Source organism: Halichoerus grypus, chromosome 5 (assembly GCF_964656455.1).
Source record: "Halichoerus grypus chromosome 5, mHalGry1.hap1.1, whole genome shotgun sequence".
Classification (NCBI taxonomy): Eukaryota; Metazoa; Chordata; class Mammalia; order Carnivora; family Phocidae; genus Halichoerus; species Halichoerus grypus.
In genome coordinates this window covers 104,999,313-105,071,401 of record NC_135716.1, presented here as the reverse complement: position 1 = coordinate 105,071,401, position 72,089 = coordinate 104,999,313, and the positions used below count along the sequence as shown (strand labels likewise).

Below are 72,089 nucleotides of genomic sequence, written 5' to 3'. Positions count from 1 at the left end.
AGTGCAAAAAGTGGTCTTATTAAAGCATGGGGACAGGACCCGTGGGCAGAAAGAGTTGCACTGGGGTCCTGAGTGGCCCATTATATACTTTCCAGTTGGGAGAGGGTTAGGGATGATGAAAGCCTCCTAGGTATTTTGGAAACAAGGCTTCCAGGATCCTGAGGGGGCTAGCTATTGTTGGGAAAGGTCATTTATTATTGTTTAGTAAACCCTTAGTCATGAGACCCTTCAGATGTATATGCTTAGAGGATGATTACCAATATGTGTCTTTTTTTTTTAAGATTTTATTTATTTATTTATTTGACAAAGAGAGGCAGAGAGAGAGAGAAAGCACAAGCAGGGGGAGTGGGAGAGGGAGAAGCAGGCTTCCCGCTGAGCAGGGAGCCCGATGTGGGCTCGATCCCAGGACACTGGGATCACGACCTGAGTCACCCAGGCGCCCCCAACATGTATCTTGGGGGGTAGAGATAAAGGAAGTTTCCAAAGGAATTTTTATATGTTAAAGACAACTTACAAGATCCTGGGTCCGGATAATGTTAAGCTAAGATTGCCTTTTGCCCTTAGCAAAGTATCAACATCCAGGCAGCTGAGTCCCTAGAGGAATGTCACTCTGCCTGTCTCAAGGACTTGTCAGCGGGCTGAAGGTAGTACGGAAATTTAGTAATTTTTCTTCTGCCTTTGTTTCCTACATCATAGATAGAAACAAAAGATTAAAAATGGCTACAGTTAACTTATTACTGATAGTTTTCAGAAGGAAAAGATCTGATGAGCTCATTATAAGAATAATCAAACTTGGGGCGCCTGGGTGGCTCAGTCGTTGAGCGTCTGCCTTCGGCTCGGGTCATGATCCCAGGGTCCTGGGATCGAGCCCCATGTCGGGCTCCCTGCTCAGGGGGAAGCCTGCTTCTCCCTCTCCCTCTGCCCCTGCTTGTGTTTCTCTCTCGATATCTCTCTCTCTGTCAAATAAATAAATAAAATATTAAAAAAAAAAAAAAAGAATAATCAAACTGGCAAAGAAGGTTGTTTCTGTGACACGCAAAACAACATAAAGTCAACCCAGAAAAGGTTTCGGGGCACCGGGGGAGGGGCTCAATCAGTTTAGCATCTGCCTTCGGCTCAGGTCATGGTTCCAGGGTCCTAGGATCGAGCCCCGCATCGGGCTCCTTGCTTAGTGGGGAGCCTGTTTCTCCATCTCCTTCTCCTACTCCCCCTGTTTGTACTCTATCACTCTCTCTGTTAAATAAATAAATAAAATCTAAAAAAATAAAAATAAAAAAACAAAAAACGTTTAGACAAAATATCTATAAACATGATGATTAATTTCATTTTCAAGAAGCGTGTGGGGCACCTAGCTGGCTCAGTTGGAAGAGCATAGGATTCTTGATCTCAGGGTCATGAGTTCAAGCCCCATATTGGATATAGAGATTACCTAAAAAATAAATAAATAACCTTAAAAAAAAAAGAGCGAATATTACATTTACTTTAGGAAAATGAATGAAAATAATCTTTATGGAGAAAAAAAAATTCTTCAGATTTAACATATAATAATCCTGAGACAAAATATAACCAAGTATATAGTTAGACTATACATACCAAGTATATAGTTAGTATATAACAAGAATATATCAAATTTGTCAAGTAAAGAAGTTTAGTAAGAATGCAGTAAGTCCTAAAAAAATAAAGAATGCAGTAAGTCCTAAACATTTATATAATCATAAAACTCCATAGGTAAGTGATACGAATCCCCAGATTAAAACTTCTGGACCAGGGGCACCTGGGTGGCTCAGTCATTAAGCGTCTGCCTTTGGCTCAGGTCATGATCCCACGGTCCTGGGATCGAGTCCCACATCGGGCTCCCTGCTCAGCGGGGATCTGCTTTCTCCCTATGCCTGCCACTCCCCCTGCTGTGCTCTCTCTCTCTCTCTGACAAATAAATAAACAAAAATCTTAAAAAAAAAAAAAAAGGATTGGGACGCCTGGGTGGCTCAGTTGGTTAAGCGACTGCCTTCGGCTCAGGTCATGATCCTGGAGTCCCGGGATCGAGTCCCGCATCAGGCTCCCTGCTCGGCAGGGAGTCTGCTTCTCCCTCTGACCCTCCTCCCTCTCATGCTCTCTGTCTCTCATTCTCTCTCTCTCAAATAAATAAATAAAATCTTTAAAAAAAAAAAAAAAAAAAGGATTTGATGTTGGGAAGGCAAAAATATCAAAAGTTGTCAGGAGCTTTTAACACTTGTTTAAATAGGATCATACATTACTGGGAAATGCTTGGCTACCTATCTAACCAAAATGGCAATAAAAGATTTTTAAAAATATACACAGGAGATAATTATGATTGTAACAAACCTTAGCACTTTCAAAAGTGAGAGGACTTTGTTCTCTCAAATAATTTTCTTTTAAGATTTTATTTATTTATTCATGAGAGACAGAGAGAGAGAGAGAGAAGCAGGCTCCCTGTTGAGCAGGGAGCCCGATGCGGGACTCGATTCCAGGACCCTGGGATCATGACCTGAGCCGAAGGCAGACGCTTAACCATCTGAGCCACCCAGGCGCCCTGTTCTCTTAAATAATTAAGAACATGATAAAATCAACATACAGCACAGGAAAAAATTCTAATAAGATATAGAATCTTTGTTAGATAGGCAAACTACTCAGAAAGTAAAGAAAAATCTCTTACAATCTCTTACTAAATAAATCAGGCAAATAATACAAGAAGACTGTCATTTCAACACAGAAAACCAACTTCTAGTTTTACATCAGTGTATTTGTTACTAAAACTCTTAATCTTTTTTTTTTTAAAGATTTTATTTATTTGTTTGAGAGAGACGGAGAGAGCACAAGCAGGGGTAGGGGCGGAGGGACAAGCAGACTCCCTGCAACACGGCACTCCACATGGGCTCAACTCAGGGCTCGATTCCAGGACCCTGATATCATGACCTACTGAAGTCAGACACCCAATCGACTGAGCCACCCAGGTGCCCCTGATAATCTTGTAAATAAAGCTGTTAAGCTTTATCCAGGTTTGACCACCACAATTAAAACTTCCTTTCGGGGGGCGCCTGGGTGGCTCAGTCGTTGAGCGTCTGCCTTTGGTTCAGGTCATGATCTCAGGGTTCTGGGATCGAGTCCCGCTTCGGGCTCCCTGCTCCAGGGGAAGCCTGCTTCTCCCTCTCCCACTCCCCCTGCTCGTGTTCCCTCTCTCACTGTGTCTCTCTCTGTCAAATAAATAAATAAATAATCTTTAAAAACAAAAAAACTTCCTTTCGGAGAACCTTCTACAACTTTCTATATTCATTCAGATTTTTTCCTACACTTTCTTCCTTCTCATTATGGTACAGTCATATTACCTTGGCACAAAACTACTCTCTTTTTGCTTAACAAAAACCCATCCTGCAAGCCTTACATACAAAGTTGTTCTTCTCTGTCACTATTGCTGAATACAGACTCATTCACATATATTGATTATAACTTTAAACCACAGTCACTTCTATTTTACAGAGAAAACAAAGAGGTTAGATAATTTTGACTGGAATACATTAGCATTTTTAACAGGCCCAACAGAGCTTATGAATATCCATCTCATAACTTTTTATAGCCATACACATCCCAAAGCTGCAAAAACGAACACATTCATTAACAGATCCAAGTATATGGCCTCTCTGTATCATATAAAAATGGGAGGCAAAAAGTACATAAAAATTACATAAGCTAAAAATTATGCTTTGCAATGAATGTTTCAGTATCCTATCCTACTTAGAAATGATCTAGGCATCTAACGAATATCCATTATCTCAATTTAGCATCAGTCCAAGAGTTTAAGTTACCTAAAGATCTTGGAAATTATTTTCAAGCTGACATACTACAAACCTTAATACTGTTGAAATAAAGTGTCCCAGAATGATGACTCTATTTGGTTAAACACAATTTGCATTTTTTATGATCTTAAACATCTAGCAGATGTAATGCTAGCTTATTTGATCAGTAAACCTGCACAAGTCTAGGAAAAGCATACCCAATTAGAATAAAAGTATATGCTTGTCTTATACTTAATGCTAAGAACTCAAAAGATATAGGTGTTTTTATTAAAGCAACAATACTAAACTAGTCTCATTTGCCAAAAATTTACCTAAGTAATATGAACTCGAATTTTTAAGCCATTTGAGTTAGTATATACTACATTGAAATTATTAAAGGATCAATTTCCTTAATTTCTGGGAATTCTAAAAATTATATAAGGCTTACTTATCTCTAAATCAATCCAAAAAGCACTCTTCTTAGAAATGTTATAATCTAATTTGGTAATACCATGAAGGAAAGAAAATATTACAACTCACAGACACATAAATATACATACAGACCCAAATAAAGAGGTAGTAGCTTCAATTTAAAAATTGCATCCAGGGGGCGCCTGGGTGGCTCAGTCGTTAAGCGTCTGCCTTCGGCTCGGGTCATGATCCCAGGGTCCTGGGATCGAGCCCCGCATCGGGCTCCCTGCTCAGCGGGAAGCCTGCTTCTCCCTCTCCCACTCCGCCTGCTTGTGTTCCCTCTCTTGCTGCATCTCTCTCTGTCAAATAAATAAATAAAATATTAAAAAAAAAAAATTGCATCCAGGGGCACCTAGGTGGCTCAGTTGTTGGGCGTCTGCCTTCGGCTCAGGTCATGGTCCCAGGGTCCTGGGATCAAGCCCTGCGTCAGGCTCCCTGCTCGGTGGGAAGCCTGCTTCCCTCTCCCACTCCCCCTGCTTGTGTTCTCTCTCTCGATGTCTCTCTGTCAAAATAAATAAATAAAAACTCTTAAAAAAATTTAAAAAGTTAAAATTAAAAAAAATTTAAAAATAAAAAAATAAAAATTGCTTCCAGGGGCGCCTGGGTGGCTCAGTTGGTTGGGTGTCCAACTCTTGATTTCGGTTCAAGTCATGATCCCAGGGTCCTGGGGCTGGCCCCTGTCAGGCCCCTCATATTGGGCCCCATGTCCAGCTCCATGCTGGGCACAGAGTGGGCTTGAGATTCCCTCTGCCCCTCACCCTGCTCATGCACATGCTCTCTCTTTCTCTCAAATAAATAAATAAAATATTTTTTAAAAATTGCATCCAATTTTGTATTTCAGCTAAGCAGAAATACAAAACTCACTGGCTCATAAAAAAGAGGGGTTCTGTTCCCATTGGGCACAAATCCTTAACTGATTTGAGTTTAAAATAGACAAAATAGATACGGAAAAGTGTAATAAACCAGATTCTCTGCTATTTTTCATCCACAGAGGTGAGATTTCCATAAATCATTTAAATCACTTATGGAGCTCATCAAAAGATCAGACCATAAAACCAAAAGTAGCCTACGCCAGAAATCAAGCCAGTATTCAAAAAGAATACAGATCAAATCCTTACTGTGCCACCCTGAAGGACAGGGGTCTGCAACATGGGACCAAGAGTTGGACTTGCTGTCGGATCCCTGGACTGCAGGTCAAGAGTGGAGTGATCACAAACGGCTTGAGGAGTCCTCCTTGCCTGGGTGGAGCAAAGAGGGATTGAAGGTGAGGCCCAATCCTATCTGATTCATTGCACTGCCCCATCAAAATCAAACACTGGACAGGTAAGGATATTGATTTTATTCAAGGAAAATAAAATGAGGGAGAATATTAGGAAGAACCTTGAAGATCCAAAGATCAGAGTATATGAGGAGGTGGTTTTGGCTTAAAGTTTCACAGAGAAGTGCTATGGCCTGAATGTTTCTGTCCCGACACCCCCCCCCGCCCCCAAATTCATATGTTGAAATCCTAATGTCCAATGTGATGATATTGAGGTGGGGCCTTTGGAAGGTGCTTAGGTCATGAGAATGGAGTCCACATGCATGGGATGAGGGCTCTTACCAAAAAGACTCTTAAAAAAAGACTTGCCACGTGAGGATAGAGCTAGAAGGTGCAATCTATGAATCAAAAAGCAGGCTCTCAAAAGACACCGAATCTGCCAGCTCTTTGACCTTGTACTTCCCAGCCTCCAGAACTGTGAGTAATAAATTTCTCTTGTTTATAAGCCACCCAGGCTATGGTATTTTGTCATAGCAACCTGAACTGATTAAAACAATAAGGTTAAACAAGTAGCATATGGAGTGCTTTATAGTTGGAGTTGTTTTGCAAGCAGGGGGAAGTCTCACTTGCTTAACTGAACAGGAAATGTTTTTCTCTGTGGACAGCTAGTTTCAGGCAGACAAATACTTCTAATCACAGCTAATCAACCATGAGACAGAGAATGGAAATTAGATGCTCTGAGTCTGCCCACATCATCAGATTCATGTAAAAGGGGCTTGTTACAGATAAACAATGGAGACATCTGTGAGTCTTAAGAGAATCATGAACAAGTTGGACAGCAAATCTTATTTAAGTCAGAAAAAGTGGTTCTCTATGGCAAACTATTCCTCAGAACATAAAAGAGTAAAGGAATTTTGGAAAACAGAAGGTTGGGGGATTTCTTAAGCATCACTATTTTCCAGGTTTAAGTAAAGTTTGATGTTGTTGCTATATAACATAACCTAATCATGGGCATGACACCAGGGGTGGAGATCATGGCGGCCCTCTTAGAATTCTGCTTACCACAGGGGTAGTGCAAGAAGCTGACAAAGGTGCCGAGAAAGTTCTCTAATAACTTCAGTTTTCTCTTTCAGGTGTGTGTGTGAGGGGAAGGGTTGACAGAAGAGGGGGGAGGTAGAGATTTGTGAAGGTTGGAGGTAACTATTGTGAGAAATAAAGAGACAATAAAACTCATTTCTTAAAAAAGGTGTTCTCTTCTGTTTATTTTAACAAATGTATAGATTTGTGTAATTACCATTGCAATTAGGACACAGACCAGCTCCAGCTTCCCTCAAAATTTCTGTATGCTGCTCCCTTGTAGTCAAAATTTCTCTCCACCCAAATGAAAATTGGTACAGCCACTCTGAAAAACAGTATGGAGTTTCCTCAAAAAGTTAAAAATAGAACTACCCTAGGACCAAGCAAATACACTACTAGGTATTTATCCAAAGGATACAAAAATAGTGAATTGAAGGGGCACATGTTTATAGCACCAATGTCCACCATAGTCAAACTATGGAAAGGGCCCAGATATCTATCAATGGATGAATGGATAAAGAAGATGTGGTTCATATATACAATTGAATATTATTCCGCCATCAAAAAGAATGAAATCTTACCATTTTCAAAGACATGGATGGAACTAGAGTACATTGTGTTAAGTGAAATAAATCAGTCAGAGAAAGACAAATACCATGATTTCACTCATAATTGGAATTTAAGAAACAAAACTGATGAACATAGGTGAAGGGAAGGAAAAAATAAAATAAGAGAAAAACAGAGAGGGAGACAAACCATAAGAGACTCTTAACTATAGAAAACAAACTGAGGGTTGCTGGAGGAGACGGGTGGGGGGATGGGGTAACTGGATGATGGGCATTAAGGAGGGCACATAATGTAATGAGCACTGGGTGTTATATGAAACTGATGAATCTCTGAACTACCTCTGAAACTAATAATACACTATATGTTAATTAATTGAATTTAAATAAAATTAAAAATAAAAGGAGGGCATTTGTGATGAACACTGAGTGTTCTATGCAACTGACTAATCACTAAATTCTACTCGGAAATTAATAATACACTATATGTTAACTATTTTGAATTTAAATAAAACCAAAGAAATCTGTCAAAAAAAAATTCTCCCCACCTCTAACCTTTGACAACTACTAGTTCCTACTACTTGGTCCCTATAATTTTGCCTTTTCCTGGATGTCATATAATAGGGTCATACAGTATTCCATCATATGGATGTACCCTTTCAAAAACATTTGGATAGTTTCTAGTTTTGAGCAATTATGAATCATGTTGCTGTAAACATTCATGCACAGGATTTTGTGTGAACATAATCTTTCAATTCTTTTGAGTAAATAAATACCTAGGAGCCAGATTGCTGGGTTGTATAAGTATATGTTTAACTTTATAAGAAACTGCAAAACTGTTTTCCAGAGTAGCTCTATGATATTGTATTCCCACCAACAATGTATGATAGTTTGCTGCTTTGTGTCCTTGTCAGCACTAGTTATTTTCTGTTTGTTCGTTTACCATTCTCATAGGTACATACTGGTATCTTAATTGTGATTTTATTTTTTTAAAGATTTTGTTTTTAAGTAATCTCTACACCCAACGTGAGGCTTAAACTTAACAACCTGGCATCAAGAGTCACGCGCTCTACAGACTAAACCAGCCAGATGCCCTTGTATCCTGGATGTTGTAATTGCTATGTTAAATTGCTATGTTAATTGCTATGACTCAGCCCTGTCAAAATCCACTGGAGAATGTTAGGTTTCTCTTTGTTTTGTTTTAGCAGCTAGTTGTCCCAGTTAAGTTCAGGCAAAAAGTCTTAGCCTGCCTTCTGTGGGCCATGGGTATATATATATATATATCTATATATGTAATTTCAGTTTTCAGACCCTGGCAGTACTGTTTGGATCTGGTCTATGTGTGTTTTCTCAGGAGCTAAAGGGGCCTGGGTGGTGGTCTACACCCTAGAGTAGTGTTCAAAACCTTTGGTCTTCTATGTCAGGTTAGTTTCACACACGAGTGTCTCAGGGTGATCCTAGAACTTCAAACACAAATCTATAAAATTCCCTTCCTGAGCTCTCTCCCATCCAAAATCTCCACAACACTCTCTGGCTCCCAGTGTTCCTTTTCCTGATCCTCCTGCCAAGAATGCCTGGCTTTCGGTCTTCCTATGCTGTCAGATGTCTCCCACAACTGGATGTCCCTTCAAGGCACGTCGGGAAGCTCAGCTGCTGATGCAGCCAACTGCTCACAGAGAGTGCAGCTTTGGAGCTGGAGCCCTGCAAAGCCAGTGGAAGAAAAGAAAAACAAGGTATTTCCCCTATTCTCTGTGTTCCTCGGGGGTACTTCTTCTCCTTCCTCTTATTAGACAGATTTTCTCTTGGCTGTGCCCACTGCAATGTTCCAGAATTTGGGATGCCTTGAGACTAAACCAAGGGATGATAGGAGGAAAAAAATATGAGACTCACCATTTGTTGGTCTTTGAGTATTGATTTCCTCCCATATTTGTCCACTATTATTTATTTTTCAGAGTCCTCAGTTGGTTGCTTTACATATACTCTCCAGAGTTTTTATTGAAAGAAGAAATAGTGTAGGGTATGCTTATGCCATTTAACCAGAGCCGGACCCTATACCTTTTGTAATAGTTCAAGAAACTTTGATATGTTGGTGTAACCTATTGAGATATACTTCCACAAGTTTTGTGTTCCACAGGCTGTATTCCTATAAACATATTTGAATCAGAATTTACCTAATTTGAAAGTAAATATCTTTTGTGTTAACGGGCAGTTTCATTTTTACAAGTCTTATTTAAAAACTGCTTAGCCTTGAGGCGCCTGGGTGGCTTAGTCGGTTAAATGTCTGCCTTCAGCTCCTGGGGTCCTGGGTCCTGGGATCAAGCCCCTCATCGGGCTCCCTGCTCAGCGGGGAGGCTGTTTCTCCCTCTCCCCTCTGCCTGCCTTCCGCACCCACTTATGCTCTCTCTCTCTCTCTCTCTCGCTCTCTCTATCTCTATCTCTATCTCAAACAAATAAATAAAATCTTAAAAAAAAAAAGAGAGAATGGGCGAAGGACATTTCTTCCAAGAAGATATACAAATGTCCAATGAACACATGAAAGGATGCTCAAAATCATTAGTCATTAGGGAAATGCAAATCCAAAGCCTAATGAGATACCACTTCCCACCTAGTAGAATGGCTATAATAAATAACAGAAAAAAAGTGAGATGAGGATGTGCAGAAATTGCAACTCTTCTACATTGCTGGTAAAAATGTAAAATGGTGCAGCTATTTTGGTAACAGTTTGTCAGTTCCTCAGGAAGTTAAACATAGTATTACCATATGATCCAGCAATTTCACTGCTAGGTATCTACTCAAAAGAATTGAGAACAGAGACTCAAACAGATACTTGTACATGAATGTTCACATCAGCGTTATTCACAATAGCCAAAAGGTAGAAATAACCCAAATGTCTTTTAATAGATGAATGGATAAATAAAATAAAAAGGAATGAAGTTCTTATGCATACTACAACATGGATGACCTTTGAAAACATCATGCTAAGTGAAATAAGCCAAATAAAAAAGGGCAAATATTGTATAAAATTTTTTGAAGTATCTAGAATAGGCAAATTTATAGAGAACAGGAAGTATCTTAGGAGTGGGGGCTGGGTGGGGAGGGGTAGGGAGTTATTAGAAAAAAAGGAGTTGGGGGAGGAGGACCAGTGGAAATATAGAGCTGACACTGGTCCATAGCAAGAATGTTGTGAAGTCCTGCCACCATGGGTATAGGGAATATTTCTTGAATTGATGCTAATTCTGCTAAGAGTGGCTGTCTAATTCATTGTTTTCTATGTCCCTTGACATACGGGAGGGTCCTTTCTTTTCTATTATCTTCCTTGGTTGTATCTGAAGTAGTCTTTAGAGAGCATGCACTCTTTGGAGGCTGAGCAGTGTTTTGAACTCATTTCTTGTCTATAGAAGGTTGGAGGCCAAAGAGGTATTTTTTTTTCTTAAAGATTTATTTATTCATTTTAGAGAGCAGGGGGAGGGGCAGAGGGACAGAAAGAGAGAATCTCAAGTAGATCCCCCCCTGAGTGGGGAGCTGAAGCGGGATCCATCTCATGACCCTGAGATCATGACCTGAGCCACTATCAAGAGTCAGACGCTTAACTGACTGAGCCACCCAGGCGCCTCTCCCACCCAAAGAGGTATTTTAAGTCTTGTCCAGGCTCTTGGTTGCTTTGGCAGCACAGTTATTTCATCAACATAACTGGCTTCTTTTCTACTTGATTCCTGTGTGTTTCTTTTGCTAATAGTCATACCCACAGTTCTTTTCTTGACACATCTCCATTTGTTTATCTATTTAATTCTAGATTCTTTGTACCCATCAAGTTTAGTGGGAGAGCAACACCTTTATTCCCTTCTTCCTCAGCCATGTCGCCCATTGAAAGGATGTACTGAGTGACATTCCAATCCATTCAGAAATTTTAAAGATGGGTATGACAGAGATATGCTTACTTTTATCCTTGCCTATAGGCCTAGTTTTGATGGCTTTTTTGGGTTGTTGTTTAAAAGCCTACTCAAGGAACGTAACAATAAAAAATTAAAAAAAAAAAAAAAAGGAAAGAAAAAAAGCCTACTCAGGGAACACCTGGGTGGGTCCGCTGGCTGGGCGTCTGCCTTCGGCTCAGGTCATGATCCTGGGATCAAGTTCCGCCTAGGGCTCCCCAGGGAGCCTGCTTCTCCCTCTACCTGCCACTCCCCCTACTTGTGCTCTCTCCTCTCTCTCTCTCTCTCCCTCTCTCTGACAAATAAATAAATAAAATCTTAAAAAAAAAAAAAAGCCTACTCAATTTTATAGTTCACCCGTTGGAGATGAAAGACATTTACCACTCCCAACATCGCAAGTTCCCAAATGTTTGTGTTCTCTTTATTCCTTTCCATTTCTGCTTATAAATTAATCAATTATTTTTTGAGTACTTCTCTTTCATGAAGTATCTTGTCAAACGCCACCAACATTAACCAACACATGCTATTAACATTTGTTTTCTAGTTTCTTCCAGAGCTATAAGCATGCAAGGTTCATTATTTACCTATCAAGTTATTGTAGGTGACAGTTTTATCAAATATTCCAGTGCATAGCAAAGATTGTCATTCCTCCGGCTTCTAAAATAAGCTTAATAAAGTAATGTTGCAAAAGTCTGGTTTTTGTTAACATATGCCACACTCCATCTCTGGGCAACAATATCTGTATCAATCCACGTATGCTAGGTTTTGTTGAAATCTTAATAATATAATATAATGTAATAATATAATAATATAATAATATAATGTAATATATAATGTAGTATATAATGTAATATAATATATAATATAATATATAATATAATGTAATATATAATGTAATATATAATGTAATATAATATAATATAATATAATATATAATATAATGTAATATATAATGTAATATATAATGTAATATAACGTAATATAATATAATATAATATATAATCTTAATATAATAACAAAGATTTATTTCTTGTGTATGCTCTGGGTCTACTGCAGGTTGCTGGGGCTTTCACTTTTCATCTACTCATTCTAGGATGCAGACATGAACATTGCCAGACTCAAAAGCTGAGAGAAAGAAGGTTTTGGACGGTCACAAATTGGCAGTTCAGTGCTATGGCCCTGAATGACACACATAATATGCTTATAACTGATTGACCAGACTACTCATGTAGTCTCACACAACCACGAGAAAGCCAGGAAGTGCAACTTATCATGTGCCCTGAAGGTAGAGAGCAGGAAATATTTGGCGAACAGCATAATCCAACTGCATATGAATTATATAATCAATGTACTCAAAGACTGCTCAGTAGAGGCCCGACTTAACAAGAGTTGCGACCCCTCACCGATTTCCAGACTTAAGAGGCTCCTGACCAGCTTTAATAGCACAAGTACAAGTACATACCATGCCCCTTTCCTCCACAAAGGAATCCGGTGATTTCGTCAGGTAATTATGCCAGGTAAAGGGGAATCCCCAAAACTTCTATTTACAATTGACCCTGACTCTGAGATAAAACCAATTCTTTGATGGCCAGACCACCATGTTTTCCACCAAACAGGAGCTTAGGAGCGTCAGGTCAGTCCTGTTTGACCCTGGCTATCCTCAAATGAAAATTTGGCTTAATTGAAGCTTTGGCCAGAGTTAATAATGGGGCAGCAATCCAAGGTAATTTCTCCAGTGTTTAAATGTATAGGTAAGGCAGATGGCCCTTCTTCCATGAAACCATCCCCTGACCCACTGACTCAAAGATTAAGTCTAGTATAATAGGAAAAGCAAAGCAGAAGCCAGTGGAGAACTCCTCTTGGCTAAAGGAAGACACGGGAATTAAATTCATTTCAAACCGGTCTAACAGATGTTCTATAAAGCATTAAACTCTAGAGATCCACCTCAAAGCAAAAGGATCACATGTCCATTGAGCTATTAATGATATGGAAGTGACCTCCTTCAGCTTCTCTTTGAGGTAAATGATGGACAAGTAAATAATCTTTGGCTATCCTCTCCAGCTTTCTTTACATATAGGTTCTTTGACCTGAAGAACTAAGAACATGCCAGATTCAACTAATTTGGCAACTTGAATGAACTAGTTTTTCCTGTTCGTGAGCTGTAATTTCAATTCAATAATTTTAAGAGCTATAATAGCATAAGAACAAACTGTAAGTGACACCTGGAAACCTGAGGTTTATCTCTAAGCACGGAAATGTTTTGTATTTTAACTGTTAGGACAGATATCCATTAAAAACATATATCACCATAATCTTTGTTCTTTCTTTCTTATTTGTTGTCTTTCCTTTCCTTTTTTTCCTACTGAGTCTTAGGCCATCAAGGCGCCTTGCTAGCTCAGTGGGAAGAGCACATGACTCTTGATCTTAGGGTCATGAGTTTGAGCCCCACAGTGGGTATAGAAATTACTAAAAAAAGTAAATAGGGGCACCTGGGTGGCTCAGTTGGTTAAGTGTCTGCCTTCGACTCAGGTCATGATCCCCAGCAGGGAGCCTGCTTCTCCCTCTCCTGCTCACCCTGCTTGTGCTCTCTCTCTCTGTCAAATAAATAAATAAAATCTTAAAATAAATACATAAATGAACTTAAAAAGAAAAAAAGTCCCTACACTACCAGCTCTGCCTAAAGATACTGATCTGGGGAATGTCACTTTGTGTTCATAAAGCTTGCAGTGTCAACAGCACCAAATATAATTTGATTTGGTCTTAATTTTTGTGGGGCATCACTGGGAACCACTCATGCTTTCAATCAGATTCTTAGATTTAGCAAATGAAAATATAGGATACCCAGTTAAATTTGAACTTCTGATAGACCAATGATTTTTTTTAGTATAAGTATATCCCAAATATTGCATATATTCAATAATTATTCATTGTTTATTTGAAATTCAAATTTAACTAGGTGTCCTGTATTTTATTTGGCAACTCTAATCAAGTCCTGTTGAGATACTTAGTCCTGTTTGACCCTGGCTATCCTCAGGCCCATATGTTGTTCAACTTTATCTGTCTTTAAGTAGCCAAAATTTTGCCTCTCAGAGCTGTTATTATAGGGAGGCCAAAGCTAGTCCTCCGCCCCAGTGTTCCCAGATTGCTGTTTTTCTCCCTTCCTCATGGCCATCTCTGTTCTTTACTGACACTTTTTTTTTTCCAATATTTTTATTTATTTGTCAGAGAGAGGGAGAGAGAGAGGCTGAGGGAAAAGCAGGCTCCCTACTGAGCAAGGAGCCCAATGTGGGACTCCATCCCAGAATGCTGGGATCATGACCTGAGCTGAAGGCAAACACTTAACCGACTGAGCCACCCTGGTGTCCCGTCACTGACACTTCTTAACTCTATTGCCACTTTTGCTGTCTGCCACCTTTTTTCTATTCTGGCTCATTCTTTTCCTATGCGATTTCTTTCTTTCTTTCTTTCTTTCTTTCTTTCTTTCTTTCTTTCTTTCTTTCTTTCTTTCTTTCTTTCTTTCTTTCTTTCTTTTTTCTTTCTTTCTTCTTTCCTTCACTTCCTTCCTTCCTTCCTTTCTTTCTTTCGTTCTTTCTTTCTTTCGTTTATTTAATTGCCAGGGAGAGACACAGCGAGAGAGGGAACACAAGCAGGGGGAGTGGGAGAGGGAGAAGCAGGCTTCCCACCGAGCAGGGAGCCCGATGTGGGGCTCGATCCTAGGACCCTGGGATCATAACTTGAACCGAAGGCAGACGCTTAATGACTGAGCCAACCAGGCGCCACAGCCATTTTTTCTTTCTATAACAGCTAAATGTAGTGTTTTAGAGCATGGACTTTAAAAGCAGACAAATTGGGATTTGAATCCCAGTTTATCTTTCAGTAAGTCTGGGAACTTCAGTAAATTACTGAATGTCACTTAGCCTCAGTTTCTCTTTCTGTAAAACACAGACACTAATGCCTACTTTACAGGGCTGTTCTGAAGGTTAGATGAGATGATATAGGCAAGCTACTCAAGGGACAATCCTTATTAAATTGATGTTATTAGAAGAGTTTCAGATGTTGGGTACTGACTTAACTTTTTTGAATGTGTTGGGTGCCTAGACTTGCAGTTCAGGCTCTGCTCACATTCTTCCCTGGCAAGCTTTTGTACTGTCTGGCTTGTCTTTGACATCATTACCAACAGCTCAGTTCAGGAAATATGTATTGAGTTTCTACCATGTGCTAACCAGGGTGCTAAATGCTGTAGATCCAGAGATAAATGAGATAGCACTGATCTCAAGGAAAGTGTTAGAAAGAATTGATATGAAACAGATCACAATACAATGAAGTAAAATTATCTAGGTAGGCACAGGGTGCCTCACAACACTATGAGACCACAGAGAAGGAGATCAGACCCCTGGGAGGAAGGAGGCTAGAAAAGGCTTCAAGTTTGTGATAACATCTGGGCAGAGAATTAAAAGTGGAATGGGCTAGCTATAAAAAATATGTGGGAGCAGTGGAAACATATTCTACACTTAGTGAACAGCATGAGAAATAGGAAAAGGTCCTATGGATGGTATATACAGGGAAGCTCAAAGCAGTTCAGTAGGTATTATGAGTATAAATTGTAAAGCCAGGAAGGGCTAATGAAAGTATTACTTTCTTTTGGTCATCAGTGCTAGGGCACATAACTTTAGAGCAGTTGTGGGTTTCATATATTTGGCCCTCTATTTTCTTAAAAAATATATATATATATTGGCCCTCTATTTTCATCATCCCTTTTGTTTGTATAGAGTTTTGGTCATTTTTAATTTCATGCCTGTCCCAGATGTCAAAACACGTGTTACTGTTTCATAATTATAACTGCTTCCACTTCTCATTTTTCTCATTTTAAAGCTTTCTGAGCCGAAAGGTCTTTCTTTAATCTAAAAAATGTATTCATGGGGCACCTGGGTGGCTCAGTCGTTAAGGTCTGCCTTCTGCTCAGGTCATGATCCCAGGGTCCTGGGATCGAGCCCCGCATCCGGCTCCCTGCTCAGTGGGAAGCCTGCTTCCCTCTCCCACTCCCCCTGCTTGTGTTCCCTCTCTCGCTGTCTCTCGCTCTCTGTCAAATAAATAAATAAAATCTTTAAAAAATAAATAAAAAGAATAAAAATAAATTAAAAATGTATTCGTGGCTTAAGGTATATTTTTCTGCTGGTGTATTTTTATTTTTTTAAGATTTTATGTATTTGAGAGAGAGAGAATGAGAGACAGAGAGCATGAGAGGGAGGAGGGTCAGAGGGAGAAGCAGACTCAGCAGGGAGCCCAATGAGGGACTCATCCTGGGACTCCAGGATCATGACCTGAGCCAAAGGCAGTCGCTTAACCAACTGACCTCTGCTGGTGTATTTTTAAAACATTTATCTCTTTCCCCTTACAACCACACATATTTACTGAGTACCATTTTTTGAATTAAAAAAATATAGGTAGATAGATATGTTAGAATAGTGCCTAGCTATTACTATTTTGTACCAGCCATATTTTGTTTCCAAAATATTTGGATAAACATTAAGATCTAATATAAAGTTCCACATTCAGGGATTTTCTCAAGGTCATAATACAGAAAATTTTAAAGCCAGTTATTTTTCTAACACAGTTAATTTTATTTTCCTGCTCTGTCTCTACAGAGGTAGTTTTAATCATGTGCAATATAAACAGATGTAGGCTTCATTTACAGTGGCATTGTGTTAAGAGGAAAGAGATAGGGGTGCCTGGGTGGCTCAGTTTGTTAAGCAGCTGCCTTGGGCTTGGGTCATGATCCCCAGGTCCTGGGATCGAGCCCTGCATCCGGCTGCCTGCTCAGTGGAGAGCCAGCTTCTCCCTCTCCCTCTGCCTGCTGCTCTGTCTACTTGTGCCCTCTGTCTATCCCTCTGTCAAATAAATAAATAAAATCTTTAAAAAAAAAAAAAAAAAGAGGAAAGGGATAATCCTGCCCTACAATTTGATGATCAAACTGGACCTAGAATATTAATTTTAGCTTGTCCATCATCAGAATGGGCTGCAGTGGTTGGAGGGTTTCCAACAAAGATATCAGAAGGCCTTCAAAAGGTAGTGTTGTGGGGCCCCTGGGTGGCTCAGTGGTTAAGCGTCCGCTTTCGGCTCAGGTCATGACCCCAGGGTCCTGGGATCGAGCCCCATATCGGCCTCCCTGCTCCGGGGAAGCCTGCTTCTCCCTCTCCCACTCCCCCTGCTTGTGTTCCCTCTCTCTCTGTGTCTCTCCCTGTCAAATAAATAAATAAAATCTTAAAAAAAAAAAAAAAAAAAGGTAGTATTGTGTAAGGGATCCATGAAGCCAGGAAGGGGGTTAGTCTCTTAGGACTCTGGGATCCTCTGGCCCCATTTTTTTTTTTTTTTTCCTGTTGTTGTTTCTTCCCCTCTCCTGGTTAATAGCACTAAGAGAGCTTTGGGCTGTCCTCAAACTCAAGGTCTTGGCCAGGATGGGAGAAGTGGTCATTTCCAACTCAACAAGCCTTCTTCTGGACTCCTGGGTGGCAGCCCGCGCCAGGGCTAATCTCGTTGTTTTCAGGGACAGTAACAGCTATTTCTAGCAGTGGGGTTGTTTGTCTCTTGGATCAGCCTCTTCACCCCCTCTCAGGGTCCTTTGCCCAAAGGACTTTGCCTTTCCTTTCGCAGTCGGACGCGCTGGCACCCTGCAAACCGGGCAGCCCCGCAGAAGCCCGGGGCCGGAGCCACTCCATCCAACTCTTCCACCCCGGACACATCTAGCAGGAGGCAGTGCCCGGGCGGCGACGCGACGGTGAAGCCTACACCCGGGGCTGCCGGCCGAGCCGCCTAGGTGCCTCGCCTTCGGGACAGAGCCGGCAAGCGCCAAGCTGGGGCCGCCACAGCCGAGCCGGGAACGGCGGTTGCCCGGGCCGAGGCGGAAGCCGGAGCATTTGGGGGACGGGACCGCGGGAACCCGGAAACGCCTGGGCCGCACCGGGCTCGCGGCGGCGAAGGCAGCTGGAGCCAGCGGCTCAGCGCGTCAGGGGTCGTGGGGGACCCAGCGGGCTGGACAGCCTGGGGCGCCGGGCGGAGCTGAGTCGCCGCCCGGGGTGCAGGCAGCCTGTCGAGCTGCGCGGGAGGTGAGCGTGGGGCGCCCCTGGGGGGAGGCGGGCGTAGGGCAGCAGGCTGCTGCAGCGGCCGGCCGGGGCGCTAGAGGCTGCGGGGGGCGGGGGGGTGGTCCGGGGCAGCTCCGGGAGGCGGAGGCGGAGGAAAAGGTGTGCGGGGCCTGAGGGAAAGTCCGTCAGAGTGAAGGGGACGGTGTCCAGCTAAGCACGGGTGGGAGCGGATCGAGTGACACGTTGTACCTCCGAGGGACGACGTGCGGAATGTGCTGGGTGGAGGAGGAACAGGGCCCGAGGAAAGGGGTGTGTCAGGCCAATGAAAACGGCACTATGTGCCTCGGAGCCCGGGGCGTGCGGAGCCCGCTGGCCGGTGGGCGGGCCTGGCCGTCGTTCCTTCGGGGACCGTCCCTTGAGCTCCGGCTCCGAGTGTAGCCCTGTGGTAGGCGCCGATCCACCAGACGAGGACCCTGCGCTCAGGAAGCCGCAGGGACTTCCAAGAGATGGAAGGGCTGCCCCTGGTAAGGCTAGTACATAGGCACGGGCTGTCCGAAGCTAGGTGAGATTCCTATCAGAACAGGTGTGTGTGCGCGCGTGTATGCTGGGGGGAGGGTTCTGAGTGTTGAGGAAGGGAGGATTTTAATAGCATTTATTTAACCAACTAACCACCTTTCAGGAACGCTGGTTCAAATGAACTATAAAGAATGATATTGAATGTTGAAATGGGCCTTGCTTAGCCAACCACTTACATTTCATTACTTTAGTGGAAAGACTGAATCTTTTTTTTTTTTTTTAAGATTTTATTTATTTATTTGACAGAGAGACACAGCGAGAGAGGGAACACAAGCAGGGGGAGTGGGAGAGGGAGAAGCAGGCTTCCCGCTGAGCAGGGAGCCCGATGCGGGGCTCGATCCTAGGACTCTGGGATCATGACCCGAACCGAAGGCAGACGCCCAACGACTGAGCCACCCAGGTGCCCCAAGACTGAATCTTTTATTATGTTTTATTACACGCAGTATTTGAAAATGGAATCAGAGTTTTTGGTTTTCAGTCAACATTCAACTTTGATAGTAAAAGATGAAATTTGGTACAGTTTCTCACTTGGTGCTCTTAGGTTCTTTGGTAAACTCCGGTTTCCTTTAAGGGAGTGACTTTTAAGTTTACGTTAATGGTCCTAACATTTCCTACCTAACACTTCCTCCTAAGTGTAGAGTCTACTTTTTCAGCGTCTCAGTTTACTTCTCCCCTTTTTCTTTCCCTCTACGTCCGTGCTAAATGTGGTGCTTCTCTTCTCTTCTTTGCAATATAGCAATGGCTTCCAAACTGGACTTGCTTCCCTCAATTTGTCCCCCTTCCAGTCACTCCCCCCCATACTGCTTCTTAAAGTTAGAGAGCTTATGCAGTCCCTGGTTACTCTTCCCTCAGAAATACTCAGTGACCCTCTGTTGGATCCAAAATACATTTAAAATTATTTAGGATGGCATTCAAAACCTTTCAAAATTGCAGCTGTCCATAGCTCCAATCAGATCAATATGTCCCTTTCATTTTTTTAAATTAACTTTATCCCACATAATCCTGGTTTTTGTTTTTTGTTTTTGTTTTTTTTTAGCTAAACTGCAGTAGTTACTTGGAAATGTTATTTCTGAACACGCTTTATGCCTACCCGCCTTGGTCTTTGCTTGCATCCTTTCTTCTACAAGGATCTTCCTTACCATATTTGTAGAGATTCTACTTAGTCTTTTTTTTTTTTTAAGATTTTATTTATTTATTTGACAGAGACAGAGATAGGGGGAGAGAGAGAGAGAGAGATCGGGAGAGGGCACACAAGCAGGGGGAGCAGCAGGCAGAGGGAGAGGGAGAAGCAGGCTCCCAGCTGAGCAAGGAGCCCTACATGGGGTTCTATCCCAGGACCCCCCGGGATCATGGCCTGAGTCAAAGGCAGACGCTTAACCCTCTGAGCCACCCAGGTGCCCCGATTCTACTTATTCTTTAATGCCTTATATGGCACCTTCTTTTTAAAAATACTTCTTAAGATATAATTGACATATGACATCATATGAGTTTCAGGTGTACAACATAATGTTTCGGTATTTGTATATATTGTAGAATGAGCGCCACAATAAGTCTAGTTAAAGTTCATCACCACACATAGTTAAGATATTTTTTTTCTTCTGATAAGAACTTTTAAGATGTACTCTCTTAGTAACTTTCAAATATATAATATGGTATTATTAACAATAGTCACTATGTCATACAGTATCCCTAGGACTTATTTTATTTATAACTAGAAGTTGACACCTTACAAAGCTTTCTGAAGTCTACCATTAGTCCAAGATATTCTTTTTTCTCTTGTGTGCTGAGCCCTATAATTTTATAATATTTGTTAATTTGCATTTTACTATGGTTATTTGAGGAATTTTTTTTTTTTTTTAAGATTTTATTTATTTGCGAGAGACAGAATGAGAGACAGAGAGCATGAGAGGGAGGAGGGTCAGAGGGAGAGGCAGACTCCCTGCTGAGCAGGGAGCCCGATGTGGGACTCGATCCCGGGACTCCAGGATCATGACCTGAGCCGAAGGCAGTCGCTTAACCAACTGAGCCACCCAGGCGCCCTGTTTGAGGAACTTATACTACCTCAAAGATTTCTTACTAGGATCAAACATGGAACAGAAAGGCAAATTCAAATATAAGATTATTAATAAAAATCTGAAACAAGGTTACACCACCACACAAGAATTAATCCTTGTCTCCAGGATCACTTGTATCACAACTTGTATCCAATTGTCCAGCTTCAGCTTACAGGGCTTTAGCAAAAGGGCAGTTTTTGTTCTTAGTGATTCCAAGTCGGAAGGGTGGGAGAAAGTTGGACATGTTAGTTTGGACAGTCTTAGTGAGATATTGGAGAAAACTAGAGGAATTCAGGATCCAGTCCAGTTTATAGGTAGATAACAAAACCTCAAAGACAATAAACAGGTCTAGAATCTGATATCCACAATAGTGTGCTACTGAAACATAATTTTTTTTCTCTACAGTCATCTCCATTTCTACCAAAGATAAACAGAGTATGACTAACTTGTGTGTAAAATCAGTCTAGTTTCATTAAACTTGGTTTGATTACTTATGTAAGAATAGTGATTAACCATATAGGCTCTTTTAAAGTCTGCCTTGCTGGAACTTTTCAGAAGGAATCTCCGAGTGGACTTTTAAAAGCTCCTCAAGGCTAGGAAGCCAGGCCAAGGATTCACCATCAGACTTTGCCTGTAATACTTTTAATTTCTTTTTTTTAAGATTTTATTTATTTATTTGACAGAGCGAGAGAGACCCTGAGAGAGGGAACACAAGCAGGGGGAGTGGGAGAGGGAGAAGCAGGCGCCTCGCCAAGCAGAGAGCCTGATATGATATGGTGCTCGATCCCAGGAGCCTGGGATCATGACCCGAGCTGAAGGCAGCCGCTTAACTGACTGAGCCACCCAGGCGCCCCCTGCGATATCTTTAGATTTGGGTGAATTCCTCTCTTCTCTCTTCTAGAGGTCCCTAAGAGATCCTGAGTTTCTTGGGCCTGCCGGGAATTGACCTTCCTTACCCCCCTGATAAGACTGAGAACCCTGAAAGCCAGATACCAATTGGGTTTTTTTTGAAGGGGCTTTATTGGCTCTATAAAGTCAATCTTAGTTGCTTAAAGTTGTCTGGTCATATCTGATATTATACCCATCCTTCTCAAATGTGACATTCCAGGCAAAACTTAGGCAGTATAGCCAGTGTTTCCAATTGCGTCTTGTTACAAGGAGAACAGATTCATATTGAACTTTTACAAATAACTACATTGCCATGAAACTAAAAATACTAAGGGTTTCTGAATTCTGGAGGAATTAGGTAAGGAGAAAAAGATAAATGTTTCAATTCTGTTTACAAAGGTACCCTTTACCAAATTGTTGTAAGTTAAAGAAAGCTTAAGAGAAAAGGCTTCCTTAAATCTTTAATTAAAAACGAATTTTTAAAAAAAGATTTTGGGTATTTATTTGACACAGAGAGAGCAGGAGCAGGGGCGGGGAAGAGGAAGAAGCAGGCTCCCGGTTGAGCGGGGAGCCTGACTTGGGGCTCTATCCCAGGACCCCGAGATCACGACCTGAGCTGAAGGCAGATGCTTAACCGACTGAGCCACCCAGGCGCCCCTTCCTTAAATCTTCTAATTAGCAATAATCGCGCCTCGGGTAAACCTCATTGGCTACGATACTGCCACTGCGCAAAGCTTCCTTAAATCTTTTAAACAAAATGTTAAAGAACCAGCAGTGTTTCAAACAAAAACTCAGAAATTATAATCATCCTCATCAGTTTATTCAGTCCCATTTAATTCTTGTTTTGCTTGATCTTGGGTTAGTAGTTTTATGAATCCTTCAGTTTTTTCTATGGAATTCTGAAAATTCTTACCCAATTCAATGGTATGATCTTAAAGTTGTCAGAAAGCTGTTTTCTAGAGTACTTGTCAGGATTATTTCCATGAATCTTTTTGAAGACAAGCATTTTTGGATCATAGCAGCTTGGAAAAACTTTCATGAAAGCATCAGCATAAAAAAATAACTGTAAATGACAAAAGACTTAAAATGGCCATGTTTAAAGATCTGATGAGAATTCATTTCTAATGCAGTTGACAAGGATATATGGTTATTTCTCTGACACATACTTTAAGATGATAACTGGAATTATGACTGATGACATAATATGACATTATACCAGGCTATATCAGATTTTAAGAAATTTTATACAATTTCTGGAACACATATTAATAACATCCATCCATACAAATATAACCTAAGAAGGTTAAACATCACTTCTTACTTAGAAGGCTATAATCTGACATATCAAATAAACCTCATTAGTTTGACATCTCTTTTTTTATAAGGAGAGAGAACAAATCTTTTGAGATGTTTCAGAGACCCTCTGGAACAAATCAAAGTTCCAGGTCCAAAAGACTTCATTTAGGATTTGATTTTGGGGAATTTTGCCAAACATATTAAAAGGGTTTAAAACACATAATTAAATAGGATCATAGGTCCTGTGAAACAATCTCTTTAACTAAGGTGACAAAAACATTGAAGGCAAATACTGAAAGTTACATAGTTATATATATATATATATATATATATATATATATATATATATATATATAAAATATATATTATATAATATATAAATACCAGCTTCCAATTAGACTAACTTGACCATGGAGTTCCTATATATATATATATAGTTATATATATATAACATATGATATATAAATACCAGCTTCCAATTAGACTAACTTGACCATAGAGTTCCTATATATATATATATATATATATATATATATATATATATATATATATATAACTTTAGCTCTTTTAATAGAGAAGACTCCGTTTTCTTAAGTAATCAAAGACCTGATAAAGAAAATGGGAAGCACAGGAAGTTATTTTGATGAAACACAGGATCTTTATTTTCTAAGCAGTTTACTTAAAAGGTAAAGGAAAACCTTTCACAGTCTTATCAAGAGTGGACCCATAGTCCAAGAAAACTTTGTTCTTTTTTTTTTTAAGATTTTATTTATTCATTCGAGACACAGAGAGAGAGAGAGCATGAGCAGGGGGAGAGGAAGAGGGAGAGGGAGAAGCAGGCTCCCCGCCGAGCCAGGAACCAGATCTGGGGCTCGATCCTAGGACCCTGGGATCATGACCTGAGCCGAAGGCAGACGCCCAATCATCTGAGCCACCCAGGCGCCCCGAAAACTTTGTTCTTTAAGGAGAAACAAGACTCAATTCTAGGGTGCCTGGGTGACTCAGTCAGTTAAGCGTCTGCCTTCCGGGGAGGTCATGATCCTGGGGTCCTGGGATTGAGTCCTGTGTCAGGCTCCCTGCTCAGCGGGGAGTCTGCTTCTCCCTCTCCCTCTGCTTCTCTCTCTCTCTCTGTGTGTCAAGTAAATAAATAAAATCTTTTTTAAAAAAAGACTCAATTCTGGTTTTACATCAATGTACTTTTGATATTAAGGCTTGATTTTATAACCCTTATAATTAATGCATTCAATTTTAGCCACTTGACCACTCAAAATAAATTTCTTCTCTCTCTCTTCCCAGCTTTCTATGTCTATTTAGTTTTTGTCTTTTATTTTGCTCTTTCTCATTCTGGAACAACCAATTATTCTACTTTAGGACAAAATTACTCTTTTTTTTTTCCCTTGACAAAAACGTATCTCCATATCCCCTAGTTTTTTATACCAAAACACATTTACTTTCCTTGTATACAGAGTTCCCCCCTTATTTCTAGTATTTTAATTACATATATTAATTAGAATTCTTAACTCTTAGAATCCTTATTTCTAGTGAAAACTAGGAAGTAAGTAATTTTAAAATGTTTTCATACACCAACATTCTGGTTAACTCAGAACATGCACTACAACCACCCCCCCCCCTTTTTTTTTTTTTTACATATTCACTGAGTATCCATCATTTAACTTGACTTCGCAAAACTCTAAAGACATAAGTTACCAAAAAGATTTGGGAAACTATTTCAAGCAGACATGTAAAAAATAATTATTGTTGAAAAGTTCATTTATGAATTTTTATATTTTTAAATTTTTTTACATTTAAACTTTTACATTTATTTAATTCACTTGTTTCAAACAAATACGTTTCAATTACTCATGAAAATTTCATGAGACATTAAGCAGCTTACTATTTTTTCTTGCTGACAGATTTTGTAACATAGAGATAATGTGTGCTTATTTGACTCGTAAACCCAGGTAGAAAAGCTGTATGTCTGCATTATATTTAATGCTGACAACTTTGGAGATATATCCACTTTTTTTGTTTGTTTGTTTTTATTATTGTTGTTGTTTCAGCTAAACCAACAATATTCTTTTTTTTTTTTTAAAGATTTTATTTATTTATTTGACAGAGAGAGACACAGCGAGAGAGGGAACACAAGCAGGGGGAGTGGGAGAGGGAGAAGCAGGTTTCCCATGGAGCAGGGAGCCTAGGACCATGACCTGAGCCGAAGGCAGACGCTTAACGACTGAGCCACCCAGGCGCCCCTAAACCAACAATATTCTTATTTGCCAAAGATTACCTGAGTCATGTGAACTTAAAAACATTTGTGTTAGTTTCTGTATTTCTCTCAGAGAATTTTAAATTAATATAGTACTCCTTTTTCCATAATTTAAATTGAGCTCTTAAAGATTTTTTTTTTTTTTTTTTTTTTTATTTATTTGAGAGAGAGAGAATGAGAGAGCAAGCACATGAGAGGGGGGAGGGTCAGAGGGAGAAGCAGACTCCCTGCCGAGCAGGGAGCCCGATGCGGGACTCGATCCAGGGACTCCAGGATCATGACCTGAGCCGAAGGCAGTTGCTTAACCAACTGAGCCACCCAGGCGCCCTAAATTGAGCTCTTTTACAAACTACTTTTGGCAGGACCATCTAGAGGTAGAAAAATATCACACATCTAAAACATACAGACAAACAGAAATGAGATCTTACAGCTTTTCTTTTAAATTCTTAGCCATATGTCAGGTACAATAATAGAAAACTCACTAGTTGTTTTTTTGTTTTTTTTTAAAGATTTTATTTATTTATTTGACAGAGAGAGAGACAGTGAGAGAGGGAACACAAGCAGGGGCAGTGGGAGAGGGAGAAGCAGGCTTCCCGCCAAGCAGGGAGCCCGATGCGGGGCTCGATCCCAGGACCCTGAGATCATGACCTGAGCTGAAGGCAGACGCTTAATGACTGATCCACCCAGGCGCCCCGAAAACTCACTAGTTTATATAAAAGAACAGTTGGATCCAAATTGTGTTTCTGGCAGATGGAATAAGATAAGGTTACCTGTTCAGATGGCTAAAGTTTTTTACTAATATTTGTTGAAAAGACTTTTTTCGCCCTAAGTTTATTTAAGTAATCTCTACACCCAATGTGGGCCTTGAACTCATGACCCTGAGATCAAGAGTCACACACTTCTCTGACTGAGCCAGCCAGGTGCCCTGAGAAGACTTTTTAAGATTGTTCATTTGCCCAGTATCCAAATAGCTCCCTTTCCCTTTTCAGCATCAGGGTAGTTGTCTCTAACTCTCTTAGAGCGCCTGATGGAGGATAGGGGGCTTAAAGTTCAAGTGACTGTAGGCATCTGAGGGCTAAAGTGGGAAGGAAGAAGTCTTGCAGGGGTGGACAGAGGGATGGAGGAGACGGGGCCTGAAGGATTCAAGGGAACTGAATGGAAGATTGAAGTTGGCTAACGGAGGAAAAAGGAACAGAAGCAATGGATAGGGAGAGAGGTCTTAGAGGAGCCAGTTTGGGAAGATCTTAGGTTTCCCAAAGAAGCCAGTGCAGGCCCAGCTTATCCTCAGCAAAATCATGCCAATAAGAAGGAGGTAGACAGAGTTGCAGAGCATATAGCCAGCAGGCGTTCAAGAAGAGGATTTCGGTGGACTGAAAAGTTCTCATGGGAGGAATAGGATGAAATAGAACAGAGAGCCCTTAACAAATAGCTCTCCAAATACGAGCTTCCAATTAGACTAACTTGACCATAGAGTTCCTTTAAAAATTCCTTTCAAACATCTTATTATCAGGTTTCAGCTGGGACAAACAATAAATATTCCTGGCAGTACTGAACTCCTTTTTAAAAATATTTTTTTCAAAAAATGTTTTTTTAAAACCAAAGGTAAATCTATCAAGTGACTCAAAACCAAAACCAATAAGCCTTTTATGACTTAACCGTGATGCAAGAGACATCCCCAGAGAAGGTAAAAAAGATGCAGCCCTCCCAAGGTCTAGAACCACTACTAAAGATAGCCAAAAGAAAGAGACAACATGTCCGCATTTCACCGCCCCCCCCAACTGGCAACAGTCAGTAGGATGCTAGCTTCCAATGGGGTGCAACCCACATTTCTGTCCAGCTCCTGTTCTATATTCTGTATTCTTATATTTTCTTACTCTTATATATTCTTATGACTCCTAACCTGATGGTTGAACCACTTGCACACCCAAGAACCAATAACCTGCATGCACCAGGCAGGCAGAAAGCCAAGCCAAATTTTTAAGGCACAAAATGAGACAAATAGGGAAGTAGTAGCTGCACTTTGGGAGGCAAGGATCGGTAACCAGTGGGTACCCCAAAACCAAATTCCCAAGAATCTTAATTCAGAGAACTAATATTTACAAATGCTTTTCTTCTGCTAATCTGATTTTGGAAAGGAAGGGACCGTATGAAATTTTACCATGTTCACTTGACTGTCTGGGCATTACAGACAGATCAAGGAGAGCTGATTTGGTAAGAATTCTTACCCATCTCTGGCTTCTGCCAGTTCTTCCAGGGTCCCATCTGTGAGCTCTGGGGTCCCATCTGTGAGCTCTACGTAGGTATCTCAGCAATCCCATCCTTTGTCACCAGAAACTGTAGGGGAAGAAAATAATTTTCTTTCTGATCTTCTGAGTTCCTAGCCAAGACCCTTATAGTAAAAGACAGATTAACAAGAGAAAAACAGAGGCTTATTAACATATGTTCTCCATATATACAAGGTATACACTCAGGGAAAATGAGTAACTCAAAGGAGTAGCTTTAGAATTCAGAATTAAATACCATTCTGAGAGGGAAAAGGGAAGGGAGATGTAGGCCTCTTAGGGGAAAGTAAGCAATTTTTAGGAAAGATGAATGGACCCTTAGAAGAATAGGTAAGAGGTAAGATAGTTTGTGGCAAGGTTTGTCTGGGTATAGTGTTAACTTTTAATCTTCTCTTCTGTAGTGAGTCAGTCCTCCTTGGTTGATGAAACTCCTTTGGGGAGGGGATTTATGGCAACTGAGTTCCTTATGGAGGATTTGTTTTTAGGCAGAACAGGGAGGTTTGGGGAAAGCCTCCCTGCATTTGCTGTTTTTTAAGTACCTACAGCTCGAAATAACCAATATGCTAAAGTGGCATATTTTACGGGTAGCATATTCAATTTCCTTTCACCCCCATTTTAAAGGTGAGAATATTAAAGGTCATGCAGGTCAAATAACTGGCCCTAAGTTCTGCAAACACTCTTTACGCTGCTTGTTATATTTGATATGGATATAATTTGTATCCTTAGATGTGTCTTTTTTTTTTTTTTTAAGGTTTTATTTATTTATTTGAGAGAGAGAGAGCACGAATTGGGGAGGGGGGCAGCAAGATGCAGAGGGAGAGGAAGAAGCGGACTCCTCATTGAGCAAGGAGCCTGATGCAGGGTTTGAGCCCAGGACCTGGAGATCATGACCTGAGCTGAATGAAGGCAGACGCTTAACTGACAGCGCAGATGTGTCTTTCACATAGTAGGAACTCAATATGATGAATGAATGACTTGATACACATTAGAATCAACTGAAATAACCTCAGTTAAAGCCCAGTTTTACCATTCAGTAGCTGTGAAGTATAACTTTTGAGCCTTTTTCCTTCTCCTGAAAGTTTTAGAGAGGGAACTTTCTATTTGATATTAATCCGCTGTGGAATTTTTGTGTGTATGAAACTGCAAAAAAATTAAGAGTAAATCGTAGACCTATCGGTAACTGAAATCAAACCAGCAGTTAATAATGTCATTGAACATCATCATTTGAACATCACGAAACCAGCAGTTAATATTGTTATTCATGTGTATGAATTTATTATTAAAGTTCAGATCAATATGAATTGGTAGCTAAACATTAGATGTTGACCCTCTAAAAAGCAAGTCAATCCTAAGTACATTCAACTTAATTGTCTGCTTTAATGAAGGAGTGTAGTGCTGTGGTTATATATTTTTAATGAATTTTTAAATGTCTTCTGCTGTGTAGATTTGAGAGTGTTTGGTATACAAATATGAGAGTTTTTACTTTATAAGCTTGAATGTTACTCAGCTTCTCTATCTAAATTGGCTGCCTGGAATTCTTACTAGTTTATCATTCATATGGGAGATACACTCAAAAACCAAAGAACCAGTTGCTGTCTGGAGATAAGTGTTTTGGTTGAAAAAGTATGCTAGATCAGGAAGTACAGTAGAAATTAGAGTTAAGATGAAGCTGAAACTTTTAGGTCACAACAGGTAAAATGCTAAAAAAGATCATTCCAATAAGAGAGTGTCTAAATACAACATTATACTTGCTCTGCTTACTTTTTCTGTAAAAGTTGGATATGAAGTTTTTTTCTAAATTCATATGTTCTCTAAAGCCACATTTAAACAACATTTCTAGGGGTGCCTGGGTGGCTCAGTCGTTAAGCGTCTGCCTTGGGCTCAGGTCATGATCTCAGGGTCCTGGGATCAAGCCCCGCATCGGGCTCCCTGCTTGGCGGGAAGCCTGCTTCTCCCTCTCCCACTCCCCCTGCTTGTGTTCCCTCTCTCCCTGTGTCTTTCTCTGTCAAATAAATAAATAAAATCTTTAAAAAAAAAACCAAACATTTCTAGTAGCATTTTCTAACATGAGTAAGTCTTATAAAGGTATTCAGTGAATATTCAGATAAAGCACTGTAGTATTATAACCACTTCTTCTGATTGATATCTTTTAATCCACCAGTGTGTGAGGTACATACTATTCCCCCCTCCGCTCCCCCGCCATTATAGATGAGGGAAAGGAGGGACAGAGAGGTTAAATAGAATGCATTATTTATCAAGTGGTGGGGACAGAATGTGAAATTAGGCGGTCTGAGTCCAAAGGCATACTCTAATATACTATGCTGACTGGCCGTCTAAAACGTAGACATTTTTAAACACTTAGCCTTTACTGCAAAGACCATGCAAAAGACTTATTGCAAAAATTCATAAGCCATGAATTGATAGCTTTGACTGAGAGAAATCTTGCTTTATATCTGAGCTCTGACATGTTATGCAAGGTAAATTATATACTTAATATCTCAGAACCTACAGATTTTTTAAATCTGTAAAATGAGTGATTCCTTCTTTTACAGATTAAATTAGATTTAAATGGGATAATGCCTATAAAGCACCTAGCACAATGTCTGATATGCTGTAGGTGTTCAGTAAATGTTCTTTTATTAATTTAATAAATTGTAACTTCTGAAGTTACAATTATTGGGAAACATTTAATGAGAACCAGTTTTGGCATGGGTGCCTGTATCTTTTATGTATTATACAGAGAGACTTAATTTTTGAGGATCACTTTTCCTTTCTGAGAATTTACATATTGTAGAGTTTATTTATTCTTTTATAAATTCAACATAGAGTACCTGCCTATTATGTGACATATCCTCGTAAGGAGATGCAGGAAATACAATGATGAATAAAACACAGATATGCATATATGTCAACAAATTAGATTGATAAAATTTATAAGTGGTATTATAAAATATAAGTATAAAATCATATTGGAATATAGTAGAGGGGAGGCTTTAGTCTGCTTGAAACTTAGGAAAACTTCACTGAGAGTAGATTTGTATTTTGATACAAGATGAGAAATAGATAAAGAAGAAGAAAGAAAATTTATAATTAAAAAAAAATTTTTTTTTCAAGTAGGCTCCACGCCCAGCACAGAGCTTGAACTCATCACTCTGAGATCAAGACCTGAGCTGAGATCAAGAGTTGGATGTTTAACCAACAGCCACAAAGGTGTCCCAAGGAAAGAGTATTTTTAAAAAAGGGATATTTATTCAAAGAATGCATGAAGAAAAAGTGTTTGAGACAGGTCATAGTTTATGGCAGAGAATTTAGGTTGGGGCCAGATTGTGAGGGACTGTTTTGTGTGAGTTTGTACTGTATCTTCTATTGGTAGGGAGTTAGTTAAACTTTTACAAAAAAAGAAGGAATGTGATCAGATCAACATTTTAGTAAGGTATCAGCTATATGGAGGTTGGAGTTGTTAGAGTCTGAAGGCTGTCCCATCAGTTGGGAGGCAGAGTGACATGAGACTTGAACAGTAAATACTCAACAGGCATAATTGAAATGTACTCAATAGTTTTTAAACCCATGGTATATATAAACTCCTAAGACTGTAGGTTTACCTGGGAGTGGTGGCAATTTCCTGTTTAGAAAGGGTGGTGGTTAAAAACAACAACAACCACCAGCACCACCACCACACAGCATTTGAATTCTAATAGTGGAATTTTGTCCTTAGGGGAGGGTGGTATTCTTCCATTAATTACCTAAGCACAGTTAATAGCTAGAGTTCAAAAAATTTTTTGTCCTTGACAACTTGCCAAACCATAAATCCATAAATACCAGCTAATTCCATATGTTCTATTAAGTTTCAGTTAAATTATTTTAAACATTTTTCTAAAATTTTTACCATTTGTGAGTGCTACAAAGAAAAACATCTTGGGACGCCTGGGTGGCTCAGTCAGTTGAGTGTCTGCCTTCTGCTCAGGTCATGATCCTAGGGTCCTGGGATTGAGTCCAGCATCGGGCTCCTTGCTCAGCGGGGAGTCTGCTACTCCCTCTGCCTGCCGCTCCCCCTGCTTGTGCTGGCTCTCTCTCTCTCTGACAAATAAATAAAAACCTTTAAAAAAAAAAAAGAAAGAAAACCATCTTAAAGCTCCTGATCTTTCAGGTTTATCCTCAGGCTGAATTAAATAAATAGCTAAACATTATTCTTAATTATCCTGGTATATTTTAATTCTTAAGCATTTGAAAAAATGCTAGAACCTTGTTATTAATGTTAGTACTTGGGGAACAACACTATCTTATAGAATGATTATATTATGTTTGACTTTCTGCATATAGATAGGTATATTTTAGATGGCATGTTTTGACACACATAGTATACTTCAAACTGGGCAATAAATCATGTTTAAAGGATTTAATTTGGGGCGCCTGGGTTGCTCAGCCGGTTAAATGTCTCCCTTCAGCTCAGGTCATGAACCCAGGGTCCTGCTTATCCCTCTCCTTCTGCCTGCCACTCCTCCTGCTTGTACATGCTCTCTCTCTCTGTCAAGTGAATAAATAAAATCTTATAAAAAAAAATAAAGGAGTCAATTTGAGAATAGTGTGAACAGAAAATTTAAAATTGGAAATTGTTTTCTAGATTATAAACTCTGATTACTGCTATTACTTTTTTAGGTTATAAAAACAAAGACATGAATAAAAATAGTGATGATCTGTACTTTCTTTTTACCTTTTATGTCCTTTAAAATAACAAAGAAATTGATGTTTTCTAAAGTAAGCATTAGTAGAATTACTTTGTAACACTGGTCAAGTCCTTACCTTCCCTCTAGAAATGTTATTATTAACCATTTAGTTTTGTGAACCAAGTGGATGGGCTTCACATTTTCCATGACAGAACATCACTAGAGTAATATCTCAGTTATTTGGTATCCTTGATTTTTTTTTTTACTGAGTCTGGCATTTATTTTAAATAATATTTATTAAGCACAGCACAAACTATGTGAGAGGAACTGTTGTATGCACTCTTCAGTGTAAGCCAGTTTTCCTGGTAACTGATTAATTCTTTTGAGTACTGAAAACTTAATTTTAACTGTCTTCCTCCTAGGAATGATTTCTGCCTAAGTAGACATAGAATGGAGAACAATTAAGTTTTAAAAATACAGATACTTGTATTGATTTCCTGTGGCTGCTGTAACAAATTATCCCAGATGGGTTGCTTAAATTAAGAGAAATATATTCTCCCAGAGTTCTGGAGGCCAGAAATCCAAAATCAGTATCACTAGGCTGATAATCAAGAGTGTCAGCAGGACTACCTAAGGAAAAATCCATCCTTTTCTCTTGCAGCTTCTGGTGGTTGCCAGTCTTCCTTGGTTTGTGGCTGTATCACTAGTCTGCAAGGCCGGCATCTTCACATCTCTCTCTGGATCCATCTTCACACTGTCTTCTCCTCTTGAGTATTTGTGTTCTCCTTTTCTGTCTTTTATAAGGACATTTGTGTTGGTGTTTAGGGCTCATTTAGCTAATCCAGGATAATTTTCCCATCTCAAGATCTTTAATTTCATTTGCAAAATCCTCTTTCCCAAATAAGGTAACGTTTACAGGTTCTAGGGATTAGAACCTGTATATTTGGGGGCCATTATTCAGCCTACCACAATCCTCAGGCATATTTTACTATCTGGACATGTGCTAGGATATAGAGATTGTAAAAATGTGTAGAGCATAGGATCCTGGGACCCTATGAAATTGTAAACTCAATTTGCCTTTTTTTTTTTTTTTTTAAGATTTTATTCATTTATATGAGAGAGAGCATGAGCAGGAGGAGAGGCAGAGGGAGAAGCAGACTCTCCGCTGAACGGGGAGCCCAATGCAGGGCTCAATCCCAGGACCCCGGGATCATGACTTGAGCCAAAGGCAGGCACTTAACCAACTGAGCCACGTAGGCGCCCTTCAGTTTGCTTTTTATTTCAAGCCCATGACAGGATCAGATTTTGGATTTGTTTTTCAGAAATACTGACTTTGTAGCTAAAAGAGATAAGTTGTTTTTAGGCTGTGATAGAAGCTTTCTGATACTTTACCTGGACCATGGGCTGTGAATTTAGGGTCTCAAGTTCATTATTTTCTTTCTCCAAGTTTTCTAGTTACTTTAGAAGCAAGAAATGAACACCATTATATGCTAATTTCCAGTAAAATGTTTGTGGCAGCACTACTTGATCACCCAAAACCTAATGTTGATTATAGGTATTTACAGGTGATAGTTTAGGTAATTTTTGCCTTGGCATGATGAACAACTACAACTGTCTCCTTTACCACTGGTAATAGGGTCCTTAATGGCCTTACATCTAGTCGGATCAGAAAACTGATTTCAAATTACTATCATTGTGGATCTGTTACCCTAGAACCACATTTGGTACCAAACACTGTATCAGGGTTCAGTAGAGAAACAGAACCCTTCACTATTATAGAATAAGGGATTTGTGATAGGAATAAGACCTTTCTCAATTATGGGAAAAGCAGGGGAAGTAAAGGTCTAAAAAGAGAGTGTTGGGGGGAAAAATAGTGTTGGAGGATTACTGAAAAGTCACTAAAAGCAGCCCTCCTGAAACACTAGTGTGGGTACACAAGTCAGCTTTCAAAGGAATCTAGGGAGCGAGGCATGTCCTATAAGCCAGAATAGGATCATGTAATGGAGCTGGTGGAAAGGTGTATAGAAAGCTGTCCTCTCTGTGTAGCTGTCTTTTTCCGTCCGCAGTCAAGAGTCTGGTGGAGAGCATGAGCCCACTTTTGTGCAGTAGGATCAGCAGTTGTGAGGAAGAGCTGACCTAGCACAGGGAAGAGTGAGGATAACTAGAACCTAATTCTCTGTTTCTGTTTTACCACATTTAACCCTGAGTATTTTTTGTGAGTAATGCTCTTGTGTCACCCTGTCTCCCAAGTTTTGTGCAGACTTTGTGTTTAGCCAGTTCTAACCTAGCACCATACAGAGAAAGGGCCTTTGGGAAATAACGTTTGAGTTTAACTAAGTTGACATAAGGTATCATCATTTTTCTATGATATTTTTCTCTTGCACCCTGTCATAGGAGATTACATACTTAATACTATTTCTTGAGTTGTTTGAATAATGTATCTTCCAAGCTAGAGGATAAACTTCATGAAGACAAAGACTATATTTGTCTTGTTCATCATTGTGTACCTAATGCCTGAGCATTGTATGTATTAAATATTGATGGCAAGTTGTGGAGAGTTGTAGGATACCTTTATTTTTCCCTTCTGCCCCCAGTCTCCTTGAACATTTACTAATGGTCTTGAACATTTACTAATGGTTAGTGCCTGTGGACCAACCTGGCTTTTACACTAGTCTGTATTCTTTTTAGAATAGCTTTATTTATTTTTTTAAAGAATATCTTTAACTTCTGCCTTTAGCTGAAAGTGGAGGAAATGGCCATAGCAGAAAGCGGTAGAGCAGAATAGCACAGAGATGGAGAAATGGGAGAGTGAAGCACAACACATTCAAAGGGGATCTTAGAGCTATACTTATTAGATCATTATGTTTTCCAAATTACTGACATTATATAAAGAGTACAATAATACTGAACAATTTTTAATCTAAAAATCAGAATGCAAATAGATTTTATATTTGTATAGTTGAAGAAATATTTGAGTATTATCGATTTAACTGAATGTAAGAATGGAAATTCTACAGTAGTGAAAGAACAAGTTAAAAATTGGCAGTACTGTAATTTACATACAGGTGATATTTGCCTTATGTAAACAGATACCTGACACATTGAGGAGGAAAGGGAAGGAGAAACAATGAGAAGTTGTTTTACTTAGAATGTAATAGGAACCTTAGATAGTAAAGAGTTGATTATTAAGTGTGACTGAGCAGGATTGTGCTTTGCACTTAAAAGTGAACTAAGTTAGTGGAAGTTATTATTTCTATCATAGAAACAATTGATTATACAGATAGTATAAATTATCTTTGACTCATTCTTCTTTCACTTTTATAAAAAATAAAATTTTTTTATTTTCCACAAGATTATTATCAAGTATGACATAGTTTTGCTACTTTTGGGAAATGCTGTGGCTACTTCTGAGGTAGTTCGAAAGGAAGATATATAAATGCCAGTGTCAGAAGTAAAGGCAGTTGTGATGAATTTTATTTGTCATTATTTAGCATACAGTTATAGGTTGCAGTTTTAAAGTTTGGCATCATGGAAGACAGTGGACAAAAAATTGCAACTGAGGTCAGTATTTTTGTATGTATTTATTTACTTTTTCTGTTCATTTACTTGGGAAAATCTTAAAAGATCTGTTTTTACCAGTAACTGTTTCTGAGTAGCATATAATGTGAACTGATATTTGCTTATTAGCACTTTATAATTTGTGTGTTTTCATATGTACTCTATTATGTCATTAACCTTTAGTAGATTATTTTATTGTACTTAGGGAGTATATTTCAGAACTAGTGTTTAGAAAATGTAAATATAGCTTACTCTAAAAACCATAAGTTAAGAAATTTAGACTTTTATTTTTACAATTGAAGGAAAATTGATATGCAGAATTTCTAACTAACTAAACTAAACATTTGGTCTTTTAGGACTTTTAGTAGCTGGAGACATATCAGCGAAGTACAGATAGTCTTGTTTCAGTAGAAATAATGGGCTTCATATATAGTCCTGAAGATTATGCATATACTTTAATAAGCTATTGGAATAAGTCTATAGCCAGACTGATATTCAGATTTACCTACAAAGACCTATCTGTGTCTGAAAAGATGAGTAAAAATTATTAGTATATAATGTTTTGAATATTTCAAAATTTAGTTAATGCATATTTAATGCACTTAGATGTGGTATACACAACTCATTTCTCACTAATCCTGATTAATTTGGGGGTAGAGGTGGTAGCAGTAGTGTACATTAATGATACATATACTTCATGTAATGTATATTTTTTAAACATTTTAAGCCTTTAAAATATTTAAGCCTTTAAACTCAGAATTGACATTGTAAAGCAAGAATCTTTGGAAGCCAATTTTTTTTTTTGAAAGATTTTATTTATTTGAGAGAGAGAGAGAGAGCACGAGCAGAGGGGAGGGGCAGAGGCAGAAGCAGACTCCCCATTAAGTAGGGAGCCCAACGTGAGGCTTGATCCCAGGACCCTGGGATCATGACCTGAGCTGAAGGCAGATGCTTAACCGACTGAGCCACCCAGGCAACCCAGGAAATTTTTAAATTTTTAAATTTAAATTTTTAAAAGGAAAATGATGCTAAATGTTTATCAGTAGGAGATTTCGGTAAATAAAAGGTTCACTCATTTGATGGAACTTTAGAATTGTTAAAAGCAATGAGCTAGGTCTGTATATCAACATAGATGGCAATACAATACTGAATAGAATAAGAGAATGCCAAATAATGGATACAGTTTGATGCCATGTTAATGTAATTATGGCTTATGATTATATTATATATGTATGAAAAAAATTTTAATAATAGACTAGAAATATATACTTTATTTTTTTTTTAAGATTTTATTTTTATTTATTTGACAGAGAGAGACACAGTGAGAGAGGGGAACACAAGCAGGGGGAGTGGGAGAGGGAGAAGCAGGCTTCCCGCTGAGCAGGGAGCCCGATGTGGGGCTCGATCCCAGGACCCCGGGATCACGACCTGAGCCGAAGGCAGACGCTTAACGACTGAGCCACCCAGGCGCCCCTAGAAATATATACTTTAAACTTGTAATAGGTTCCTACTGGGGAGGGGGAAAGGAATAGGACTTAGAGTGGTGGCTTAAAGGGGAGTTTGACTTTAGTTGTAATATTTTATTCCTTTACAAAAGGAAAGGTAAACAAATGTGACAAAATTGAGACATCAGTTCTGGGTGATGGAATCATGGATGTTTGTTATGTTCTTGGTACTTCACTGAATTTTAAAATTCCATTTTTTTTCCCGTCAAGAAAGATCTATCTATTAGGAAAAGGTGGAACTTTGTGATTACAAGACTCTGTTTTCAATGTAACTAAGAAACCCAAAAGGTTGTTGAAAACTTTTAAGTGGAAATATGAAATGGTCTAGGTACTTTATTTCACCTTTGCTACTAAAGTCCTGGGGTTTAGGGATTTCAAAAAAACTGAAATAAGAAAAATTATTGACAAAATCTATACCAAAATATCATTAGATGTTTTTGGATAGTTGAATATGGTTCAAATTTTTACCAATTAAAATAAGTTTTCTGCATTTTTCTAAGAATATACTGCTTTTTAAAATAAAGTAATAAATGCTATTTTTTAAAAACAGAATAAAACAAGAAGAGCCATCAGAATGAAATAGTGTTCTTTACTCTAGTAATCAAGAAGAGTGCATTTTTCAGGTTTTAGCTATTAAGTAAAAGTGGAACATCTAAGCATCCTTACTCCTCTGATCCTGCTATAAATCTGAGAGCCTCACTGAACCCAAAGTGAGTTCAGGGAGCTTAGTAACCAGGGACCTTAAAAAAACATGGGCAGTAATTTGTTGACTGGGTTGTAAGGCTTTTGGTAGTAAATCGAAAAAAGCTACATTTTGGGGGCGCCTGGGTGGCTCAGTCATTAAGGGTCTGCCTTCGGCTCAGATCATGATCCCAGGGTCCTGGGACCGAGCCCCCGCATCGGGCTCCCTGCTTGGTGGGAAGCCTGCTTCTCCTTCTCCCACTCCCCCTGCTGTGTTCCCTCTCTCGCTGTGTCTTTCTCTGTCAAATAAATAAATAAAATCTTTAAAAAAAAAGAAAAAAGTTACATTTTTGAGAGAATTTAGCACAGTTTCTTGTTGATTATTGGTTTGTAAGTTTCTTAGATAGGAAATTTTAATGAAACAAAGAATAATATGGAAACTAAAGGATTAGCACTACCTGAAGGGATAAAAAAAGGGGAATTAGGTGGCAAGAGAAGAAAATGTAGGGAGGACTAAAATTAAATCTTAAACATAAGATTGTTTAGAGTTTGTGTTCAATGGTAATGAGAAAATATTGTACACTTTAAAATGAAGAAACAATATTAATCTTATAAATTATAGAAGTGGAGTATAGTCTTTGTTTTGATAGATTTCATATTTATGGATTTGCTGTGAATTTATGGTCTGTATTAAATGAACATATTTAATTTTACCTGTATTATATTCCAAACCAAGTTATGTATTTGTATAATCTTAGAAATACTCATATTTTTACTTTCCTTAGGCAGAATTGTGAATTAAATTATAATTCTTTACAGTTGATCTAGTACAAATAATCATTTGTTTGTATATATTTTACTTTTCAACTTTATATTAGAAAAACAATCCAGTTCTTTCCTCCTGTGTGTCTCCTTTACTCCTCATACAGAACACTTCACTTCTAACATTTCAGGTCACCAAATGTTGGGGAAGAGGTATGGTTTCCTCACACCAAGCAATTCTCTGTGACACCAGCTGGGTATCCTACAATTTAACTCAATTAGGACACTATATACCTGCAGATAGTGTCAGATCCCGCGGGTTAGGAACTCAGTCCCATAAGAATGCTCCCACCCTATTTAAGATCCAGTTGCAAGTAGTAGGTCACCAAATTACCCACAACTCTGTCCAGTTTGGCTACAAATCAGAGGTTCCCACCATCTCCTCCACAAGTTGGATTAATTCGCTAGAGTGCCTCATAGAACTCAGAAAAACACTTTCTTAAACCAGTTTATTAATGGATATGATGAAGGATACAAATGAACAATTAGATGAAGAGCTATATAAGCACAGGGCCTGGGAGGGTCCTGAGTGCAGGAGCTTCTGTCCCTGTGGAGTTGGGATGTGTTATCCTCACGGTGTGTATAGCTTGTTATCCTGAAAGCTCTCTGAACCTCATACTAGTGGAATTTTTATGGAGTTCTCATCATAGAGGCATGATCAATTGATCACCCAGGAAATTATAAGGGTTTCAGGAGCCCTGTGTCAGGACGTAGGGCAGAGACCAATATATATTTTTTCTATTATCTCACATACTTTAAAAAAATGCGTTGTAAGAGACTGTTAACTGTATTAATAATTAAGAATTGAATTATCACAGTGAATGTGTTGATGTTGTATATGCTTGGAAATGGAAAAGCAAAATAGTAAAAATAGTATATCCTGGTTTAGAATCTGACCTTTAAAATTTCATTTGAAAAGAAAGTAGAGCTTTGCTGTTATAACAGGTACATTATGGTCTTAGCTGTACAGAATAAACAAAAGACTTCCTTGAATAGATTTTCCAGGAGAATCAGGTGCCTATGCCACATGTGGATTGCTGGCAACTTGCTCTCCTTCCATACAGAGACAAAGGCCACTAGGATGTCCTCTGAAATTCTACAGTAGCATGTAGTGAGAGCTAGCGAACCTGATATTTATGTATTTCCAATTAGTAGTTAAATGACCTTGAACAAGTAATCTAACTTCTCTGTTTATTATTTTCTTCATTTTATTTTATTTTTTTTTAAAGATTATTTATTTATTTATTTGACAGAGACAGACACAGAGAGAGCACAAGCAGGGGGAGCAGCAGAGGGAGAGGGAGAAGCAGGCTCCCCGCTGAGCAGGGAGCCCGATGTGAGGCTTGATCCCAGGACCCTGAGATCATGACCTGAGCCGAAGGCAGACGCTTAACGACTGAGGCACCCAGGCGCCCCTATTTTCTTCATTTAAAAATGAAGATATTTATACTAGATGATTTCTAAAGCATCTTCTACCTCTAAAATGCTGTAATTTTATTTCACATTAGGACTCTTGCTAATGCAGATTTACAAAAGTGAGATGGTTGATACATAAATTGATGTGTTCTTTCCTCTAAGCTTGATCCTTTATATGTGACAAAAAAGACATATATTATTCAGATTTTCTCTCTGAAATTCAGATGAAGTACTTAAGGTAATTTTTTTCAATCATTATTTTTTGGCACTAAAAATTTTATCCTCATATTGATGGTGTTACGTTGTTTGATTTTGGAGCATATTCAGTCAGAGAATTGCTAAATTTAATGAGCTAGACTTTGTGCCTTCAAGGATAGGCTGTCACTGTAACCATGGTACTTGGCCTAGTATAGGCACCAAATAATGACTGTTGAATGTTTGAATATATTACATGCTAGTTTAATAATTATGAGGTAAGGGAAGATAGAGGATCATATATCTAGAACTGTAAATGGTGGCTTGGTTGTGAGAGCTATAAAGAGATATACAATAAAGAGGGTCAATATTAACAAAACTTAGGATGGAAGATGGAATCATGGAAAGGATAGAGTTGGGCTGAAGAACAGACTAACAGAACACCATTGGTATTAATCCAAAGAAATTAGAGCTAGAATCAAAGCTATGAGGAAAGCCTGCTGAGGAATGCTACTACTTAGTATGTCCTCTATCTTTAATCAACTTTGTTAAGCTGTAGTTTACACACAATAAGATGTACCCATTTTATATGTTTAGTTCAGTGAGTTACAATAAGTGAATACAATTGTATAACCACCACATAATCAAGATACAGAATATTTCCATCACCACCAGAAATTTCTTGCTATCCCTTTGCAGTCAATCCCCAACCTCAACCCCTGGCCACAGTCAACCATAAATTTGCATTACTGCAAATTACTTTTGCCCTTTTTAGAATTTCATATAAATGGATCATATAGTATATACTGTTTTGTCTGTAAACTTTTTTGCTGTTGCAAAATGTTTGCATTGATGTTTTAACTTGTATCAGTGTTTCATTTCTTTTTATTGCTGAATAGTAGTCCATCATAAGGATGTACCACTGTATGTTTAGTAATTTACCCGTTAATGGGCATTTGGGTTATTTCCAGTTTCTGGCTGTTACAAATAAAACTTCCATGAATAATCATACACAAGTATTATGGATAAATGCTTTCAGATCTTTTGGGTATACACCTAAGAGTAGAATTTCTAGGTTATATGAAAAGATTATTATTATTTTTTAAAATAAACTATCAAACTGTTACTTAAAGTGGTTGTATCACTTAATATTCCTACTAGCAATGTTAAGAGCTCTATTTGCTCAAAATCTTCTCCATCGCTTGGTAGCATCAAGTTTTACAATTTTAGCCATTCTAATAGGTATATAATGGTATCTCATTGTGGTTTTTTTTTTTTTTTTTTTTTTTTAAAGATTTTATTTATTTATTTGAGAGAGAGAATGAGATAGAGAGAGCATGAGAGGGGGGAGGGTCAGAGGGAGAAGCAGACTCCCTGCTGAACAGGGAGCCCGATGCGGGACTCGATCCCGGGACTCCAGGATCATGACCTGAGCCGAAGGCAGTCGCTTAACCAACTGAGCCACCCAGGCGCCCACTCATTGTGGTTTTAATTTGTATCTCTCTAATGACTATGATGTTGAATGTCTTTTCATGTGCCTATTAGCTATTCGTTTGTCTTTTTTGGTGAAATGTCTATTGAGATCTTTTATTCATGGGTTGTCTTGTATTTATTATGTTGTAAGAGTTCTATATGTATTCTGGATACAAAGCCATTGTCAGATATACGTATTGAGAATATTTTCTCCCATGATGTGGTTTGCCTTTTATTATTTTTATAGTATCTTGGGATGAACAGTTTTAAATTTTGATGATATCCAATTTATCCATATTTTTCTGTTATGGTTTGAGCTTTTTGTAAGAAATCTTTGCATGTCCCGTCTGGATGGCTCAGTCAGTTAAGCTTTTGACTCTTGGTTTCAGCTCAGGTCATGATCTCAGGGTACTGAGGTCGAGCCCGGAGTCTGCTTCTCTCCTTTCTATCTCCCTCTGTCCCTCTCCCTGCTTGTGCTCTTTCTCTCTCTCAAATAAATAAGTTTTATTTATTTGAGAGAGAGAGAATGGGGGAAGGGGCAGAAGGAGATGGAGAAAGAATCTCAAAAAGGAGATGGAGAGAGAGAATCTCAAGCAGACTCCTCACTGAGTGCAGAGCCCCACGTTGGTCTCGTCCTCACTACCCTGAGATCATGACCTGAGCTGAAACCAAGAGTCGGAGGCTTAAATGACTGAGCCACCCAGGCACCCCAATAAATGAATCTTTAAAATACAAAAAAGAAATCTTTGCCTATCCCTACGTGGCTATATTTTTCTCCTGTTTTCTTCTTGAATATTTATAGCTTTAGCTTTTATGACAGATCTGTGATCCTTTTCTAGTGTGAGGTAGATAAGGGTAGAGATTCACTTAAAAAGAATGCAGATGTCTTGTTCTAGAATTATTTTTTTGTTACCATTGTCAAAGTCATTTGACCAAATATGAATGGATTTACTTCTGGACTGTCTTCTGTTCCATTGATCTATACTTCTGTCCTGTCCTATGTCAATACCAGTTTTAATTACTAGAGCTTTATCGTAAGTATGGAATTTCAGGAGTTTAACTTCTTTTTTTTTTAAAGGTTTATTATTTGAGAGAGAGGGAGGGCATGCATGCACATGAGCGGGGCTGTAGGGGCAGAGGCAGTAGGAGAAAGAGAATCTCAAGTAGACTCCCACTGAGCTTGGAGCCCAAAGCTGGGCTCAGTCTCACGACCCTGAGATCATGACCTGAGCCGAAATCAAGAGTCAGACACTTAACCGACTGAGCCACCCAGCCACCCCTCGAGAGTTTAACTTATTTATTTATTTTTATTTTTATTTTTTTTAAAGATTGATTTTATTTATTTGACAGAGAGAGACACAGTGAGAGAGGGAACACAAGCAGGGGGAGTGGGAGAGGGAGAAGCAGGCTTCCCACAGAGCAGGGAGCCCGATGCGGGGCTTGATCCCAGGATCCTGGGATCATGACCTGAGCTGAAGGCAGACGCTTAATGACTGAGACACCCAGGCGCCCCGGGAGTTTAACTTATTTAACACTGTTTTTCCTTTTCAAAATTGTTTTGGTTTTCTATGTCCTTTGTATTTCCATATAAATTTTAAAGTCAACTTATCAGTTTCTACCAAAAAAGCATGTAGGGATTTTGCTTGAGATTGAATTGAATCTTTAGATCAGTTGGAAGCAAAGGATGTGACCTTGGGTGGAAAGGCAGTTAATTGACCACACACAGTGCATTAAGTCCTTCCTTGAAAGAGGCTCTTAGTGGAACATCTCCATGTTTTTGACAGTTATAGTGGTTGATAGTGTTGTTCAGATCTTCCTGTATTCATACTGGGGGGTTTGGTGTATATGTGTGTGTATTCTTGTAATTACTGAGAAAAGTGGGTTAAAATCTCACATTATGACTTATGGATTTACTTGCTTTTTCCTTTTAATTCTGTTAGGTTTTGCTTCGTGTATTTTGAAGCTAGTTATTAGGCACAATATTCATCTATGATGGTTATATCTTACTGATGTATTGACTCTTTTATCATTATGCAGTGTCCTTCTTTAATTCTAGAAATAATTCTTATATAATTTATTTTTCCTGATATTAATTTGGCCTCTCCAGCTTTCTCATAGTTATTTCTCTCATGGCATATCTTTTTCCATTCTTTTACTTTTTAACCTATTTGTATCTTCATATTTAAAGTGAGCTTCTTAGAGTCAATTCTGAATTACTTTAGGGAAAATATAGGAACTTTGCAACTCTTATCTTTGGGGAAAGCTGGGTGAAGAGTACACAAGAACTCTTGTACTATTTTTTATTCTATGTGAATCTAAAATTATTTCAAGAGTGTTTATAATTGCTTGTTGTTCATGCATTGTTACAGTAGTTTCTTTTAAATTCTTGTCTGGGGGCACCTGGGTGGCTTAGTCGGTTAAGCGTCTGCCTTCAGCTCAGCTCATGATCCCAGGGTCCTGGGATTGAGCCCCACGTTGGGCTCCCTGCTTAGTGGGGAATCTGCTTCTGCCTCTGACCCTCCCCTCTGCTCATGCTCTCTCTCTCTTAAATAAATAAAATCTCTCTTAAATAAATTAAATCTTTAAAAAAATAAATTCTTGTTTGGAGGTCAGTGGGGTGCCTGGGTGGCTCAGTGGGTTAAGCATCCAACTCTTGATTTCGCTTCACATCAGGATCGCAGGGTTGTGAGATTGAGCCCCGCACTGGACATGGAGACTGTTTAAGATTCTCTCTCTCCCTTTTCCTCTACTCCTCCCCACCTCTCCCTTTAAAAAACAAGAACAACAAAAAACAACAACAACAAATTAAAATTCTGGTAATTCCGACATCTGTGTCAAGTCTGTATTGTTGTCTGTTGATTGTCCTTTCTCATCCTAGTTGCGATTTTTCCTGGTTTTTGTTGTTGTTGTTGTTTGGTATGAGGAATATACTCCTTTTGGATTGTATCAAGGACATTTTGGGTATTATGAGACCTTGGTTCCTACTTAAATCTTCTTTATTAGTAGGGAGGAAGAGTGCTGCCTCTTTGCTGACAGTCACCTTGCTTAGGGCAGGAGTGGTTCATAGGGCTCAGCCTCAACAGTCTTGGTAGCTGTAGCCCCGGGTGGTAGGGAAGAGGGCCACTGTCTCCGCCCTCATTAATGCAGGGTAGAGATGGTCAGCGAGTCTCTGTTCCACACATTACATAGCATCCAGTTAGTAGGGCTCCATCCTGCAGAGCTGCTGTCTTCCTATTCCTTTGGTTGGAGACAATGGGTTTTTCTTAGGACTTCTGTTTGTTGTTGCTCTCCACCTGTTGTGGTTCCAGGTTGTGAATTGTTATGGCAGCCAGGCTGAGATACATAGGTGGCAGAAGTCTCCAGGGAATTCACTATTGGGTTATCACTCAGGATCTGGGGTCTCTAGCCAGTTTGTCTTATTTTCTTCACCTTCCAGAGTCTTATAGTAGTTAGCTTTTTTCTTTGGTCCAGGGTTTATAGTTGTAATTAGCAGGAAGAAAAGGGTGGAATGCACTTAACTCTATTTTATCTGGAATGAGAAGTCTCATACTGATTTTTAATATGTTTCTGTATTTTCTAATTTTGTTTATTTGCCCTGCTTATTTATTTTTCAGGCAAATGAAGATAAAACAATGTCTGCCAACCTAAAATACCTTTCCTTGGGAATTTTAGTCTTTCAGACTACCAGTTTGGTTCTAACGATGCGTTATTCTAGGACTTTAAAAGAGGAGGGACCTCGTTATCTATCTTCTACAGCAGTGGTTGTTGCTGAACTTTTGAAAATAATGGCCTGCATTTTATTAGTCTACAAAGACAGCAGTAAGTTTTTTGGTTTTTTGTTTAAGTCATTGCAATTTATTCGATTGTTTTTGTGTGATTTACATATGATACATACATAAATGTATATTGGTAACTACACATTTTAAACACTATTGCTTTATTATCTAATGTATTAAAAACATTTCAATATTCTTCATTTTCTTTTTTTAAAGATTTTATTTATTTGAGAGAGAGAGTGTGAGTGCATATGCACAAGCGGGGGGTATGGAGGGGCAGAGGGAGAGGAAGCAGACTCCTCGCTGAGCAGGGAGCCCCATGTGGGTTTTGATCCCAGGACCGTGAGATCATGACCTGAGCCAAAGGCAGCTGCTTAACCGGCTGAGCCACCCAGGTGCCCCCAGTAGTTTTCATTTTCTTAGAATGGTTTTAGTCTAGTAACAAACATATTTTATTCTGATCTATATCATGATTCATGTCTTCTGGTTAATGCTAGAATTGTGAAATGTAGTTTCTTGCATTTATAATTGAGATTAAGAGTAAATTCTATACTTCTATAACTTTTAGAAATTTAGAGAAGTCATAATTAAAGTCAATGCTTTTTATTTTATTTGCTGCATTGATTAGTCCAGCAGTGACTAATTTGATACCGTTTTTTTTTAACAGTTTTATTGAGATATATTCATGTACCATACAAGTCAGATTTTGAAGTGTACAATTCTGTGTTTTTTGGGTATTTTACATTATTAATTATTTGAAGTTGTAGTAAAATATACTTTTACACATACATGTATATCATAAATTGTATAAATTTAACCATTTTTAAATATAATTCATTGGCATGAATTATATTCACAGTGTTGTGCAGCCATCAGCACTATTTCTAAAACTTCATCACACCAAACAGAAACTCTATAACCATTAAGCAATAACTCCCATTCTCCTTTACCTTCAGCACTTGGAAACCTCTAATCTACTTTCTGTCTCTATGAATTGGCCTCTTCTAAATATTCCATCTAAGTAGAATCATACAGTGTTTCTCCTTCTATGTCTGGCTTATTTAACTTAATGTTTTCAAGGTTTATCCACGTTGTAACATGTATCAGAACTTTATTCCTTTTTATGACTAAATAATATTTCATTGTATGTAAATGTATGTGTGTGTATATATAACGTTTTAGTCATTAATGTATTCATGGGCACTTTAGTTTTTTCTACCTTTTGGTTATTGTGAATAATGCTGTAATGAACACTGAATAATACTGCAATAGAGGTATAAGTCTCTGCTTAACTCCCTGCTTTGATATGTTTTGAGTATATACTTTGGAGTGGAATTGCTTGGTCACATGATAATTCTGCGTTTAACTTTTTGAAGAGCCACCAGACTTTTCCACAGCAACTGCACCATTTTATATTCCCACCAGCACTGTCCAAGGATTCAGATTTCTCTACATCCTCACCAACACTTGTTATTTTCTGTTTGTTTTTTTAAATTATAGCACATCCTCACCAACACTTGTTATTTTCCATTTAAGAAAAAATCGTATAGCCATTCTAGTAGGTGTGCTATCTTATTGTGGTTTTGATTTGATTTTCCCTAATGAGTAATGATGTTGAGCATCTTTCCATGTGCTTATTGACCGTTGGTGTATCTTTAGAGAAATATCTGTTCAAGTCTGCTGCCCATTTTTTAATTAAGTTGTTTGTAAATTTGATCTACTTTTGAAAGTATCATGGTGGCCAGTGTGGCTGTAGCATATTGATCTGGGAGGAAAATGGAACAAAGAGAAATTGAATTGGCATTCAATAAAAAGACAATGTAAGATAGCTTTGTAGGCTACAAATTTCACCATAAAAATGAAAAGAAATAATTGAAATGTTTAAAATATGTCCCATTTTACACATGGAAAGACCAATGCAGTGACCATATTGACAGCAGAGGAGATGCAAGAATAGGTTCAGAAAGTCATGTTTGGAAGCTGTTGCACTAGTCCAGGCAAGAAGATGATAGTGTCTTTGATTACATTGCTAGAGAAGAAATGATGTTTATGAGATGTTGTGATGTGAATGGGAGGTATATGCAAAACAACTTCCAAAGCTGAAGGAGCTCTGAGACTAAAGAAAAAGGCTGACAAATGCAGCTTGACAAGGGTGTTGTGGGTGGCTGCAAGAGGAGTAGATCTCTGCAATACCTCCTCCCTTAAGACCTGCTTTTATAGTCCCTAGAGGCTGGAGAGTACATGTTGAGGGACCATCCAAGAGGAAAATGTTTTGTTTTGTTTTTTTAAGATTTTATTTATTTGAGAGAGAGAGAGAGTGCACAAGCAGGGGGAGCAGCAGAGGCAGAGGGCGAAGCAGACACCCTGCTGAGCAGGGAGCCCGATGTGATGCAGGGCTCGATCCCAGGACCCCTAGATCATGACCTGAGCCGAAGGCAGACACTTTACCGACAGCCACCCAGGCACCCCCAAGAGGAAAATGTTTAAGAAAAGGTGTGGGTCAGTCATATCTCCAAGACAGATCATGGATGTTATATCCCAAGGGTGTACTTAAGGGTGTGGTTAAACAAAAGGAAAGAATGTGTGTGTGTGTGTGTGTTTGGGGGGCGTGAAATCTATGCTCCAGTCATATCACCAAGACAGATCATGGACGTTATATCCCAAGGGTGTACTTAAGGATGTGGTTAAACAAAAGGAAAGTGTGTGTGTGTGTGTGTGTATGTGTGTGTGTTTGGGTGGGGGATGAAATCTATGCTCCAGAATGCTTCATATCACAGAATGGTCATCATAGCAGAGTTGTCCAAGATGGCGTTGATTTGGTTCACAAATCAACATCTCTTAAAAAGATGTCTTTTTAAGCTACAGCTCACGTGACTTGCTAGTAGATTAGGTGTGTAATGGTCAAGGAAATGGGGAATCCAGTCTGAGAAATAATTCCTAGGTTTTTAGGTTAAATTACTGGGTGAGTGGGTACTGCAGTGAATGATATATGGAAGATAAGTTAAGGGGTAATTAAGGTTTCTCTTGGGCCATGTTAAATTTGAGATGCCCATAAGGCATTCAAATGGAAATGTTAAATAGTATGATATATGAATATGGAGCTCAAGGATTTGTCATCTTATATATTGCTTTAAAGTCAAGGATTGGATGAAGTAATTTAGTATATACTGAGAAGAGAAGGCCAAAGACTAAACTCTGTAGCATTCCTAACATTTAGAGGTCAGATTGAGAAGAAGAACCAACAAAAGACTCAGTCAGGGGCGCCTAGGTGGCTCAGTTGGTTAAACATCCGTCTTTTGATTTCGGCTCGGGTCATAATCTCATGGGTTGTGAGATCAAGCCCAGCATCCGGCTCTGCTCTAAGTTTGGAGTCTGCTTGTCCCTCTCCCTCTGCTCCTTACACCGACCCCCAAAGTAAATAAATAAATCTTAAAAAAAAAAAAATTTCACCTGTAAAATGGTCTAGATCTGGTGGTTTAAAAAAAAAAAGAAGACTGAGTCACCAGTAAGGTAGAATAAAATTCACATAAATGTGGGGCACCTGGATGGCTCAGTGGGTTAAGCATCTGCCTTCAGCTCAGGTCATGATCCTGGGGTCTTGGGATCAGCCCCAGGGAGGGCTTGCCGCTCAGCGGGGAGCCTGCTTCTCCCTCTCTTCCGCCCCTCCCCCTGCTTGTGCTCTCTCTCTTGTTCTCTCTCTCTCAAATAAATAAAATCTTAAAAAAATAAAAGATTTTAAAAAGACAAATAAATATATAAAAATATATAAATATAGATCAACCTCACTAGCAATCAGAGAAATCAAATTAGAGCCTCAGACTCAATTTCACTACCTTCAGATTGACAAAAATAAAAAGCCTAACAATAACAGGAATTGGAAGGAACATGGAACAAGACCTTCCCTAAACTGCTGGTGAGAAAAGTATGTGATAGCATTAATTATTTAAAAGTTTAATTTAATTTAAAAAATTTTTAAAGATTTTATTTATTTGTCAGAGTGAGAGAGCACAAGCAGGGGGAGCGGCAAGCAGAGGGAGAGGGAGAAGCAGGCTCCCGGCCAAGCAGGGAGCCCAATGTGGGACTCGATCTCAGGACCCTGGGATCATGACCTGAGCTGAAGGCTGATGCTTCACCAACTGAGCCACCCAGGTGCCTCTAATTTTAAAAATGTTTAAATGAGCTAATATTTTAGATTTTTTTCTGCTAAATCTAAGAAAAAAATCTTTTGGTAACTTTTAGTTACATCTTATCTTACTATTATTATTTTAGTGTGAGGAAGGGATAAATATCAGATATTAATCTTTAAACAGTATTTTCATTTTTAAAAAGTTTTCATAATGAAACTTTTCAGGTTTTATGTTGGGAGAGAAAATCATCTATGAAGTATCATTGTTGGCAAAGTAGTAGGATTCCTTAGATTTCTCCTGTCTTTGGGAGTTTATGTATCTTTTATTTTTTAGTTTTTTTTTATTTTAAGTAGGCTCCATGCCCAGTGTGGGGCTTGAACTCAGGACCATGAGATGGAGAGTCACATGTTGCACCGACTGAGCCAGCCAAGTGCCGTGGGTTTATGTGTTGGTAACCTTCTTTGGACACTTTTTGTGATTAATGCTGTAGGTTGGCTAGCTCAAAGTCCATTCCCAGCCTCTTTCTCCCTTTGTTGTTTCTAATGTGAAGAATATGAAAGAAAAAACTACATTGCCCAGCTCCCAGCTCCCTTATTGCAACGGGTAGCTGCAACAAAATCCTGGTCTATGAGAGCAATGCCTGCTAGGTCCTCCTGTTCTTTCTTGTTGCCTAAACACAAGAACCAGACAGAAGTGCAGCAATCATTTGGTGGCTTTGTTACAATAATCATGTAGACAATAGATGAAAAGCATGAAGGTAAAAAGCCAATATATATGGAGAGAGACCTTAGGTCCTGGTATCATCACTGAGCTGCTGTAGCAGCTTTGGACCTGTGGGGATGAGACAGATCCCTTTGAAGTTCAGCTGATGATAAAATGGAATGCACAAAATACAAGTTTTTATAATGTTGCTACTATAGAGTAAGAATACTCAGCTGAAAAATTAATACTTGCTCTGAGCTTTTGGTTATCATAAATATATGTGTGTGTGTATGTGTGTGTGTGTGTACATATATAATCAATTTGCTTGTGTTCCCTAATGAAAGAATATAAGGAGAATGCTCTTCTTAATGTGCTATATTATAATATTTAACTTTGAAAAATTAGTATCATTAAAGGTATACTTTAGACCTAAAGGTATCTTAACATGTAGGACTGTTTCTGTTTTTTTATAGGTGAGAAAACAGGCCTTGAGAGAGTGTATGTAACTTATTCAGAGTTACTTAATGATTTTACCCATTTCATGTTTTTACTAGACTGTAGTCTAAGAACACTGAATCGAATACTACATGATGAAATACTTAATAAACCTATGGAAACGCTTAAACTTGCTATTCCATCAGGGATATATACTCTTCAGAATAATTTACTCTATGTGGCCCTGTCAAATCTGGATGCAGCTACTTATCAGGTACTTAAAACATGTTTCTAGTAGTTCTTTTAAGAAACAAACAAACAAACAATAATATTGACTGTTTTCTTTTTCAGGTCACGTATCAGTTGAAGATTCTTACGACAGCATTATTTTCCGTGTCTATGCTTAGTAAAAGATTAGGTGTGTACCAGTGGTTCTCGCTAGTAATTCTGATGACAGGAGTTGCTTTTGTACAGGTAACTATTCAAGATAAGTATACCTTTCATTTTTATCAGAGTTTCAGAACTTTAGTTACTGTGTATGGAGAATATAGTTCTATTAATCGTTGAAGCAAATAAATGCTTATTCTCACAACTGACGTATTTTTTGAAGGCTTCCTTTGAGCAATACTATATTGGGGCTGCAACTGATAAATAAAAATCTGACTGATTTCACTTAGCCTTATACTCTCTACATCCATCTATGTTGTTAGAAATGGCAAGATTTCATTCTTTTTTTATGCTTGAGTAATCTACTATATATATATATATATATACACCATATGATTTTACTCATATGTGGCATTTAAGAAACAAACGAACAAAGAAAAAAAGAGATAAACCAAGAAACAGACTCTTAACTCTACAGAACAAACTGATGGTTACCAGAGAGGAGGTGGGGGGGAGATAGGGGAAATAGGTGAAAGAGATTAAGAGTACACTTACCTTGAGCCCTGAGTAATATACGGAATTGTTAAATTACTATATTGTACACCTGAAACTAATATAGTACTGTATGTTAACTATTGGAATTTAAACAAGGAAATGAGTGAATGAAAGGAAGGAAGAAAATTTTAAAATTAAAATAAATAAAAATCAAATTATCTGACATAAAGAAATAAACAATCTAGTTAGGAAAATAAGATACTGCATATAAAACAAATCTGATTTTTACTGGATGTCTGAGCATTTGAGATTATTAATCACTTCCTTCTTATTGTCTATCAGCTTCCCTGATACCATTCTTTCCTGGTTCTTCTCATCTTTCTAATAATTCCTTGTTGGGTTCCTTCCTGGGACCCTCTTCCTTGATACTTGATATTAGGGTTGTTGGTAGGCTTGTTCTTTTCCTTAAATTATATCTTTATTTTTGGAGACATCATCCATTCTGTAGGTTTTTATTATCACTTAAATGTCCATGGTTTCTTGGTCTATGTCACCACCTGTAATTTCAGATTTGTACATCTAAAAACCTGTTGGACATCTTAGCTTGGTTATTCAGTAGACCTTATAAACTGAGCATATCCAGAACTTTACCTTTTCTTCCACCAAACCTGTTCTTGTTTCTATTTTTTCCTCATTATTTACTCCGCCTGGGAGTTGGCCTAGACTCTTCCTGATGACTGTGCATCTAATCAGTCAGTAAGACTTTGCTGATTCTGCTTTTCTTTTTTTTTTTTAAGATTTTATTTATTTATTTGAGAGAGAAAGGGCGTGCAGGGGGGAGGGGCAGAGGGGAAAGTAGGCTCTCGACTGAGCAGGGAGCCTGACACAGGACTCGATCCCAGGACCCCAGGATCATGACCTGAGATGAAGGCAGATGTTTAACCAACTGAGCCACCCAGGCACCCCCTGATTCTGCTTTCTAATGCTTCTTGATTCTGTCCTTATCTGTCTTTATCATCACTTCCCCAGTTCATGTGTTCTTTGTTTCTCACATGATCATTTACCTCCTGATTTTTTTTTTTTTACTTCAGTCTTACACATCCCTCAAAACTCAAACTCCACGTAGTCACCACTATGGTTTATCTAAGATTTTATTTATTTGTTAGAGAGAGCATGCACAAGAAGGGGGAGTGGCAGGCAGAAGGAGAAGCAGACTCCCCACTAAGCAGGGAGCCCCACACATGGCTTGATCCCAGGACCCTGGGATCATGACCTGAGCTGAAGGCAGACACCTTACTGACTGAGCCACCCAGGCGTCCCCACTATGGTTTATCTAAAAACAAATCCAATCATGTTAGTTTCCTGCCATCCAGAGTGTGGTATGTCTGTCACTTTCCGCAGAGTGTGGTATGTCTATCTTGAATAAATATTTTATTTTTAAACAATGCAAGCATTTTTTTTAAGATTTTATTTTTAAGTCATCTCTACACCCAGTGTGGGGCTCGAACTTACAAAAACCCGAGAACAAGAGTTGAATGCTCTACCAACTGAGCCAGCTAGGCGCCCCTTGAATAAATATTTCTAATAGTTATTTTTAAATGGGTATTACAAAATTTTAACTGTCATTTCAAACCCTTATTTTCATAGATATTGCTAAGGATAAGTTAAAATAGGTATTACATTTTAAAAAGTGAGGTGTTTTAAATTAAAATATCAAGTAATAAATAGTTCAGGTGGAACACAGATTTGACAAAAACCATGAAGATGATAATTTCTGGAACACTGATCTATAGGATAAAGCCCATAATGGTTAACATGATACCATATGGACCTTCCATAATTACTAAAAGTTCCATTTTCATTTTTGCTGCTCCGACAGTTCACACTCTGAACTACTACAATTTATAGAAGCTGTTTTGTGCATCTGTGCATTTACTCATTCTCTTTCTCTTTTTTAGGGAATTTTTTGAAATTGTAAGTTGTAACGGTAATATTACAATGGGAAAAAAATAAAACGATTCTTAGTTTTTCTTTCAAAAGCGCTCCTCTGCAATCCCCAAGAATGGTATTGGTTGCATTTTTATCTTAAGGTCTGAGAGTGGGCTCTAAATATGCACTTTGTAAAATATCATAAGGACTAAACTCCAGTTTTGTTTTTCTTTTTGTTCAGTGGCCCTCAGATTCTCAAGAGCTTGATTCTAAGGAACTTTCAGCTGGTTCTCAGTTTGTAGGCCTCATGGCGGTTCTCACAGCATGTTTTTCAAGTGGCTTTGCTGGGGTTTACTTTGAGAAAATCTTAAAAGAAACCAAACAATCAGTGTGGATAAGAAATATTCAGCTTGGTAAGATAAGTTTTAAGTGCTTTCTAATATTATATTTTTTAATGATTATATTGTTAGTTTTAAAGATTACTATATCTTTAAATAAATAAGCCTCCCATAGAATCTGCCATTGGGATTCAAATATCTGGCAGAGTTTTTGCCTTTCAAACATTGTATTTTAAATGAATGCCTTTTATTCAAGAAATGGAATTTTAGGTCTGTGACATAAGGGTGTATGTAGCCTGTTTCGGTCCTCACTATTTGGAGACTTAGGAACTTTATTCTTGGTTGCTACAATTCTCAGAGAAGGTGTTACAAATGACCTATTTTCCTCCTGGAAAAGGAGATTAAAATACTTGGCAAATTTCAGTTATATAATACATCGTTATTAACTGTTATCACCATGTTGTATATCAAATACTCACAATGTACTCTTTAAATATCTTACAGTTTTGTCAGTTTTACCTCAGTAAAGCTGAAAAAAAAAAAAAGATACGTAAATGGAGAAAGTTTGAAATGATGCAATTTTCATCTTTGTTTTAAAATCTTAATACCTTTTTTATTTCAAAATGTTATGTTTTAGCTTTTAAATACTATGTCATTTTTCTAACCGAAGATAAATAGTTTAAAACAAAACACACCTCACATATTGAAGGATTGCCTTTGAACAAATTATTTTTTATTTTTTTATTTTTTAAAAATTTTTTAAAGATTTTATTTATTTATTTGACAGAGAGAGACACAGCAAGAGAAGGAACACAAGCAGGGGGAGTGGGAGAGGGAGAAGCAGGCTTCCCGCTGAGCAGGGAGCCCAATGCGGGGCTCGATCCCAGGACTCTGGGATCATGACCTGAGCCGAAGGCAGACGTTTAACGACTGGGCCACCCAGGTGCTCCTGAACAAATTTTTTTTAAAGATTTTTTATTTATTTGAGAGAGAGAGAGAGGGCAGAGTGAGCAAGAGAGAAAACGAGCGGTCGGAGAGGGGCAGAGGGAGAGGGAGAAGCAGACTCCCCGGGGCTCGATCCCAGGACCCCGGAATCATGACCTGAGCTGAAGGCAGACACCCAACCGACTGAGCCACCCAGGCGCCCCTGAACAAATACTTAAGCTATATATACAGTATTATAACTTTTAATTCCTCATACAAAGATTCCAGCATTTGGTATTCCTGGTATATATTCATTCTGGAAAATGCTGCATGTGAGAGACAGCTCAGTTGCAAATCAACTATTTTGTCTTAAGCCTCTGTCCTTGTGATTTTGGAGCTCATCTTTGAAAACATTATTTTTTTCTGTCTACATCAACTTAACAGGTATACCATGTCTGCCTTGGTAGCAGTCAGGCCCTCCACAGTGAATGTGTATACTCCTAATGGCCTATATTTTAAGTCAAACCATCCCCAACAAACCTTCCAAATTTGATTAGTCCATTTTTCCAGCTGTTTTCAAATAATGTGATAACAAACAAACTAAACCTTCATTTTTTAAATGATCACAGGATTTATTTTAGTTTCTGTGCAAAATCTGTAGAAATGTATCAAGTTGGGTTTTTTTTTTTAGAGAATATTCGAAGTAAATACTTTTAAGGATTAAATTAGCTTCTTTTTGTTCGTTTGTCTCCAAGGCAAGTACAGAGGCTTGAAAAGCACCAACCAACTTAATTCACCATTTCAGAAACAGTGTATCGTTAGTATAGTGGATAAGAACACTTGATTTTGTAGTCAGACCAACTCAAATCCTGATTTCATCACTTAACCACCTTTGTGGCCTTAGGGATGTTACTTAATCTTCCTCCGTTTCACTTTCCTTATTGATAAAATGTACTTAATTATAGTACTAACTCCATATGTTGCTATGAGGATTAAATGAGTTAATACTTGTAGAGTGTTTAGAATAAAGTGCCTTGCATAGTAAGCACTAACGTCAGCTATTTATATAAATATGCAAATATCAGGAAAGAATGAAATATTAAAACATTGTGTGATTGCCCCAAATTTTCTTGAATTATAAGATAAAAACGAAAAGTCAGAATTCATGATTCTGTGGTACATCATGGGTTTCTTATTCTTTAATTTGACCTCATAACACAATCTAGTGAATGGTAAGCTAACTCAAAGTTTCAAAAAGGATACATAAATTAGTTGTAGATAACTTGAGATTACAAAAACAGAAATTAAAACGTTATTTTTTAAAGATTTTATTTATTTGAGAGAGACAGAGCAAGAGTGTGCACACCCACATGCATGCACTAGCAGGGGTAGGGGCAGAGGGAGAGGGAGAAGCATATTCCCCGCTGAGCGTAGAGCTGATTATATCCCAGAACCTGAACCAACGTCAGACACTTAACCAATTGAGCCACCCAGGTGCCCCCAAATTAAAACATTTTAATCGCATTTATCAAGTATCAAACTGTCAAAGATTAGCAAATTGATAAGATCCAGTGTTAGCCAGAGAGTGGAGAAACAGGAACTCTTATTATCTAGGATTGCCAGGAGTATAGATTAATATAACCTTATTGGATCTCAAATTGGGAATGTTTAACAAAATTTTATTTATTTTTATTTTTCTTAAAGATTTTATTTACTTATTTGTCAGAGAGAGAGAGAGATCACAAGCAGGGGGTGGACAGAGGGAGAGGGAGAAGCAGGCTCCCGGCCGAGCAGGGAGCCTGATATGGGGCTCCATCCCAGGACTCTGGGGTCATGACCCGAGCCGAAGGCAGACGCTTTACCGGCTAAGCCACTGAGGCGCCCCAGGAATGTTTAACAAAATTTTAAATAAATGTTTTGATGAAAAAATTCTTCTGGATAAGAATTTATCCTACAGGGGCGCCTGGGTGGCTCAGTCGTTAAGCGTCTGCCTTCGGCTCAGGTCATGATTCCAGGTCCTGGGATCGAGCCCCGCATCGGGCTCCCTGCTCAGCAGGAAGCCTGCTTCTCCCTCTCCCACTCCCCCTGCTTGTATTCCCTCTTTCGCTGTGTCTCTCTCTGTCAAATAAATAAATAAAATCTTTAAAAAAAAAAAAAAAAAAAAAGAATTTATCCTACAGATATACTTACACAAGAGCACAAAGATAGATGTTCAAGGTTATTTATTTTAGAATTGGTTATAATTGTAAAAAATAGAAAACGTGTAGAAGATTGCTCAAATAAATTATCGATATGATTAAATAGTGCAGTGGTTAAGATCATGAAGTCCAGAGCCACACTGCCTGGATTCACATCCAGAGTCCATCACTTACCAGCAGTGTGAACTCAGACACGTTTACTTAACTTCTCTGTGTATCAGTTTCTTCATCTATGAAATTGGCATAAGAGTATCTACCTAATAGGGTTGTTGTGAGTTAACATACATAAAGCACTTAGAACAACTTGTGGCACATGATGTTATGTATGTATTTCATATTATTATCCATACAATGAGATATTATACAACTGATAGAATGAAGTAGATCTGTACATACTGACATGTATGTAACCTTCTATACTATATACCTTTTGTCATTATCAAGAGTTAATCGCTTCTCAGCCTTTTGGCTAAGATCAAGTGTATTATCAAGAGTTATTTTTATTTTTATTTTTTTTAAAGATTTATTTATTTATTTATTTAGGGCACGAGTGGGGGGAGGAGCAGAAGGTGAGGGAGAGAGAACCTCAAGCAGATTTCACACAGAGCACAGAGCCCACAGAGCACAGAGCCCACAGAGCACAGAGCCCAACATGGGGCTTGATCCCATGACTCTGAGATCATGACCTGAGCCAAAACCAAGAGTCAGCTGCTTAACCAACTGAGCCACCCAGGCGCCTCTCAAGTGTTATTTTTTATAATTAAAACATAGAAAACTAATACAGTCATAAGTGTTTCTTTTTGTATTTTTTATTTTTCTAGTTTTGTAAGTTTGTATTATTTTCATGTTCAAAATTAGACATCTTAAAACGATTGATGTATACCTGAAACCGATATAACACTGTATGTTAACTGTACTAGAATTAAAATAAAAAACTTAATTAAAAATGATTGAGTTGGCATAAGTAAAATTAAAAGAACATTTCATATCCCTTTTAGTTTGTTTCCATCATGGAATCTTCAAGTAGTTATGGCTTTATAAAAAAAGTTGCTTCACCCTGCACTCTTTGACTACAAATATTATCAGAAACTACTCCTAACAGGTGGCCCTTGTAGGCATTCATTTCTTTCTTTATAGTTTAGGATTGCTCCTGCAAATCTCTTAGATCCAGTAGTCATGTGATAAACTCTATGGTACAACTAAGGAATGCAGGAGTGAATAAGACAATTTCTCCTCTCACTGCACTGGCTTTCCTTAACAGTGAGACTTTAGTAATGACAGCTTCTGATGTTGCCTGACTATTTCTTAGCTTTGAATTTTTGAATACTACTTAATGTACTTCCAAAACTTCTTAATAAGGAAAAATGCTATGCCACATATCTGAGGTTTTATATCTGCATATATAAATATGTATATAAATATGTATATATGAAAATCTAGAGCTAGCAATAGGAAGGTATGAGACAATGAATATGCCAAAAGTGACCATTTTTCAAATATTTGAATGAGACAGCCATGTAGTCATGTAATGTAAGCATTATATATATATATATTTTTTTTTTTTTTTTTAAAGATTTTATTTATTTATTTGACAGAGAGATAGAGAGAGAACACAAGTAGGCAGAGAAGCAGGCAGAGGGAGAGGGAGAAGCAGGCTCCCCGCAGAGCAGGGAGCCCGATGCGGGACTCGATCCCAGGACCCTGGGATCATGACCTGAGCCGAAGGCAGCCGCTTAACCGACTGAGCCACCCAGGCGCCCCTATATATATATATTTTTAAAGATTTTATTTATTTATTTGAGAGAGAGAGAGAGCATGAGAGCAGGGGGAGAAGAGGGGAAGGGAGAGGGAGAGAATCTGAAGCAAACTCTGCACTGAGCGCGGAGCCCGTTGAGGGGCTCAGTCTCACAACTGCAAGATCATGACCTGAGCCGAAAGTGAGAGTTGGCTGCTAAACTGACTGAGCACCCCAGTGCCCGAAGCATTGTATTTTTTAGTGTTCCAAAGTTGGTAATCTCTGCTCTTTTCTATATTTTCCTGTCTTTGTCTTACTGTCATAATATAGTACTAAGTATAATTTTGTTAGGTTTATATAAATATCCAAGTAAAAGATTTTTGTTTAAATTTTATTTATTTTTTTATAGATTTATTATGTGAGAGAGAGAAAGAGGGGGGAGGGGCAGGGGAAGAGGGAGAAGCAGACTCCACGCTGAGCAGGGAACCCAATTCAGGGCTCATCTCAGGACCTCAGGACCCCAGGATTATGACTCGAGCTGAAAAGGCAGATGCTTAACCGACTGAGCCACCCAGGTGCCTCCCAAGTAAAAGATTTTTTTAAGTAGTCAAATTTTATCAACAAGGAAAAGCTAAATATAAATTTCGAGGGGTGCATGGGTGACTCCGTCGGTTAAGCGTCTGCCTTCGGCTCAGGTCATGATCCCAGGGTCCTGGGATTGAGTCCCACATGGGGCTCTCTGCTTGGCGGGGAGTCTGCTTCTCCTCCTCCCCCTACTATGCTCTGTCTCTGTTTCTCACTCTCTCTCTGTAAAATAAATAAATAAAATCTTAAAAAAAATTTTTTTTTTGGAATGTCAATGGAAAGATATTCCTCCAGACAAACTAAGTGACACATGACATAAACTTTACTTTTTTTTTTTTTTTAGGTTTCTTTGGGAGTATATTTGGATTAATGGGTGTATACATTTATGATGGAGAATTGGTGTCAAAGAATGGATTTTTTCAGGGATATAACCGACTGACTTGGATAGTTGTTATTCTTCAGGTAGAGCATTTAAAGTCTTATATTTAATGCTAATAAACTTTATTTTAATGTAGATAATCACAGTAGCTCCTAATGTACTATGTGAGGGAAGAAGACCCCTCCTGTTGGTGTTCTCATTATATCTAGTTTATTCAGGGATGTTAAAATAGAACTTGTTTTAATGCCATAATGAAAACTTACTTTGAAAAGATCATAAATGAACTTTATGATATTTAAATTTGACATAATTAAAATCAAGTTTAAGAATAAAAGAGTTGAAGCTGAAAGCAAATACAACTTTTGATTTTTTTATAATTCTTATTGCATAGGAGGTCTGTGATCAGCCCATTAAGGCTCAAAAGCAGATCTAGATATTTAAATCTGTAACAGTTTATAGCCATATATTGTAGTTATATATTAAAATATTCCTGTCAAATTATTTCAGTTGGTAATTTGAAATTGTTCAAGGGTTGAATAATTTCATCATCAAAAATATACTTGATTATTCTGGAGGATATAAAAGTGAAGATACAAGTCACTGCCCTCACAAAGCCTTTCTTTAGAGGTATTTGAAGCTGTAAGAAGCAAGGTCTCTTACAGAAGTTGGGTGAAGATAGCAAAGGATAGTTGTGTTTTGAAAGCAGAAAGGATACTTCTATTTTTAAGATAGGAGAAAAGGAGACAAGGATAAGTGAAAATTCAGAGGAAATTTGAAGCAGAGATAGGTAAGTCAAGAGAGTTTGTATGATGACTTTTATCCTAGCAGAGGGAAACCCTCTTTCTGTAAGACTTGAGTAAGATAAAGGTTTGGTATGGTCGATATGAGGGATTCATCAGGGACTAAATAGATGAACACGTACATTGCCAGGAGGTAATAGGACATCAATTTGTAGTGACCTCAATGGGCATAGTTTGTGACTTTCACTAATAATAAGCTTCTGTCATATGAAGAGGTACAGTGAAAGTTGTTAACATGGGTAATCCAGATTTAGGATTTATAAGTAGAATTTGGCAGAAAACAAAACTATGTAGTATGGTAAAACCTCATTATTTAAGTAGGCACAATTTGGAATTTGAGAGGGATTTGGTAGAATGTTCTTTCACAGTTTTTTCAGGAGGAGTAATCTGACAGCAATAAAAGGTAGATTGAATGGTGACAAGCTGGAGGAAGAAAGCCAAATAAAATAAATTTCAAGTTACACTTTATTTTTACTTCAAAAGTAAAAACATTTCACTGATCCAAGTGACCAGTCTTTCCACATTTGTCTGAGCAAGTGATGTTTAATTACTAAATTGGTTGAGGATAGATGTTTTATTCACAGTATAGTCAAACTATATTATAACAAACTGTAGATTACACTGGTAGTTACTTCATCAGGTAACTTTTGAAATGAAAGTGCTGTTGAACAAAACCTGGAAGTGTATTGGTTATAGGATATATTTAATAAAAATCACTTATTATAATGGGATTAAATTTATAGAACAAAAGCTTAAAGCTTCATTGAGTAATGAGATTGTTTTGAAAAGCAGTTTTATTTATGTTTGTTTAAAATAATCTTTTAAAACTTTTGCAGGCACTTGGAGGCCTTGTAATAGCTGCTGTTATTAAATATGCAGATAATATTTTAAAAGGATTTGCAACCTCTTTATCCATAATATTATCAACACTGATATCCTATTTTTGGCTACAAGATTTTGTGCCAACCAGGTAATATATTCTTTTCTTTTTCTTTAAGTCTCTTATTAAGAATCTTAATAAGATCTGGTATGAAAAATTTTGTTTAATACAACTTTTGAAGAACCAAGGAAATATAGTAAAAAATCCATTTAGCGGTCTTTTTTTATTTTTAAAAAATTATTTAAATTCAATTTAGTTAACATATAATGTATTATTAGTTTCAGGGGGAGAATTTTTTTTTTTTTTAAAGATTTTACTTATTCATTTGACAGAGAGAGAGACAGCCAGAGAGGGAACACAAGCAGAGGGAGTGGGAGAGGGAGAGGGAGAAGCAGGCTTCCCACGGAGCAGGGAGCCCGATGCGGGGCTCGATCCCAGGACCCTGGGATCACAACCTGAGCCGAAGGCAGATGCTTAACGACTGAGCCACCCAGGCGCCCCCAGGGGGAGAATTTAGTGATTCATCAGTTGCCTATAACACCCAGTGCTCATTAAATCACGTACCCTCCTTAATGCCCGAGACCCAGTTACCCCATCCCCTACCCATCTCCCCTTCAGCAACCCTCAGTTTGTTTCCTAGGGTTAAGAGACTATGGTTCACCTCCCTCTGTTTTTATCTTTTTTTTTTAAATCATTTTTAAATTTAAATTCAGTTAATTAACATATAATGTATTATTGATTTCAGAGGTACAGGCCTATGATTCATCAGTCTTATATAATACCCAGTGCTCATTATATCACATGCCCTCCTTAATGTCCATCACCCAGTTACCCCATCCCTCTACCCCCTCCCCTCCAGCAGCCCTCAGTCTGTTTCCTATCATTTAACTGTCTTCTAAAACAGATTTCAAACTAAATGCATAAAAGAAAATCTTCCACTAGAAAGTTTTTTATACAAATTTGACTAGCCAGAATTTTCCCAGTAGATTGGAAAATTTTTTCCAAACTTTTTTTCCCAAAGTAAAATGTCATATAAAAAAGTTCATAAGTCATATAAAGTCATAAAAGAAGTCATATAATGGCATTTTTACATGTGGAATTGATACAGGTAAAGCCAGGAGAGTAGATGACATTCTTAAAGAGGATAGTTTATATAGAGAATGTGATGCATGAGAAAACTCATTTAGGTGGTGGCAGGAAGAAGAGTGGTTAGGAAGAGAATTGCAAAAGGAATGATGGGTTAGGAAGAGAATTGCAAAAGGAATGATGGGTTAGGAAGAGAATTGCAAAAGGAATGATGGGTCAGGTACCTCTGGATATGCGGTGTCATGGATGCCAAGGGAGGAGACAGTCAGGAAGAATGAAGTGTGATTAATACCCATTACAGCTGGTATTGAAGGTCCTATTTTTTTTTGTAATTATTAATTTATGATCCCAGAGTAATGAGATTATATTTTAGTGGATTCCGGGTTACTAGTCTTGGTTTTCCTCTAACTTCACTCCCGTCCTCATCTTCTCAACCTCTAAACTTTGGAGTCTCCGAAGGATCTGTCCTTGAACCTCTTATTTACACTCACTCCCTTGGGTGATCTGTATTCTCAAGGCTTTAAATACCATCTATATGCTGATAACCTTCCCTTCCTTTCTTTCTTTCTCTCTCTCTCTCTCTTTTTCTTTCTTTCAACTTTCACATTTTAATTTGAATTCCAGGCTTGTATATTTAATTGCCTATTTGATATTTTCACTTGACTGTCTACTACATAATTCATTCCCTATCCTTATAAGGGTTTCCCGATTTAGTAAATGGCAGCACCTCCATTCTTCCAGTTGCTTAGGCCAAAATTCTCCTTGACTTAAACAGGAACAGTTTATCCACAGTAACCTAAGAGAAGGTCTATAGATACGGATGTAGACAGACTTAGAAAGTTAAAATATATGGAAGTTCTTTATCTTTTGAGTGAAGTAAGAAGTAAGGTCATCAACTTCTCTTTACCCTTCTCTCACACATCATTCTAATGTAGAAATAAAGCCTGTCGCCTCTTCCTTTTTAATATTTCCAGAGTCAACCATTTCTTACAACTTCCATTGCTACCACCCTGGTACAAGGCATACTCATTTATCATTAAGGAAATAGTCTCTTGGTATATCTCCTTGCTTCTTCTCTTGCTCTGTACCCCTGTAATGTTCGCCATTCAGCAAACAGACTGACTATTTTCAATGTAAATTAGGTATCACCACTCTGCTCAGAAACCTTTTGCTTTCCATGTCACCTAAAAGTTGTCCTTATTAATGGCCTATTTGATAGGCCCTCAGCTACCTTTCTGTCCTCATCTGATACTACTTTCCTCTTGTTCACTCCTTCTTTCCTTCCTCTCCTTCCTTCCTTCATTTTTTTCTTTTTTTTTAATCTACAATAACCTCTTTGCCATAGGCTTTGACTTGCCCTTCAGTCATCTTGAAATACTCATCCCCTATGTATTCCACATGACAAACTCCCTCACATCCTCAGGTCTTGGCTCAAATTTACTTTATCAGGAGACCTCCCTAAATAAAAGAGCACCCCCCCCTCCATTCTAACAGTCTTTCCTCCTTTCTTCAGATTTATTACCATTTTATAAGTCAGCAAGGCCAGAGCTTGGCCTGTAATAGGTACTCTGTGTGTTTGAATGAATGTTCAAGATCCTAAAATTTTAATTCAGCCAGTAAAATTCATTTGTGTTATTGAGAATGAGATAAGATTATGGATGGAATGTGGCAGCAGAAAAACATAATATGCTCTTTATATTTCTATATTGAACATTTATGGTTTCATTCTTCTAGCAACCTGGATAATAGGTCTGGGGCAGGCATGTTGAAATGTATAATTTCTCTGGGGCATGAATTTTAAAGTATTTCCATTTCTAGTTTGGTATGGGAATGAATTACTTAGCTAGTGAGACTAGCGTAACAACTAGGATCTATATCTTAATGATGCTTTAGCCTCTATTCATTAAATGGGGAAATTATGTGCTGATGTATTATTTGAGTATGTTTGGAACTTTAAATTATTTTAGATATTTTGGAACTGTAGATTTTTAGGGTACATTGAAAAACGCATACCTTTAAAAAAAAAAAACATCTCATATAAGGCTGACTCAGGGTGTTAACTTTAAATCTTTGAATCATGCAGGGAATAAACAATGAACAAGTAAATGAAAAAATAAATCAGTAGAGGGACAAAAGAGAAGTAGTTTGTCAATAAGATATATACCTGCATGTAAATCCGTGTTTCTGAGGGACTATGTAAGGTATGTTGGGATGAAGATAAAAAGAGAAAAGACAATGATTCTGTTATTATTGAATGAATGAATGAATGTTTTGACACTGAGTCAGATGAAGGAGATGGATTATTTTTCTTATAGTATAACTAGACCCTCTATCTTTATGTATTCTTATTTTTGTGAAGAACATCTCTTAAGCAATAAATCCAATGACCTCTCTTCCAAATGTATTAATGTGTTTTCCTTTGTTATCCCCATTTCACTTCCTAAAACTGTTTTTTGTTTTATTTTGTTTGTTGTTTTCTCAGAAGTGGTTCCCCTGTACTTGCCTTTCTGACTGCTCCTTTAGTATCCTATCAATCCTTACTCTTTCATTCATCTCATTCACTGCCATGTCTTGTTTGTCTTTTCTGTGAAGATAAGTCCCAACTTCACTTCCACTCTAGATCCCTATTTTCAGCTGACTGCTAAACATCTCTATTGATATCATATCACCACTATTCCCTTTCCTAACTTACTTTTCTTGTATTGATTATTTTGCTTATTGGTATTAACCATCCTTATATTTAGGCTTGTTTATTCTTCTATCAAAAATTTACTATGTGTCTTCCTTTCACTCTACCAGATCCTGGACAAACAGGAATGTATGAATGAGATAGGATTTCCTCTCCTCAAGGAGGTCACCGTGATTAGAGAGGTAGACATGTGAATAAATAAGAATTTTATGACCAGTGCATCAGTGAAGTATATATACAATTCTGTTGGAAATCAGGTGCTCAAATCCTTGAAACAGTCATTGTATTCTGATAGTTTTTCCCCAACAAAATTTTTTCTCTCAGAACCATCTAAAAATAGCTGTCTTGACAAGTGGAGGTTTCCTGACATTATTAGGTATTCTAGTAGATCCTGTTAGAAATTTCATAGAATTGGGGTGCCTGGGTTGCTCAGTCATTAAGGGTCTGCCTTCGGCTGAGGTCATGATCCCAGGGTCCTGGGATCAAGCCCCGCATTGGGATCCCTGCTCGGCGGGAAGCCTGCTTCTCCCTCTCCCACTCCCTCTGCTTGTGTTCCCTCTCTTGCTGTGTCTCTCTCCATCAAATAAATAAGTAAAATCTTAAAAAAAAAAAAAGAAAGAAAGAAATTTCATAGAATGGATTCCTGCAGTGGGTAGAAAATTGGATCAGACAACTTTTCAGTTGAGCTCGTGTAATTCCAGAGGTCCGGAAAGCTAGGCAAAGGTCAGAATGCCTGACAAAGAAAGTTTTCAGTCAGAAGCTTATGCAAAGCCTAAATAATTATGAAATATTCCTATGGTGGTAATTTTCTTCAAGAGGTATTGTAGGAAGTTTTATGTTATCATAAACTTACATGTGTACCTGCATCCAAGGCTTTTGAAAAGTTGCCCATTTACATCAAACCAACACTAGATATTTATCACAGCAGATAATTATTGAGCTCCCTCTATATCCTAGGCACTTGGGGTATAATGATGAATGAGGAGCACATGGTTAAGCAGGGGTGCAGACGTGTCAATAATGCGTCATTTAATATGGTTTAATAAATGTTATCATGGAGTACCTCTGCCTAGGGGAATGTCTTGGAGACATTAGACCTGAATTATGAATAATCAATTTTCTTGGGAGAAAGGACATTGCAAGCAGAGGGAGTAGCATCCACAAGGACACTGTCCTGAAAGGCACACTGTGTTCACTGAATGGAGTGGCTGAATTATAGATTAGGTGGGTGGAATATGGGAGATGAGGTCAGAGGGACCACATTAGGAAGGGCCCTTTATGTCATAATAAGGGTTGTGATCTTTTTCCTTTATAGAACAAATGTTTATTGTTGTAAAGCTCATGGGAGTGACTTTGAACTGTTAATAGAAACTTTAAAACCAAGACTAACTCATGTCCCTGTAATAGTACTTTGAAGAATATACGTCTTAAAAGTTAAGATTGGTATTCACTTTATCTCCGCTTTAAGTTCCAGTACCAGTTTAAATTCGTTTCCAGTTTATAATAAGGTATATTATATCTCTGGATAGATAAAGACTAAACCAAGTCTAGCTGCATTTAATCAAATTTCATTTTGTAAAGCATCCTATGAAATTGGCTAGAAAAAAGGAAGGATTTTAAACTGAACTTTCACTAAAAAAACAAACAAAAAACTAAACTTTACTTTGGTCTCAAAAGAATGCCATTTTCCATTTATATTTTCAAATATTTAAAGTTGAGATCTTTTTTTTTTTTAAGATTTTATTTATTTGACAGAGAGAGACAAAGTGAGAGAGGGAACACAAGCAGGGGGAGTGCAAGAGGGAGAAGCAGGCTTCCTGCCGAGCAGGGAGCCTGTCGCGGGGCTCGATCCCAGGACCCTGGAATCATGACCTGAGCCAAAGGTAGACGCTTAACGACTTAGCTACCCAGGCGCCGCTTAAGTTGAGATCTTTTATTATTCAGCGTATTGCAGGCAAAAGACATATTAAGGGGAAATACATTTAAAACATCTTTGCTTTGGGAGACAATACAGTGCAGTGGATGAAAGTATGGGCTCTAGAGTCAAACATACCTAGATTTGAATCTTGTCTTCCACTTAAAGTTGTGGGACTTTAAGCAAGTTACTTAAACTCTCTAGCCCTCAGTTTCCTCGTATATAAAAAAATGAGGATAATACTAATACTTCTTCATACGGTGGTTATAAGAACGAAATGAGATGCATGTAAAACACTTGGCTTGAATACCTAGAATGTAGTATTTGTTAGCCATATTACTGGAACATTTTTTCCCAAGTTATAATTGTTTTTATAAGAGAAGAAATAGAAGTTGTTTTGCTTTTAATCTGATTGTCTCTTTTTCATTTTTTCTTCATCTATTTAGTGTCTTTTTCCTTGGAGCCATCCTTGTAATAACAGCTACTTTCCTATATGGTTATGATCCCAAACCTACAGGCAATCCTACTAAAGCATAGTCGTATACTATCTTTAACTGGTTTTTCACAATGGTGCACTAGGAATCTCAACATTAATCTTGCATAGAGGACTTCTACAGATTCTAAGAAGATATCATCATGCTGAATCTCATCATATTGTTCAAATGGTTTGAAAATATAAAAGTTTAAGGATAAAAAATATGTGTATATGTTAACGAAATACCAATTACATCTAGAAATCAAAGCTTGGAAGTATTTCCAGGGATTAGATTAATTATTGGAGAAAACTTGAAATCTGGGTTTAAAAAGATTTGACCTTTTGATTGCTGCAGAAATGTCCTATGCACTCTTTGCAAGAGCACACAACAAATGTCAGATACCAATTTTTGCAAATTATCTATTTAATCTTATTAAATGTTTTTTATCTTTTTCTGTACAGAAATATCAAATCACATGGAATATTCAAAGTTTGAAAATTATAATTATAATTATAATTGCCTATAAAGCTGTGAAGAAATAGAAGTATGATTTGAAAAACATTTTCATGTATCTGAGATTTTTATATTTATACAAAAGATAACTAAAGAAAGGATTGCTAAATGTCATTTGTTCAATGATAAAGTTATGTCCTGGGTCTAATTTGTGAGAGAATAAAATTCGTATTTAAATTTAGTGTAGGGAAATACACACATCTATTTCTCCCTCTACATTTTAAGATCTTTTAGTGCTTTGAAACTGCTGAAAGCAATCCAGTTGCTCCGGGCTAGATAGTAGCCAGAGACTGTTGCACTAATGGAGTTTTGTCCTTAATCTTCTAATTGTATTTCTTTTCTGTAAATCAGATAAATCCTTAATATTTCTTTAAATTAAACTTCTGTATGTGGTAATTTCCATTAAAATTTCAAAATGAATTTAAAAGGATTAACTACGCATTTAATAATTTAAAATAATTATTATTGTCTAATATCTCCACTTGGAGAATTTTGAACTATCAAAGCATATTCTGTATGCAACTAAAATGTTTTTAAATGAACATTTTGGTCATTGATCTGTAAAAACTTCCTTTAATCTACAACTGTTAAAAACAACAACCAAAATAATAATAGTATAGATGTCAACGAATTGAGACCAAAATGACCTTTCTTAGAGGCATTCCAGATTGCCATGATATTATATTATTTTAAATGGCACTATAGCTATAAACTCAAGGCAGCTGAGAACTTTTTGGCCTCTCATAAACCCACCATCCCAGGAATACTCTGGTCACATGTCTGGGAGAGGTAGCGAATTCTGAGCTCCCTTTCTGTGGCCCTGTAAAAGCTGCTGGGAAGGAGCCACCACTTAGATTTAAGATAGTGGTTTCTTTTCCATTTCGATTAGCACTGGAGTTGAGGTTGTAAATTACATGAGTTATTTAATAAGTTGGCTCAAGGGGGAGAGAAAATATAGCAAAAATGGTAAAGTGAATTGTTGGGCAAGAATACTTTCTAAAATTGGAGTATGGATTTAATTTAATTATTGACTATAGATAGAATTACCTATTATGGATAAGAAGTATTTTACTTTATTTTTTCATTCATGCTTTATATATTTTTAAAAGTCTCCCATTCTAATAGTATAAAAACTAAAAAAAAATAAATATTTTTATAGAGTTATAATGGATTTTGTTAAATAGAATTTGGCTCAAAAATTCTGTGTTACAAACTTTTGGGTACTTTCGGCTTATTAGGACTGGCTGTGTTACTTTGCTTATGCAAACCACGTCTCTACAGGACACAGGCCTAATCTGTTCCATTCTGAGTTTAAAAGTGATTAAAATTACAAAATATCTTAAATCAGTTTGCTGGTGATTCCAAATTGGAACTAACTAAACTTTCTGGAAGCCTGACCTGTGATTTTCAGTGACCATCTTTTAGAGTATTTGTTTAATAACTTTACCACATTCTGAGCGTGGTGTTTTTAGATTGTAACAGCATTCAGACATCTTATTATCTACTGCTGAGTGAAATCTAAGTCCTGCAAATGCAAAGAATTCAAGAGTACATATAAAGATTTATGTTCAGCCCACATGGAAGTACTAGTTAGGTACTAGTATATATTAAATCAGTGTACATTTACAACTAATTGTTAATTCCGGCTGAGTGTCCCTTCAAAAAATGATGAAAGCAAATATTGGATATCAGACATGTTAGTTACCATAATATATTTTCCGGTGTCCAAAATAACACAATTTTAAGATTCCCAATAAAGTTTATAAAAATATAATCAAGAGTTGTGAGAAAGGACGAAGTAGTCTAAAGCATATTTTCAAACCAAACTTTTATTAGACAAGCTTAATTTATATTTTGCTTTTCTAGTAGGCTTAAAGATGTTATTAGAGATTGGGTTGTGTAGCTTATAATTTTTAATTCATAGAGAAAGAATCGTATTTGAGAAGGGGGGCCTGTATCCTAGGTCATGTCATTTATACAGATAATGCCATTTTCATATATCTGTGTGGTGTGTGTTTTGATGACCTCCAAAAGCCTTATTGTATCAATCTTATATAATGACTCCTTGATTATTTAAATTCTTACTTTTTAAAGTTTACTTGTTATCTCTCAACTACTTTGTTCATTATAAAAATGCGCTAATTCATGGGAGAAAAGTGCCAGTTGATAGTTATATTAAAAAATAAGAATATGGTATTTGGGAAGAAAAGTTTGAAATTCAATATGTAGGTGTTTCAACACAGTAATATCACCAGTTCTTTAGTAAGTGTTTTTAGGGAAGTTGTAGGCTACTTTTATGGTGGAAACTGTAGTTTAGAGATGCAAAACTTAAATGTTTACATCAATTTATATTGAATGTCACAATTTCATAGAAGGAAAGGTAGTTTGATATTAAAACTAGATTCTAAGGAGACAGAATCTGAAAAGAAACTAATTGACTTTGTGTCCAGTAGACTTAGTGTAATATTGATTATTCTTAAGAATTGATACACTTTTCCTACATATCAAATTATTGGACTTTTAAAATGTCATTGTATAGTCATTCAACTGAGTTTTGTTTTTAAAAATAGGGTTTAGCATCACTTATTTTATTTACACTTTCATTGTTATAATATTTAATTACATGTGGATGTATGCTTTACATAAGAAAAGGTTTATAAATTATTTATGCTATATTGAAAGTCATCTTAAGAATCTCCCAGATATGTAGCATATTTAAAGTAATTACAGGACCAAAGAAAAAGCACCTTTATCAAAATCTGGTCCTATGTGCCTTGCTTTACCAAATACCTGACTTTTCTGGAGGATATTACTGTAATTCACTACTTTGGACACATGGGGAAATTGACGTTTTATGAATAACTATAATTCAATTTTTTGGATGTTTCAACATTTGCTCTTTAAATCCATTATCTAACAGAATATTAAAATAGGTATATTATATAAACATTAGTAAACAGTACTTATTTAAATAAATTATGCACCATTGCTCCATCATTGAGCTTTTGAAACTTTAACAAATGTATATAGCTGTCATTTGGTTGTTTTATTTCTTATTATGAGATATAATTTACTGTGATTTTTAAAATATTTTTTTAATGATTTGAATTCTGAATTTGTTTATATGTCTATGTATTTCATTTGTTTAGAAAGATTCCTTTGAGTTTGGGAATGTGATTTGTATATTTAAATTTTTTATGGACATAATTTAGAGGAATGTATAAATTCGTCTTTTGTTAAATGGCTTTTTAATGGATCAATTTCTCTTTGTCATTTTTTGGTCTCCAGTTATTATCTATTCAGTAAATTAATGAAAAAGATTTCCATAATTAACCATATAAATTTCTTCCTATATTTCCTTGTTTCCCTTTTCACCTGTGTTTGACTTAACTGAATTAGACTCCTTACCATATATCAGAAATGACTCCTATCCTTTCCATATCTCTCTAGTTACCTTTATCATGTGTGATCTTCCTTCCTTTTTTCTAGCCTATGCTCTAGCATGGAAGACTGGGTTTTACTTAAACTAGTTAGAACCTCTCTATCTGTGTGGTAATAGCCTAATTTTTTTGTTCTTGTTTTAAATAAATTATCTCTTTGCTAGCCTCAAGGTTAAGTAATTACAGTAATTGGTATATATTTTCTTCATAAATCGTTGAATATAATTGCTTCTATTGTGACTATCAATTCAGTGCATAGAGATCAAATGATAAGCAATATAAAGGATTTCATTTCCACCTCTATTAGTGAAATAAGCTGTACAAAGTGCTTTGTTTTAAAAGATCACTAAAGAGTATCAGCATTTAATTTATTTATTTAAGAATATCAGCATTTTAAAAATGGATATTTAGGTTTCTTCTTGTGAAAAGAATTAAC

General features: G+C 37.7%; 1 protein-coding gene and 2 pseudogenes across 4 annotated transcripts; 2 read left to right on the top strand and 1 right to left on the bottom strand.

Moving 5' to 3' along the window:
• Positions 1-17,911: 17,911 nt before the first annotated feature.
• Positions 17,912-71,833, top strand: SLC35A3 (solute carrier family 35 member A3). 4 transcript variants are annotated; one of them, XM_036069542.2, is made up of 8 exons: positions 17,912-18,192; positions 45,459-45,663; positions 51,004-51,158; positions 51,236-51,358; positions 53,937-54,108; positions 59,819-59,937; positions 61,491-61,624; positions 67,671-71,833. In XM_036069542.2, exons 2-8 carry the CDS (start codon positions 45,477-45,479, stop codon positions 67,759-67,761), a joined length of 981 nt encoding a protein of 326 aa, XP_035925435.1. In that variant the 5' UTR covers positions 17,912-18,192; positions 45,459-45,476; the 3' UTR covers positions 67,762-71,833. The 4 variants fall into 4 exon arrangements, with proteins under 4 accessions (XP_035925435.1, XP_077928837.1, XP_077928838.1 ...); XM_036069540.2 differs by lacking the exon at positions 17,912-18,192 and adding an exon at positions 18,568-18,692; XM_078072711.1 differs by lacking the exons at positions 17,912-18,192; positions 59,819-59,937; positions 61,491-61,624; positions 67,671-71,833 and adding exons at positions 18,563-18,692; positions 57,699-57,924.
• On the bottom strand, positions 22,349-22,422 carry LOC118521174 (U4 spliceosomal RNA; annotated as a pseudogene).
• Positions 57,605-57,744, top strand: LOC118521173 (U2 spliceosomal RNA; annotated as a pseudogene).
• Positions 71,834-72,089: the final 256 nt, after the last annotated feature.

Bases quoted from the DNA above. Each gene is read 5' to 3' on its own strand.
- SLC35A3 (XM_036069540.2), top strand. The intron at 51,359-53,936 runs GTAACTATTCAA...CTTTTTGTTCAG, and splicing joins CAGGAGTTGCTTTTGTACAG to TGGCCCTCAGATTCTCAAGA. The intron at 54,109-59,818 runs GTAAGATAAGTT...TTTTTTTTTTAG, and splicing joins GATAAGAAATATTCAGCTTG to GTTTCTTTGGGAGTATATTT.